The sequence below is a fragment of the Macaca fascicularis genome, chromosome 4 (assembly GCF_037993035.2).
Source record: "Macaca fascicularis isolate 582-1 chromosome 4, T2T-MFA8v1.1".
NCBI lineage: Eukaryota > Metazoa > Chordata > Mammalia > Primates > Cercopithecidae > Macaca > Macaca fascicularis.
In genome coordinates this window covers 72,122,335-72,194,423 of record NC_088378.1, presented here as the reverse complement: position 1 = coordinate 72,194,423, position 72,089 = coordinate 72,122,335, and positions in this window count along the sequence as shown.

Below are 72,089 nucleotides of genomic sequence, written 5' to 3'. Positions count from 1 at the left end.
TGTGTTGTAATGAAGATACAACAGCTATACTTTAAAGACTGACCTGTGAAGTGCTATTGATACAGAATAATGCAAAACATTTTCACCAATACCAGGAAACGAGCAAATCAACATGAATGCAGAACGAAACAGTACAAGTATGAGAACTCCAAGAAAGAAAATTTTTAGCAAAATGAGGAGCCAGAATGTGACTTCACTTGTCTGTACCAGCTGCAAAATGATCACTTATCTGTACCAGCTGCAAAATGAGTGACTTCTAGGTGGTGTGGAGGGAGTGGTGGTGGTGGTGGAGGTGTTTTATGGTCCCAAACAAAACAATATTATCTGTCTCATTTGAAAGTCACTCAAATAAACATATAACTTTATTTTAAAGTCTGTTTATGCTCTACAATCAAAGTTTTAGGACAATCAATGAACTACTGTGCCCTTCTTCCAAGTACATCGCTGGCCTACATGGGTAGTCTGGAGTCACCAGAGATCGTCTGGTGGAGGATGATTACTGTTACATTTGTTGGAAGAAAAGCTTCTCAATTAACCCAGTCACACATGCTACTTATGAATACATACCTATTTTAATTTACTAAATATAGAGTCATATGCAAATATATATGCATAACTTAACCATTAGCAAATGCTATTTTTTAAATTCTGCAATATGTTTTTATTATTTTTAATATTTTGTGCTCTTAGATATTTCTGAATTAAATCAATCTTCCAAAAATTGTCAAAGAAACATCTCAACCAGGTGCTTCAAAGGGAATGATCATTTCTTTACCATTATGCTGATATCCTACAGCCCTTAACCATATACATTGCATGTGGCTGTATGCTTTTGGCTGTGTGTGTCTCCACAGAAACATATGCATACATGTATAATAAGTTGACAGCAACAGAAAAAATTGCAGTTGTACATTTCAGTAGTTTTTATACTTCTGTTTTGAAAACCAATATTGTGTTAGTTTAATGCAACAGTAATTTTTATTATAACCATATATCTAATTTGAAATGCAGATGCATAAAATTCAAATACTGTTCAAGTACTTGGTTCACTGACAGCCTTAATAAATCAAATTGAATTTTAAGTACATATATGTCCACCTTCTCAATAGAAATGTGTGCTAAAGTCTTATTTATGTGTTAATTGATTTCCTTACTGTAAACGTCAACTACTGTTTTGTTGTTTCCTAAATATAGTAATACATTAGCTTTTCTTAGTTTCTCTCTGCATAAAATGAATATAATTTTCAATGTGAAGCTTTAAAAGAAAACATTTTAATGTGTCATAATAGTGAAACAATGATAGAGGCAGGAGGCAGAAAAATTCTAGGCAGACAGGGGTAGGTCCCTGGCAAAACCTCACCTTTAAGCCAAAAGACCTGGAATCTGAAGCCCAAAGTGGTAATATCTATCCCTCTTTTCCCACTCAAATGTTGCCTTTTCCTATACTACCCATGGCCCTCTACACCCCGAATTCTGTGCCTATAAAGACCCCAGACTCAGTCGGAGAGAAGTGGAGAAGCAGCTGGACATCAGGGAGAAGTGACTTGACTTCAGAGGGCGTAATGGCATGACTTTGGAGAATAGTCCAGCTGGAGACGGCTGGACTTGAGGGGAAGGTTGCTTGTGCATTCCATCCCCTTTCCAGCTCCCCTTCCTGCTGAGAGTCACTTTCATCATCAATAAATTCCTCCGTATTCACTGTCCTTCTATTTGTTTGTGTAACTTCATTTTTCCTGGATGCCAGACAAGAGCTCAAGAGCCATGAGTGCCGATATCCACAAAAAGGCTGTCACACTGGCCCTGTGCCCTCATTGGTGGAAGGCAGCTGCCCTATACAGTGAGGCAAAAGGCCCACTGAGCTGTTAACACTTAAGACATCTGTGCACAGCAAGCTAAAAGAGCACTGTAACACTTCCTTTGTGGCTTCAGGGGCCACAGGCATGGCCACCTGGATGCCACCATAGAGCTTGCATGGAGTTAGATCCTGCCAGCAGTCAAAAGTGTCTGACCAGATCCCACACTTGCTCACCTATGTGCTCCCTCCCACAAGGAGTTGGGCATAGTGAGCCAAGTAAATGAAGTTTGTTTCTGCACTTGCTCACTCTGAATCTCCATTCATTTGCCTGCATGCTACTTCCTGCAGGGAGTGGAACCCAGTGGACTCAAGTGAATGGATGTGTTAGTCAGGATTCTCTAGAGGGATAGAACTAATAGGATAGATGTCTATATAAAGGGAAGTTTATTAAGGAGTATTAACTCACACAATCACAAGGTCCCACAATAGGCTGTCTGGAAGCTGAGGAGCAAGGAAGCCAGTCTGAGTCCTAAAGCTGAAGAATCTGGAATCCAATGTTTGATGGCAGGAAGCATCCAGGACAGGACAAAGATGTAGGCTGGGAGGCCAAGCCAGTCTAGTCTTTTCACGTTTTTCTGAGTGCTTTATTCTGGCCACACTTGCAGTTGATTAGATGGTGCCCACCCAGATTTAGGGTGGGTCTGCCTTTCCCACTCTACTGACTTAAATGCTAATCTCCTTTGGGATCACCCTCACAGACACACCCGGGATCAATGATTTCCATCATTCAATCCAATCAAGTTGACACTCAGCATTAACCATCACAAGTATTTACTGTATTAGTCCATTTTCATGCTGCTGATAAAGACATATCCGAGACTAGGCAACTTACAAAAGAAAGAGATTTAATGGACTTACATTTCCACGTGGTTGGGGTAGTCTCAGAATCATGGTGGAAGGCAAGGAGGAGCAAGTTCTATCTTACATTGATGACAACAGGCAAAGATAATTGAGTTTGTGCTGGGAAACTCCCACTGTTAAACCCATCAGATCTCGTGAGGCTTATTCACTATCATGAGAAGAGCATGGAAAAGACCTGTCTCCATGATTCTATTATCTCCCACCAGGTCTATTCCACAACACCTGGGAATTATGGGAGCTACAAAATGAATTTGAGTGGGGACACAAAGCCAAACCATATCAAAAAAAATTACTTCTGCTGGGCTGCCGGCCAGTTCCTGCACTTGCCCGTCTGCGTGCTTCCTCCCACAAGGAGTTGCGCAGGGTGGGCTGAGTAAACAAGGCACCCTTGTTGTGAGTCCTGCAAAGGGGTCAAGGGAAAATCCTGCTTCAATAGTAATAGTTAGGCGTTAAATATTTTATGATTAGGAATTCAGAATATACTATTTTCAATAAAGGCTGGGTGAAGAAGAGTGATTGGTGAATTAAAGTCCTATTTTACAAACATTATAATACTATAAAATATATATGTATGTCAATGATGGCTTCAAAAGTATAAAAAATATTTTCAGGAAATTTTTTCCTTAAATCAATTTAAAAAGAATTAACATAAAATACATAGATATTTAGAAAAATAAGAAGCAAAGAAGACATTAAAAGACAAGAAAAAAATAAAGTATTATCATAAAGGAACAGGAAGAAAAGTTTATTAAGATGCCTATGTTATATCTATGATATCAGAAGGCTTTAATTCTTACCAATATAGTTTCAACACATTCAAATTTCTTGATGTTTTATTAGGTCTAGGGAAAACATCTAAAACTTCCTGGTTTAAGAAAATATGTTTACTTATGACGTGACCTTATACCCAGAAAGCTCTAAAACCTCCTCCAAAGATGCCTATATTTGATAAATGACTACAGTAATGTTTCAGGATACAAAATCAATGTACAAAAATCAACAATGTTTGTATACATCACTAATGATTACTCTGAGAACCAAATCAAGAATTCAATCCCATGTACAAAAGCAACAAAAAACATAAAATACCTGGGGATACATTTAATCAAGGTGGTAAATGATTTATACAAGGGGGAACTACAATACACTGATGATAGAAATTGTAGGTGACACAAATAAATAGAAAATCACTCTATGCTCATGGATTAGAAGAATCAATATTGTTCAAATGACCATACTGCCCAAAGCAATGTACAGATTCAATGCAATTCTTATTAAGTTACCAACACCATTTTTCACAGAATTAGAAAAAGCAATCATAAATTCATATGGAACCATAAAAGAGCACAAATAGCCAAAGCAACTCTGAGCAAAAAGAATAAAATCACATTACCTGATTTCAAAGTATTCTACAAGTCTATAGCAATCAAAACAACATGGTACTGGTATAAAAAATGGACACATAGATCAATAGATCAGAAGAGAGAACCCAGAAACAAAGTCACATGCCTACAACCAAATGATCTATGACAAAGTCAACAAAAGTATACACTGGGAAAAGGACACTCTATTCAATAAATGGTGCTATAAAAATGGAAGAGCCATAGTCAAAGGAATAACAGTGGACCCATATCTTTCACTATATACGAAAATTAACTCACTATGGATTAAAAAGACTTAAATGTAAGACCTGACACTATAAAAACCCAACAAGAAAACATGGGAAAAACTCTTCTGGACATTGGCCTAGGCAAATAAAATAAACAAATGGGACTTAATGAAGCTAAACAGCTTCTGCACAAGAAAACAAACAATCAACAGAGTAAATAGCCTACAAAATAGGATAAAATATGTGCAAATTATGTATCCATAAAAGGGCTAATATCCAGAATATACAAATAGCTAAATAAGAAAACATCAATCTCATTGAAAAGTGGGCAAAAATCTGAACTCAAAGTTTTCAAAAGAAGACATATAAGTTTCCAACAAAACATATGAAAAATGCTCAAAATCACTAATCATCAGAGTGATGCAAATTAAGACCACAATGAAATATCATCTTATACTAGTCACAATGGCAATTATTAACTGTATGGATATTTCTGAAAGAACTGAAAATAGATCTACCATAGATTCAGCAATCTCACTGCTGGGTATCCACCCAAAGGAAAAGAAATTATGATATCAAAAAGACACCTCCACCTTTCACAATAGGAAAATCATGGAATCAACTTAAGTGTCCATCAACAGATGACTGGATAAAGAGAATATTTTAATATGTATGCATACCATGGAATGCTACACAACCAGGAAAATAATAAAATTATGTCTTTCCCTGCAACATGGATGGAACTGGAGGTCATTATCATAAGTGAAATAACTCAGAAATTTAAAAACTGCATGTTCTCACTATGGGTACACATGGACATACAGAGTGGAATAATAGACATTGGAGACTCCAAAAAGCTAGGAAGGTGAGAGGGGTTTCAGGGATAAAGGACTACCTATTGGGTGCAATATAAGTATTTGGGTTATGGGTAGACTAAAAGCCCAGTAGGCTTCCCTGCTACACAACATATCCATGTAGCAACTGTATACCACCTAAATCTATCTATCTATCTATCTATCTATCTATCTATCTATCTATCTATCTATCTCTCTCTCTCTCTCTCTCTCTCTCTCTCTCTCTCTATCTCTTGTGACTTCCAACAAGTATACAAAGAAACTCCCTAAAAATTAATTTTATAAACATTCTTAGTATAAATAGACAGTGTAGTTTGCAACCCATCTTTGAAGCTCAAGTAACTATGGTCCTGAAACTCAACAAAGATAATAATAATAATAATAATAATAATAATAATAATAATAAAAACAGAACAGAATACCCCCATCAAAATAGATGCAAAAATCTTTTACCAAAACATTATTAAACTGATTCCATCAGGCAATAAAACTGATATTATATCATGACTGAGAGTTTATCCCGTGAGCATAGATACTGAAATTATTAAACTTTTAGCAAAAAAAAAAAGCAAACAAACAAAAAAACTCCTGCAATATATTAAAAGAATAATACGGCATAACCAAGTGGAGTTTATTCTGTGATGACTTAACATTTGAAAATCAAATAATGAAAGTCACTTATATATGCAAAAGCCTCAATATATGCACAAAAAAGCATGTTTGACAATAATTCAGTATGCATACATGATAAAAACTATCAGTAAACTAAAAATATAAGAAAGATTCTAAATTCAGTAAAAGTCACATACGAAAGATCTTCATCTAACATCAAATATAAAGGATGAAATATTAACCACTTTCCTCCCCTGGTCAGGAACAAGGTAAGAATGTTCATACTCATCACTTCCATTAATCATTGTACCAGCAGTAAAGGTACCTGTCATAAAGCAAGAAGAAGAAATGAAAGTATAAAGGTAGAAAATAAAGAAATGAACTAGTTTTTATTCACAAAAAAAATAATTGCTTGTGTGAAAAATTCTAAAGTATCTACAAGCAGACTATTAAAATTAGTAATGTATCTACGCCGCTGGGATAAAACATTAATATGCAAAAGCAATTATATTCTATATATAGCAGCAATTGTATTTGTGCATACCAACAGCAGTCTTAATTACAATAGTGACAAAAATTAAAACAGAGATTAATTTAACAAAATATGTTCAATATATCTGCATTGAAACTTACAAAACATTGCTGAGATAGACAATGCCCATTGATTAGATAATGGAATATTGTTAATATGCTAACTCTTCATAAACTGATCTATATTTTAATGCACTTTTGATCAAAATCTCTGAGGATATTATTAATGAAAATGTTAAAATGATTTTAAGGTTCATATGGAAAACTCAAGAATCATTGAAATTGTCTTAAAATAAAAGAACACCTTTGAAGGTTTATACTACCTTACCTCAAACCTTAATATGAAGCTACAATTATCAGTATAATGCGATGTCAACATAAAAATAATTTAATTGAAGCAATGAAACAAAAGAGAGTGCATAACAACAGATTCATGTTTTTGTGATTGATTGGTTTCCCATGTAAGCATCAAAACAATGCAAAGAGTAAAGACAAGTTTTTCAATTATTGGTGTTAGAACCAGATAACCAAATTTAAATTAATGAACTTCAATCCCCATCTCAGATTATACAAAAGTAATAATTTTTAAATGTCATAGTCCAAAATATAATACCTAAAAATATAAACTTAGAAGTAACCGTGGAAAAATATCATCTCAACCATGTTCATATATAATTTCTCAGGACACATAAATAACCATAAAAAGGTAAAATAATATATTAGACTTTAACAATATCAAAGACTTCTAACTGAAAGACAAAATTAAGAGAGTGAAAAAGAAAGACATGTACATAGAAAATATTCACAATGTGTGTACCTAACAAATTTTTTGTTTCCAGACTGTATAAAGCACTCCCCCTACTCAAAAACAAAAAGACAAACACTCCAATGAAAGATCAATGCAAAAACTGAACATATAATATATAAAGGAAGCTTTATAAATGGCCAATAAACATGTAAACACAGTGCTTGACATTACTGATTATCAGGGAAATAAATATTCAAACCACATAGAAATACCAGTATACATTCATTACAATGGCCAAAAATACAAAATTATTGAAGCAAAAAAAAAAAAAAAAAAAACTGCAACAACCAAATGTTGGCAAAGATAAGGACTTGAGACACAAAAGTAACTCTCAAATCGATCTAAAATACAGAAAAGGAAAAACAAAATAGCAAAAAGCAGATGAACAAATAAAAACGAAGAGTAAGATGGTAGACCCCATAATATCAGTAATTACATTAAATTTAAAAGGACTAAATAGGCCAAGATTGTCAAACTAACAAAAGATTTCAATTATACGCTATATATTTAAAAACAATTTGAAAGTAAAACTATGAAAAACATGCTATGCAAACATTAATAGAAATTCCTTGAATCAATAGGAAAAAGGTCCATATTTTAAAAGAAATACAGAGAATAATGAGTTTGTATCATCTATCATGAAAAGCATTTGAAATAGTTTTAGTATCCAGTTTATATAATTGGTTGATATCAAGAGCTATAAACACTCATTTTTTCCTGTACTAGGTAATAGAAAATAAGAAGCCTGACTGATTATATTAAAAGTAGAAAATCTTAATGCTTAACTATATTAAATCCTAAGTTCAAGTGAGTTTATTTATTCTAAAAACTAGATATATACCCTTAGGAACCTGAAAGAATCTAGACAGAAAATATTACGTAAGATTTATTAATATTGTGAAAGTTTTTATCTTTATTTCCTTTCACTAGACTTGAATATGCATTTTTTAGAATACTTTCGATTTTTGGTCTATACAATATAGATCCATTCTGTAGTATTTACCTTTCACTTCTGATACTCAGTATAGAATGCGCATTTACCTTTCTTCTGAGTTTTCATAGTCATGAACACATTAATTTTTCCATATAATGGCCAATCAGAGCTGTAGTGATGAGGGTATGCATTTTATAATTCTATGGAGCAAACCTTATAGGAGAAAAAAAATAAGTAAATATACAGTTCATGATATATAGGCTATATTTATCTAGAGGGAATTTTCTTTTGAGAATTATTAACAGGAGATATTTCAAATTATTATACAATAGCAAGTGTATTCATTCATTAAAATATTCTCAAATTTAAAACAATTACAAGGAAGGAAGGGAAGAGATCATACAATGGTTATGACTGGTTTGTTTGTTTGTTTGCCTGTTACAGGAATCAGTCTACAACCACTACAGTGAAGTGGTTACAGCTCTGGCATTGAAACCAGGCTGCTATAGAGCAAACTGTGCTAGATAAGTCATCTTAGGCAAATCATTTAGTGTAACTGTATCCATTTCTAGCCAGCAAAACATGACAATAACAGCATCTACCTCACACTTTTCTTGTGAAGACTAAACAATTAACATAGATCAAAGCTTTAGAACAGTTACTGACAAAGTAAACACAAATATAATTTTTATTTGCTTTTAGTAACCAAAAATAAATGATTATTTTTGTATATTTTGAAATAGATAAGGAAAAAGATACACTTAGAGAGCCTAACATTTTCTAAATCATTTTAGCCCCTTAGGTCAAATTATAAATAAAGATTAAATACATTTCTACATTTAATATCACATTAAATATTTTTACATAAAAGTAAAATAAAGTAATAATATTAGAGTACCCAGTGTTTAAATAACTAAATGACAATGGCCTCATCTGATGAAAACATACAAAGTTTCAAAACCATCATACATGTAATAGCATAAACACCACAGAGCATAATTTTATTTTTATTTTACAAATTAATTTTATTATACAAAGAGTAATTTTATGATAATCTTTACCAAGTTTACTCAGACACAACGAAAATATATTTGGTAAAACTAAGACAACAATTTTTTACAGATTATTTTTATGTGGATTTATAAATGAGCAAAATATAACAGTTGTATCTCATATATAAAATCAAAAAATATATATATAAAGAAGATAATCACTCTAGGCGTGGATATTGATAAGAAATTGTAAGATTTTTTTACTACAGGCAACATGTGATTTCCACCCCTCCTCCCCAAATTCATTACAGCAAGCTTCAAAGAGTTGAAGCATGGCAAAGATTCATCAGTAATATTTAAAGGGAGGTGGATTTCAGTTTAAGACAAGACAGAACAATATTAAAATGACAACAGATACTTTGTTATCTGTGGGCTGGTTCAGGTTCTTGACTTTGCTGCACAAAAGAATTTGAGAGCGAGTACAAAGTAAGAGTACGTGAAGAAGTTTATTGCAAGGTGAAAGTACACTCTGAGAAGCAGATCAGGCTGCTCAAACCTAGAGACAGCAGCTAGTTCCATAAGGGGAATTCCCTTTATGGGAACTGTTCATACATACTCTTAAAACACTGGTGAAGTCAAGTATGCAAAGGTGGACCTGCAGTTGGTGCATGCGTTCAGCATCTACATGCTCTAACACTTATCACATGTATAGCTAGCACCTAACATCACCTAGGGATGTGTTTTGAATTATTAAAATGGGGACAAGGTTATTATAAGCTAAGCCTTGAACCTAGTTGTGCATGCATGACTCGGCGAAGTCTCTAGCCACTTTCCCTCCAGGCAGGAATTCATACCCACACACCTCTCACAGGAATTTGTAGTCAGTAGCATCTTAGGATTTTGGTGCTGATTGGCTGGAGGTTGGGGAAGCTATATCAGGAATAAGGAACGTTTGTTCTCTTCCCCTGGCCATTTAGGGTAGCTGGAACTTGTAACTATCTGAGAGTCTTCTAGTATTCTGTAGGACTGCTTACCTTACAAAAGAGTGAGATGCTCACACACTAGGGCGCAAAGGATGCAGACCCTACTGGGCTTCATACAAGGAGAGAAGTCAGTATCGCCTCATAACCTTACTTATCCTGCCTCATTTTCAGGGGATACTTTACTATCTTTGTAATTGTTCAATTCAAGACAGTAAGATCACTAATTAGAAAGTTTTTGGGAGTTTCATATACTTAGACCAGAGTAGAATTTAACTAGATACCACCAATATCCTTTGAAGCAGTCTATTCCATAAATTTGATGGAATATTTTACAAAATCACATTGCTATCACAGCAACAATGATCATTGGGAATATGCCTTACCATGTTTAATGTCAAATAGAATGTCTCAGTTTTGTTTTTATTGCAAATTGGATAAAATAAATTGCATAGATACTGTATTAGTCCATTTTCACATTGCTGATAAAGACATACTTGAGACAGTGTAATTTATAAAGGAAAGAAGTTTAACTGACTCACAGTTCCATATGGCTGGGGGGCCCTCACAATCATGGTGAAAGGCAAAGGAGGAGCAAGGTCACATCTTACATGGTAGCAGGCAAAGAGAGCTTGTACAGGGAAACCCCCAACTATAAAACCATCAGATCTTGTGAGACTTATTCACTACTATGAGAACAGTAAGAGGAAAACTGCCCCCATGATTCAATTATCTCCCTCCTATTAACACATGGAAATGATGGGAGCTACTATTCAAGATCAGATTTGGGTGGGGAAAAAGCCAAACCGTATCAGGTACCTATATAGGCACTTACAAAAAAAAGTTAATGAAGTTATACTTGTATATTTATCTATGCCACAAGGCTCAGCCAAGTACGTTGTATATAATACTTAACAAAATACCACAATAATAAATTTACTACTATTTATCATTATTCTCAACTTTCTATACCCAGATGAATACTAAAGTAGACAAGAGTTTCTCTTCATCACTTGCTTTCCTTGTTGTTTTGGTTGGCTTTTTGTTTTTCTCTTATCTACTCTCCCCTGCTCTGCTTTTCTCTGGTATTCCACCCCAACATCTGACGTCCTATTTCATTGTGGTTGAACAATCAAGACTTTAAAAATCCTAATATTAAAAAAAGGTACTTAATAAATAGGACTTTGATTTAATCAACAACTTAGGGTTTTACATAGACAAATAGTCTTACCACATGATTGTTATAGATATAGCCTTTATTATATTGTCCCACAGGGAAAATTAGTAAGAAGACTATAATTACTTAAAAGTTCTAAATAAACAAATTGTACACAGAGATTGTCATATGAATGTTCTCTCAGTCTCTCTTGAAAGATCAAGCTCTGAAAATATGTTATTTTCTATTAAAGAATAGTAAATGTTGCAAAAGTAAACGACTGACATTTCTCTTCCACTCTCTATAGTATTGTCATTATGACAGGAGAGAAGGATTGTTGTTGACAATTTACAATTTATTGATAAGTATAAAGAATTATAGGAAATCATCCAAGTTTCCACTATTCTGATATGGTCCCTGCTTATTGATTTGCTCACTTATTTTTTTAAATGTTTATACCATATATTTTTGTATTTAAGTGATCACTAACGATATTTATGCTATCACTTCCTTTTTATTTGAATTATAAATAAAATACCTGACTGTTAGAACTATTTGGAAAGCAAGGCCAGGTGTGGTGGCTCATTACTGTAATCCTAGCACTTTGGGAAGCCAAGGCAGACGGATCACATGAGGCCAGGAGTTTGAGACTAGCCTGGCCGATATGACAAAACTGCATCTCTACTAGAAATACAAAAATTAGCTGGGTGTGGTTGTTCAGACCTATAATCCCAGCTACTGGACATGGGAGGTTGAGGCATGAGGATCGCTCGACACAGGAGGAAGAGGTTGCAATGAACTGAGATCATGCCATTGTACTTCACCCTGAGAGACAGAGCGAGGCTCTGTCTCCAAAAACAAAACAAAACAAAACAAAAATTATTTGGAAAACAAAATGAAAATAATATTTTAAAGTAGTTGTAATTACCCTGCACTTCCATAACCACTATTAATATTTTCATGAATTATATATATATATTCTTTTATTTATTGTGCAAGTACTTGTTGAGCACTGAGTAGGCACTAAGACAGTATTAAGTTCAGGGGATTTACTGCCAATTAAGAGACATATGATTTTACTCTTATTGAGCTCCTTTAATAGTTAATTAATAGTTAATTGTAATAAGTTAATAGTTAATTGTAATACAAAGTGACAAGTACAAGTACTATGAAAGGAGAGGTAGTTTGTTTTAAAAAGCAAATAGAATAAACCTTTTTTAACTTATGACCCATACTCCAAATCCTATTGAAATGCAGGATGATTATTAAAAACACATTTATGCATCAGAAAATAGCAAATGATGGCCTCCAGTAAAGTAGGGAAGTGAAGGAATTTCTGCACAATAATAACATTAATATGGAAGAGAGAGAGAAACAGAACACGAGTTTTAAAAGACTTCTAAGAAATTAAACATTCTTCTCAACGGCCCCAGAAAAATTTCCAAGTATAAAGTTAACAACAACAACAAAAAGAAGATGCAGAATTAAACCTATGAAAAAAGATCAGGCTAATTAAACCATTACCTGAAGAACAGCTAGCTAATCATGCTGTGCTCATTAAGAACATATGAAGTAGCAAGCTAGAGATTTATTGTGTAATAAATCAAAAAATAAATAAATATAATTACTGGATGTACTGGAAAAGGTTAAACGTCCATCAGATTGGAGACTGAATAGACAAACAGTAGTTTACCCATACAAAGGAATTTCAGCAATAAATACCTACAAACTATGAATATATATAACAATATGATTAACCTCAAAACATGTCAAGTGAAAAATATAACAGATAGAAGATTACTATGAGACTTTAGACAACTAAAACTAATCTATGGTGAAAGTCATAAGTAGAGTGGTCAATTTGTGATGACGATGAGACTGAGGGAGAAAGGGTTTGAGGATCATTTCTGGGATAATAGAAATGTTTATAAGGGTTTCAGTCACATGGGTATACGCATTTGTAAGAATTCATTGAACTGTACACTTAAGATGAGCATTTTATCAATTATAACTCAATAAAAAATGAACTAAAATGGTTTTTAAATACACAAAAATTAGGAGCTAATTTAATTATGGTATATAAGAAAAATACTAATATTCTTATTCATCAACATAACATAAATTCAAGAAAGATAAAGCCATTAAGTTTAAGAAGCAATAGCAGCAAAATAAACTCTAGGTAAGATTGAATAAATTTATGATTCTCATGTAAAATTTTATGATACGATTATGACATATTGCAAAGAGGATATTATAGTTATTGAGCTTTAATATACGGAACAGTTTAGCTTACTAAATACAAAGCAAAAATTGTAGAAAATGAATTACTTTGAAAAAATCTAAAGGAGGTATTTAAAAATCAGCCTATATAATATTCAAAAAATTCAGTTAGCATTTTACAAAATAGTTGCATATTTGGACACTGTATTGTGTCAAAATCTTATTAATTTTCAAAACAAAACTAAGGAAATGCCATACAGCATAATCATGGAGAGGAAAAGTCTTTCTCAAACTACAGAATCTTTCCATAGGCCTTGAAGTACAAAAAATTATCTGTATTAGAAAGATGCAATAACTTAAGTGACAAAGAATAGAGTGAAAGGAAATATATATTCTCTACAATAGACAAAGTATCTTATTGATAATAAATGAAGAATTTCTAGAAATCATTAAAAACATACAACAAATAAAACAGAAATAAATGGCGAATGACATAAAAAAGCAATGCAAACAAAATGTAAATGTATTTTTATAAAAAATCTATTAAAACATGCTTAATTTCATGCCAAAAGTTTTGTATGATCTTCAAAACTCTTGACTATTTTTGGGATTTCATCTGCTATATTAATTTTGGTATTAACTTGTAGAGTTCCACAAATTATATAGTTGTGTTTTGTTCTAATTAAATTTACGAATAATTTAGGATAATGTGGAAATAATTTTCACCTGAATAAGATTAAGACTTTATATTTATTCACATTTTATTTTATGACAGTGAACAAAGTTTTCTTTGAGTTTGTTAACACATGCTTTGCTGACATTTTGTATGTTGATTATTTGCATTGATTTTTAACTTACTACTTACAGATTTACTTTCTTTGGTTAGCTGACTGTTGGAATTTATTGCTGGATAATCATATCTCATATAATATGTAGATAACGATGACTATGTATCTTCATTTCTAGCTAATTATTCCATTTATTTCTCTTATTTTATTGCATTAATATTCCAATATAGCACTGACTGGTTATGGTGGTAAGGAGTATTCTTGACTCCACCCTGACTTTAGGAAAATGCATCTAATTTTACAGTTTGTAGTAGTATATAATGATACGATTTAATTTGTTGTGTTTAAATTCAAAAATATCTTGAAGACATGATGATCAGATCTTATATCATAACGTGTAAAATATGTATGCCTTTTATACACTATTAATATTTGAGGGTTAAAAATGACTATATTTGACATTAGAACAGATATATATATATATATTTTTTTGGAATTAAAAACACCATAATTGTGGGCTAATATATGTTTAAAGAAATATTTGAAGAGATGCAAGACATATGGTCTCAACCTGTGATATCTATTCATCTAGTGCGTTTTGAATGTTTCAGATTATGCCTTCATGTAACTAGTATGAATCAAGAAGTGAGAGTTATATATATAAGTTAATAAAGACATCTGATATAGAAAATAAAATTTGAGTAAGAACACTGTGTGTTAAGTTTCTGTATATAGCACTATGCTGATTATTGTATTGGTAGATGTGAGTCTTACTGAGAAAGCAGAATCACCTACAAAAAGTAAGAAGTGTGTTTTTACAAGACTTGTGATAAGTCATTTTGCATGTAATACTTGCATTTCTAAATAGAGAATTCCAAATTCCAAATAGAGATAGCAATTTCTTATCTCTGTAAAGTATACATTTACAGAATTGTTAGTCCTCAATATTAAAATTAATACTTATCATCAAAGAACAATATGTTCAATGAGGCAGATATATTTATTTATTTAGAAAGCAATGCTTTCCTGCTAGTATAAAGGAGTTAAAGTTGATACTTTTCCATCGACTCAAAATGTAAAACTGAAGAAATACAGAGAAGCAAATTGGGAAACGTCATTGGATACCACTTCAAGGGCTTCAAAGTAAGTCTGTCTTCTCCAAATTTTCTTGAAAAATGAGCAAAGGCATGGTAGATTTATCCTTAAATGTGGAGTTGTATTTTCACTTGTAACTTTCAAATGTCCTTTATATACAAAGCATGAAAAAGTTACTTTGATTTCTTACTTAAAAAAGTGGAAGTCTCTTGTTTTGACCTACAGAATTTTCATAGTACACAAAGTAAGGCTATTATTGGGAAATTTGTTTAATTCAATGGCAGCTTTACATCTGGAAAAACAACAAATGACTAAATGAACTTATTGTTTAAATTTGGATTGAATATAGCAATTTTTAAGTGAATTTACTCAACAAAAATTTAAAAAAAATATTATTTAGTCAAATAGAAGATACATTTTTCAAAAATGTTACAGATTTACAGGAGAAATTGTAACTTTTGATTTTAGGTAAAGAAAATAATTTGCTGAAGGCATTCCAGTTCTAAAATGTTTTCTCTTTAAACTTTTAAAACATTAATACTAAATAGTCAAGAAAGACGGAATCTCCTCGCCATAATGACAATATTTAGTTTGAACAAAATTTAATACATATTAAAGTACAGCTTTCCAGGCCTATGTTAGAAAATAAAGATGAGCAGGAAAAAAAGTAGTACTATTTCATTGAAAATCAGAGAACTTCTCTATCTCATATTTGTTGGTTTGAAATATGCCTAACTGTATAGAGAAAGTTGATTCAAAAAATATCTACTGCCATACCTAACAATAATATAACCTATAAAAAATATTTTGAGTATATAATGCATACAAAATATCATGTACTTAACATTATATTTTCTACTATTATTTCACTGCACCCATTGTTAAGTGCTATCTCTCTCTCTCTCTCTTTTTGAGACAGAATCTCACTCTGTCACCAGGATGGAGTGCAGTGGCACAATCTCGGCTCACTGCCACTTCCACCTCCTGGGTTCAAGCGATTCTCCTGCCTCAGCCTCCAAGGTAGCTGGGATTACAGGCACCCACCACCACACCAGGCTAATTTTCGTATTTTTAGTAGAGACAGGGTTTTACCATCTTGGTCAGGCTGGTCTCGAACTCCTGACCTCGTGATCCACCCGCCTCGGCCTCCCAAAGTGTTGGGATTACCAGCATGAGCCACCACACCCGGCCAAGTGCTATCTCTTATGCCTAAACTAAAACACTTCCTAGTGTGTAAAATAAAACATGAAATTAAAGGCAAACATGCTCAGTAGCATTGCCTTTATTCAATATTGTCTTGGAGAGCATATTTAATGTAGCAAGCCATAAAAAATACACATGCTCTAATTATTGAAAAATATGGGATAAAACTGATGTTATTACAATATTAACTACTTGGAAAAAATAAAAATTTACAGATTTTTCAATTATTTTTAAAAAATAGTGAGGTAGTTCAGCATTGGTCAGCAGCAGTCATCTAAAATTTAATTAGAAGTGTTTACAAAAGATGCCAGAAATTAGGAAAACTAGATAGATAGTCAATAGATTGATGTATTTTGTTTACCAAAGCATACAGAAAACAATTTAAAGCAATTAAAATGTTGAATGTATAAAACTTGCGTTTATTAAAAAAGAAATCTTTTTTAACTTCTAAGTTCAGCAGGATATGTGCAGGTTATGTAAGTAAACTTGTGTCATGTGTGTTTGTTTTGCAGTTTGTCACCCAAGTATTAAGCCTAGTATCCATTCATTATTTTTCTTGAACTTCTCCCTCCTCACACTTTCCACCCTCCCACAGGCCCCAGTTGTGTTGTTCACCTTTATGTGTTCATGTGTTCTCATCATTTAGACCCCACTTATAAGTGAAAACATGCAGTATTTGCTCTCTGTTCCTGCATTAGTTTGCTAAGGATAATGGCCTCCAACTCCATCCATATTCCTCAAGAGGACATAATCTCATTCTTTTTTTATTTTTTTTACATGGAGTCTTGCTTTGTCATCAAGGCTGGAGTACAGTGGTGTGATCTTGGCTCACTACAACCTCTGCCTCCTGGGTTCCGGATTCTCCTGCCTCAGCCTCCTGAGTAGACTAGCTGGGATTACAGGTGTGTGCCACCACACCTGGCTATTTCTTGTATTTTTAGTGGAGATGGGGTTTCACCATGTTGGCCAGGCTGTTCTCGAACTCCTAACCTCAGATGATCCACCTGCCTTGGCCTCCAAAAGTGCTGGAATTACAGGCGTGAGCCATCGCACCCAGCCAATCTCATTCTTTTTTATGGCTGCATATTATTCCATAGTGTATTATGTACCACATTTTCTTTATCCAGCCTATCATGATGAGTATTTAGGTTGATTCCATGTCTTTGCTATTGTGACTAGTGCTGTGATGAACATACACGTACATGTGTCTTTATGGTAGAATGATTTTTATTCCTTTGGGTATATACTCAGTAATGGGATTGCTGGGTTGAGTGGTATTTCTGTTTTTAGTTCTTTAAGGAATCTCCACACTGTCTTCCAAAATGGTTGAACTAGCTTACATTCCCACCAACAGTGTATAAGTGTTACTTTTTCTTCGGAACCTCTCAGCAACTGTCATTTTGACTTTTTAATAATAGTCGTTCTCACTGGTATGAGATGGTATCTCATTGTGGGTTTGATTTACATTTCCCTAATAATTAGTGATATTGAGCTTTTTAATATAATTCTTGGCTCCGTGTGTATCTTCTTATGAAAAGTGTCTGTTCGTGTCATTTGCCCACTTTTTAATGGAGTGGTTTTTTTCTTGTAATTTAACTTCCTCATAAATGCTAGATAACAGACACACAGTTTGAAAAAAATTTTCTTTCTTTCAGTAGAAAGAAAGGTTCGATAGGTTGTCGTTTCATTCTGTTGATAGTTTCCTTTGCTGTCCAGAATCTCCTTACTTTAATTAAATCCCATTTGTCAATTTTTGCTTTTGTTGCAATTGCTTTTGGCGTCTTTGTTATGTAATCTTTACCTTTTCTTATGTCCTAAATGGTATTGCTTAGGTTGTCTTCTACAGTTTTTATAGTTTTAGATTTTACATTTAACTCTTTAGTATATCTTGAGTTAATTTTTGTTTATTATATAAGGAAGGGTTCCAGTTTTAACCTTCTGCATAAGGCTAGCCAGTTATCCCTGCACTATTTATTAAATAGGGAGTCCTTATCCTGTTGGTTGTTTCTGTCATGTTTGTTGAAAATCAGCCTATTTCTCCATTCTCTATTCTGTTCCTTTGGTCAATGTGTCTGTTTTTGTACCAGTACCATGCTGTGTTTGTTACTGTAGCCCTGTACTATAGATTGAAGTTGCATAGCATGATGCCCCCAGCTTTATTCTTTTTGCTTAAGATTTCCTTGGCTATTTGGGATCTTTTATGGTTCCATATAAATTTTAGAATAGACTTTCTAGTTCTAGGAAAAATGTCAATGGCAGTTTAATAAAAATAGCATTGAATCTATAAATTGCTTTGGGAAATATAGCCATTTTTATGATATTGATATTCCTATCCATGAGCATGGAATGTTTTCCTATTTGTTTGTATCATCTTTGATTTCTTTGAACAGAGTTTTATAGTTCTCCTTAGTGAGATCTTTCACCTTCTTAGTTAGCTGGATTCTTAGGTATTTCATTCATTTTGGGGAATTGTGAATAAAATTGCATTCTTGATTTGGCTCTCAGCTTGACTGTTGTTGGTGTATAGGAATGTTAGTGATTTTTGCGCATTGATTTTGTATCCTGAAGCCTTACTGCAATTGTTTATCAGGTTCAGAAGCTTTTGGGCTGATATCACGGGGCTTTCTAGATATTGGATCATGTCACCTGCAAACAGGGCCAGTTTTTCTTCCTGTTTTCCTGTTTGAATACCCTTTATTTCTTTCTCTTGGCTGTTTGACCAGGCCAGGACTTCCAATACTATGTTGAATGGGAATGGTGACAGAGGGCATCCTTGTCTTGAGGTGGTTTTCAAGGGGAATGCTTCCAGCTTTTGCCCATTTACTATGATGTTGGCTGTGGGCTTGTCATAGATGGCTGTTATTATTTTGAGAAATTTTCCTTTAATTCCTAATTTATTGATAGTTTTTAACATGAATGGGTGTGAAATTTTATCAAGAGTTTTTAAGATGAAGGGGTGTTCAATTTTATTGAAAGCCTTATCTGCGTCTATTGAGATAATCCTGTGGTTTTTGTCTTTAGTTCTGTTTATGTGATGAATTACATTTATTGATCTGCATAGATTTAACCAACCTTGCATCCCAGAGATAATGCCTACTTAATCATGGTATGTAAGCTTTTTGATGTGCTGCTGGCTTACATTTTTAAAAAGTTAAAATACACACTAGGTGGTAGATTTAACAAAGACTTCCTACTTTCTATCTCATAAGTGTATATAATGTGGTACTCCTTCAATAAGCAATGGAAAAACAAACCAACCAAAAACACCTACCATAACAAAACAAGACTACAGATAACCAAATAGGAAATCAGGCAAAATACATAGGCATTTCACATAAGAGATCGCAAGACTGCAAATAATCCAAAAATTTCTAAGCCTATTTTTTAACCAAAAATATGTGAATGATAATCAAAATAGAATATCATCTCATATACTCAAAAATAAGATCAGCAAAAATCTTAATTAATTGCCTGACAAAAACTAAAAATGATGATAAAATGTCTTGACAAGAATGTAGATTCCAGTTGTGGGATTTGGCACAATACTGAGGAATTCAATTTAATCATACCTGTTTATATTGAAGATGTAGTTACCTTTTGACCAGACAATTCCCTCTTTAGGATGCATATTAGGTAAACTCTTGTCTATTTATAAATAGTGAAATACTTAAAAAAGAATATTTATTACTGCAATTTTTGTCATAGTATGCAAATGAAAACAAATTAAATATCCATGAATGATGGCAAACAAAATCATGTTTTGTTCACCCATAGAAGTGTGAAAGAAAAGGGTTTAGGGCCTCAAAAATCAACATGATTGAGTCTCACAAACATATTGCTAATAGAAAATGCAGGTCACATAAATCTGCACACTGTATGATCACATGTTTATAATGCCTAAAAATAAAAACTGCATGAAATCATCTTCTAAAGATAGGGAAATTAGAAATACTACATTTAACAGTTCTTTTATCACTGCAGAATGAGAAAATGATGGAATTGAGGAAAAATCCCAGATTCCTTCAATCATATTGGTAGATTTATAAATATTAATTTTATTAGTTTCATGCATATTTACATATAAGTTACACGTGTATCAAACAATGCCTGATTAAAAGTTAAAATCCTTTTTCTACCTTATTCATAATGTATTTTATTACTAACATAAAGTGGAATGATATATGCTACTATTTTAAGTTTTTCTGGGAAAACTATTTGAAGTACTTGATTCTTAGTATAAGACTACAAAAGTAAACCATGTTGACCTAAGATGAGCTTTACTAGTACAGGGGGAAACTACAGTATTAAATTCACAAAAAGACTAATAAAAGTTTTATTTTAGGCAAAATGATTCAATAGAAAATAATAACTTATGAAATAGATAATCAAGTTAAATTCAGAAAAATACCAGAACAAAAGGAAATGTTATACTAATTAAATATGTATATTTTCCTGTAAATCAATTACTCTGGATAACTATCAAGTATCCTAAATCAGGGGAGAATATGGCAAGGCCCTGGATGAGGTTCATGTCTCTGTTTTAGGCACCTCAGATGTGGGAGGTGTCCAACAATAAACACCTCCAAAAAGAGCAGGCACAGGAGAATGGTGATTGGTGAGGCGAGCAGGCAGAGGAAAAGCTGCAGGTTTCAGTGTGAAGATGTTGAGTTGAAGTCCCTGCCTTATATCCAAGGGGTCTTATCTAATGTTTGAAATATTCCATTCTGAAATTTAGGGCAAGCTGGAATACAAAGGTATATTTCGGAGGAGTTATAAAACATCAACATTGAAACTATGGAAGTCAGGAGAAGTCCAGGGAAAGTTTGTAGTATTAGGAGACATGGGCACCTGGGAGAGAAATTTAAAGAATACAAATGAAAGTTTGGAAAAGGAAATAGAGTTTTAAAAAGTGTTTCTGCAAGAGTGGCCAAAGATACAAGAGGAAATGTAGGAGTGAGTGTGTATGTGTGCGTGGGTGTGCATGTATTGTTACCCTGAAGCAAAAAAACAATTAGAATATTAAACATGGCCAGTGTAGCAACCTGTGACATGCTGCAGAGTGGAGAGAGGTGTTGACAGGTGACCGGGTGGCATGGCTGCAGGGGACGGTGGATGAGGGAGTGTTAGAGAGGGATGGAATTTTCTTTTTTACACTTAAACAAATTGAGTATCTTTAATTACCATGGAGAAGTTTAGAAGAGAGGGTATAAATAAAGATGAGAGTATGAGGTTAAAGAAATCCTAGGCAGACAGAATTGCATAGGAATCAGGGCACAGATGAAAAAAAAAATAGACTTAGGTTGCAGGAGAAACATTTGCCCATTTATATTTTCTTTTTCTTTTTTTCTTTATTTCTTGTTTTCTTTTAATTCTTTCATCTTTTAGAGAAAGTTGATCCAGTTCCAATCTAGTGAATTTAATTTTTTCTATTGAAGTAAGAGAAAGGTTATCTGAGAGTGAGAGGATTAGACAGCATTTAATAGGATTGGAGAAGAATGAAATAGCTAGTGTGAAGAATAGAAAAGGATAGAATAGAAAGGATTTTCAGATGGTGGTTAAATTTGGTTTGATACCATGGTCTCCAAAATATAATGAGAAGAGTCAGACAGCAAGCTTATACCCTGAACATATATGAACACTGAGTATTGAGAACTAAATTAGAAAAGAAATCAATTCTTTATTCAGTTGAAATTTGACCCTTAGTTAAACTTTATTACTTTTTTATTATTAACTAAATATTCCCAATACTCAAACGGTATTATTACCAGAAACAGGCTAATAAGAAAATAAATAAATAAGAAAATAAATAAAGTCATTTCTATCAACAATGAAATACGTAAGTGTTGTACATTCTTTTTACTTTTTTTACAGCTTTGATAAGATGATGAATATAAAAATAACTGAATGTATATGCAGTTATTGGTAAAACTCAGATATCCATAACACATTCACCATAGTCAAAGTAATAAATATATTCATCACCTCTAAAGGCCAAATATTTCCTTGTGTCTCTTTGTTTTTGTTTGCTTGTTTGATTATTTTGTTGTAAGGAACACTTAAGATCCATCACTTGAACAATTTTTAAGTGCACAATACTGTATTGTTATCTATAGGCACTATGTTGCACAGCAGATCTCTAGAGCTCATTCATCTTATGTAAATGTAATCTTGTACCCACTGAATAATAATTCCCCATTCCCCCCAACTCCCTCAATTCCTGGCAACAACCATTCTGTGTTTTGCTTCTATAAGTTTGATTATGTTACAAACTTCGTTGTATTATTCTGTTTTGTACTGCTATAACAGAATACATGAAACTGGGTAATTTATAAAGAACAGAAATTTATTTCTTACAGTTCTGGAAGGTGGGACTTTCAAGGTCGAGGGGTCCACATCTGGTGAGGGCTGTCTTGCTGCATCTGCCCACAGTTGAAGGTGGAAGGTGGAATGGCAAAAGAGCATATGTGAGAGAGAGAAGGAGAGACAGAGAGAGAGAGAGGCCAAATTCATCCTTTTATCAGGAACCTAATCACATGGTTACTAACCCGCTATGAAGACAACCACATCAATCTGTTCATGAGAGCAGAGCTATCATGACCGAAACACTACTTAAAGATCCTACCTCTCAACACTGTGGCACTGGGAATTGTTTCCAACACATGAATTGTATGCATTGTGAGTGACACATTCAAATCAGAGCCCTCATGTAAGTAAAATCATGTCACACTTATCCTTCTCTGATTGCCTTATTTCATTTGACGTAATGTCTTTCAAGTCCGTCAACGCACTTACAAATTGTAGAATTTCCCTTTGTTTAATGCTGAATGTGTATATAGCACATATTCTTTATTCATTCTTCTGTCAATGAGCATTTCAGTCATTGGGTTGTTTCTATATTTTCCCTATCGGAAAGAATGCTGCAATGACCATGAGAACACATATATCTCCTCAAGATCCTGATTTCAATTTTTTGACAATTCAATACACAGAATTTGGATTGCTGTTTTTTGCTGTGGTTTTTCAAAACATTTTTGTTTGAGAAAATCTTCATACTGTTTTTCTTCGTGTCTGCACTGTTTTACATTCACACAAACAGTATAAAAGGGTGCCAGTTTCTCTGCAGCCTCAGCAATACTTGGTGCTAAAATATTCTTGTTTTTTGATAATAACAATCCTGACATGCATAAGGCTATGTCTCACTGTGGTTTGAATATTCATTTCTCTCATAATTTCTCTCATAATTAGAGATATTGAGCACCTTTACATATACTTTTGGTCATTTGTATGTATTTCTAGAAAATGATTTTTTGCAATTTTTAATTAAAGTTTTCTTTTTTTGCTTGAGTTGTAGGAGTTTCTTACATATTTTGCATACTAAGCCTTTATCAAATATATGGTTTTCAAATATTTTCTTCCACTTGAAAGAAAATGGAAAGTGAAAAGGCAACCATTGACTATCAGTATTTCACTCTGTTAATGATTTTCTTTGCTAGAGAGTTTTTTAGTTTGATGTAGTCTCCTTTGTATGTTTTTCCTTTTATGGCTTGGATTTTGGTGTCATACACATACAAGTATTTCAAGACCTATGTCATGAAGATTTTCCCGTATGTTTTCTTCTACATGTTGTACAGTTTCAGATCTTACATTTAAATCCAGCATATTTTGAGTTGATTTTCATGTACGATACATAATAGAGGTTCAATTTCATTCTTTTGCATATAGATACCTAGTTTTCTCAACAAAATTTGTTGAAGAGACATTCTTTTTCCCACTACATGTTCTCAGCACCCTTGTCAAAGATTAGTTGATCATGCATGTATGGTTTGATTTCTGGACTCTCTACTCTGTTTCATTGGTTTATGGCTGATTTTACATAAGTACCACACTGTTTTAATTACTATAGCCTTATATTGTATTTTGTAATTAGAAAGCACCATGCTTCCAGTGTTTTTCTTTTTTCTCAACGTTGTTTTGGTTATTCTGAGTCTTCTGCTGTTCTGTGTGAATTTGGGGATTTTCTTTCTATTTCTATAAAAAATGCCATTGGGGCCAGGTGTGGTGGCTCATGCCTGTAATCCCAGCACTTCAGGAGGCTGAGGCAGATAGATCACGAGGTCAGGAGATGCAGACCATCCTAGCTAACACGGTGAAACCCCGTCTCTACTAAAAACACAAAAAATTAGCTGGTCGTGGTGGTGGGCGCTTGTAGTCCCAGCTACTCGGTAGGCTGAGGCAGGAGAATGGCGTGAACCCGGGAGGCGGAGCTTGCAGTGAGCCGAGATGGCGCCCCTGTGCTCCAGCCTGGGCGACAGAGCGAGAGACTCTGTCTCCAAAAAAAAAAAAAAAAAAAAAAAAAAAAAAAAAAAAAAACAAAGGCCGTTGGGATTTGGAATAACATTGAACCTATAGGTTGCTTTGGGTAACTGGAGGTTACGCCATCTACTGTGGTCTGCTCCAGCTCCTAGGACTTAGGAGGGCAGCTGCAATTCTCCTCAGTTGCTGGACACCTTGCCAGCTGCTGAGAGCTACCTGCTCTTCATTCAGTTCTTAACTGCCCCTTGGCTTTACAACTACGACAGGTCTCACAGTACTCTGGATGAGGAAAGACATGAGCTGTTCTCTCAGGCAGCCTTATGGGACACATTTCATCTATTTTCTTCCCCTACAGGAAAAGTCACAAATTGTGAGGATATCTTCGGGCTTTATAATGTGCTCACTTGGGTGGGGGAGGTGTAGGCAAAGTGACACTACTCTTCTTAGTGACACTGAACATGTTCGTTTCCATGTAACTTTTATTGCCTCTGGGTTCTGCTGGGTTGAGGCAACTTCTCTCCTGAATTCTGGGGTTTCCACAAAGATATTCTGGTCCATATGCCGTTGTTAAATCAGTGTTTCTGTGGTGGTGGGATGAGTATGGGGACCATCTATTCTACCATCTTTCTAATGTTACCCTCCTTTTCACTTTTTATAAGTGAATGCTTCCCTAACCAGTTTGCACCATTCCCAAATTCTTATATGATATTTCTTATATCTTATTGTTTACTTACTATGTATTTAAATTATGTTTATATGAAGATATTCTTAAGCATATCATATATACAAGGATATCTGTGAATAGACAAAACTTTGTCTTATCTTTTTAATCATATTGGCATACATAGGCTTTCTAGCTTTTCAACAGTCTTTGTTGTAGACTCTATTTACATAGTGTATGTTTTTCCTAAATATTTTACTACTAATAGCAACCTTTGTAATCTTAGCATCTGTTCAATTAAAAAAATCATATGTGTTGCAATTTTCTGTACCTGTTCATCAAAACTGCAGAATGTAAAGAGTAATTTGCATAATTAGAAGCAAATTAGCTTTTATATTAAACTACTGGAATGTGAAATTTCGACAGATGATAAAAAGAACATCTTGCTATATAAACACTTTCAGAAAACAAAGTATTTACTTCTCTAATTGAAGTGAAGATATTTAAATGAAGAATAAGAAACAACGATTCTTACTGAATTTTTCATTTATAGTTTGCAGATTTAAATTTAACATTCCCAGGAAATAGAACAAAATCCCCAGTACATAGGATCAATGAACTGTGTTTTGAATTGCAGGTTAAGGAAACACTGTTGCAAGTCACTAGAAATGCATAAAAGCAGAGGAATTGCATGTAGTATCATAGAAGATATATCCCAGTAAGTATAATATCAAGACTTAAACTCTTGAGATATTATATATGGTCAGGTAAGAAATAAGTGTTCTCAAATTTGGTTAACCTAAAAAAGTTTCATAAAAAATTTACTTACATGAATATTTCAGGAAACTTCAGAAGTCAAATAAAATATCTGGTGTAAGAAGGATAGTTAAAATAGTAATAAAAATGACTCCCTTGAGTTCAGTACTTAATAATTTGACCCACCAAATAAATTAATTTCTGAAGGATTTTATAATAGACAACAGTAACAAAATCTTAACTTCAATGTTATGTTAACATTTCAGATTCATTTGAAAAATAAGGATTCTTTAAACCAGATCATGAAATCAGTCAACTTCTAGGAGATAGGATTCCTCCACAAAATTTTAGTTTGTTTATACATTTAATTCTTTATTGTCAACTATATTCTATGTGCCACAGAAGGGGATGGAAATACTGAGTGAAGTTCTTACCGAAATTTTGTATCCTCAAATTTATAGGAACATATACTCCAAAGTGACAAAACCAATATCACAGTATGCATTTGAACACAGCTACATGTACAGATGTAATTCTAAGATAACTTTCCAGAACAGATATTATTTGTCTGTAGTTTCAAGAGTTGGCCACATGCAGAGGTCAAAGGAGGCAAATATAGAATATACAATGCCACCAGAACAGCAAAACTAGTTAATAATACAGTATCTTTGGTTAATTACAAATATTTGTCTGAAACATTAGAATTGTAAAGTCATAGGGGCTGCAATGTGAAGAGATTCTCCTTTAATCTGTATTATACTAAGTATCAAATTGTGTGTTATTCAAAATGAAAAAAAATCATAAAAATCCAGAAGATATTTGTGTACATTTTTAATACTGAAATAATTATAGACACACTGGAGTTTGCAGAAAGGATGCAGAGAATCCTTTACTGATTCTCTATCTTCCCACCAATAGTGACAGCCCACTTATCTATATGACAGAAAGAAAACCAAGAAATTGACGTTGGTAAAAAACTGTTATTAAACAACAGATCTTATTCAGATTTCACCAATTTTTACATATACTCATTTGTGTCAATGTGTGTGTGATTCTTTAAAATTTTGTCATTTATGAATATATACACATATATACGTATATACATATATACATATACATACACATATACACGTATATATACACGTATATACATATAGACATATATACACATATATACATATATACGTATATACATACACATACACATATACACGTATATATACACGTATATGTACATATAGACATATATATACACATATAGACATATATACACACACACACATATATATGTATATTTGTTTCACCAGCTAACCAGCAAGAAAAAGAACTATTTCACCACCCCAGCATTATGCTACCCTTTTTCAGTTGCACCTACTCATTGTTCCTAGATTGTCACAGCTAATCTGCTTTCTATTTCAGTGTTAGGAAATCTTATGTGGAATTATGCATAATGTCTCCTTTTAAATTTTTTATTTCTTATGCAGTCTTTAGAGATTGGCATTTTCACTCAGCATAATGCCCTTGGTATTGATATTGTTTTACGTATTAATCCATCATTTCTTTTATTGTTGAGTAATATTTCATGATATGGATGCACACTGTTTAATCGTTTACTGATTGAGGGACGACAGGCTTGTTTACAATTTTTACAAATAAAGTTTGCTGCAGTTATTATAATTAAACCTTCCATGAATATCTGTGTATAGTTTTTTTGTTTTTGTGTGAACATGTTTCATTTTGATAAGATAAATGTCTGGGAATTAGATGGTTAAGTCATATAGTATGTGTATTTTAGCTTTATAAAATAATATCAGAACTATTTTCTAGAGTGTTGTACCATTGTAGATTATCAGCAGCAATGTATAAAAATGTAGTGTCTCTTTATACTGGACAGCATTTGGCATTATAATTACTTTTTAAATTTAAGTATTCATATATAGTGATAATCATTGTTATTTTAGTTTTCATTTCCCTATTGCTTAATGATGTTGAGCATACCTTTATATGCTTACTTGCCATCAGTACACGCTCTTTGATGAAATGTCTGCTTATGCTTTCTGTCCATTTTCTAATTAAATTTATTATACTTTTACTATTAAGTTTTAAGAGTTCTCTATCTATTTGAGATACTTACTTTCAGTATGTGGTTTGCAACGAATTTCTCCTAGTTTGCAGTTTGTTTATATATCCTCTCAACAGGGTCTTTAATGAAGCATGTATTTTTAATTTTGATGAAGTGCAGTTTTTAAATATTGTCTTTTACAGATTATTTTGATGTGTGGTACCATGTCTGAGATTTGTTGAAAAGTTACCCATGTTTCATTTAGTCGTTTTTGAAAATTTGCCCAAATGTGCATACTCATACGTGTCTATTTCCAACTTTTCCACTCTTTCTTCTATCTTTTTGCAATGCCACACTGTCCTGATTGTTGTAGAAACATAGTTAAGTCTTAAAATTAGGCAGTGTTTCCTCTCACTATGTTCTTTTAAACAATTTTTCTAGATATTCTAGTACTTTTTCCATATAAATTTAAATTATGTTTGTTGATATATCTGAAAACACTTGTTGGTATTTAATAGTAACTGCATAAAAACTAAAAATCAATTTAGGGAGAATTGACATCTTAACTATGTCAAATTTCCCAAAATATGAACATAGTGTTTTTCCTCATTTATTAAGATCATGAGCATTTTCATAATTTTTCTGCATACCAATCCTGTACCTGCTTTGCTAGATTTGTGTCTAAGCATCTCATTTTCACTGGAACAATTTCAAATGGTATTGCTTTTAAATTTGAGTTTCTACATATCATTGCTAGTAATGCAGGATTTTTGCACCTTAGTTCAGCTAAAATCTGGGTTCTTGTCCCACCACCAGGAAATTCTAGGCACACGGGCATGTTGAAAAGTGAGGAGAGCAAAATTTATTGAAAGAAAGCTCTCCACAAAAAGAGGGGGCCCTGCCAACAGGCTCCCACCTCGCAAATTGAATACCAGGTCACCACACAGGAGATGAAGAGGCCAGGCTCCTCTCCTCTGCATAATGTGTGAATTCCCAGCATCTCCACTCCATTCTCCTAGTGTGCAAGTGGGGCACCAGTCCTGTGTGGGCACGCCCAGACAAGGAGCTGGGCAGGTTCCCTTACCTTCCTCCTTCATCTGTCTATCTATAGCTACTATATTAAAAGATATTTGATTTTTGTATATGTGTTTTTTATCCTGTGACTTTGTTAAGTTCACTTATTAGTTCTAGATTGTAAGTCCTTGTTATTTTCTATTTTTTTATAATAATTGATATGATCATGTATTTTTTTCTTTTCTTCATTAGTCTATTGATGTGATTATATTGATTGACTTTGGAATATATCGGCAGTCTTGTATTTGTGGAATAAACCATACTTGGCCATGGTGTATAATTGTGATGTAAAATACATTTATTTACTTTTGTGTGTTCCAAAGCAATACTTTAGGGAAAATGACTATTAAGAGAAAATCTTATTTAATGTTATTTTTTCATAGGAATATTTAATGTAATTGGTTTTCATCAATGAGATCTTGCTTGCAATACTATTCATACAAATGAAGTTTCATATGTTTTTTCAAAAGTTACTAGATATCCTATGTTTAAAACGTATTTTAAAATTTGAATTTATCTATATTTAAAAATATTTTATCTGTGAGTCCAATGAATATAGCTTCTTGTGTTAAAATTAAATAACAAATGAGTGATTCCTGTATTTAAACTCTACTTAAAGGATTATTAAAATATTTTCATTGCCTGAGCTTCAGAGCTTTTGTTTATAATTATTAATTAATCATGATAATAATTTTTTAAGTAATATTTAAATAATTTTTTGTAATGCATGTAGTTTGGATGCTGGATGTCTAACAGGTTAGGTCATAGAATTGCCATGTGGGTCCATGACTAAAGAATTAAAAATATCCATATTATTTTGTATTTAACAGCTTTATTGCAAATAAAAATAGCTTAACTTGCAAGCATCATAAAGGGTAGACATTATTGGCTCAGTTTTTAGGTGAGGAAAGTAATGTACACAAAAGTTAATTAATAGTCCATATTAGCACCAGCAGTATTTGCTGAAGTTTATAATTGAACTAATATTTTTCTTGTCAAATTCATTTTTCTTTTACTATCTATACTAACTAAAATTACACTTCAATTAATCACATGATTGCACCAAAATTAGAACACTTGCCTACTGACTCAAAATAATGTACTCATTTTGGGCTGTTGTATAAGTTATTTGTTGCCACAATATTGCTGTGTAACAAAGCACTCCAAAATCATTGAGTAATTTAAAAGGATAATTCACTGATCAAAAGTAGGCTGTGGGGAGGGGTTTTTGTTGTCTCAGGCGGTCTCAGTTAAGTGGCTGCTAATCAGCTGGGTGGATTTGCATCTGAGGGTTATATGGTTCTTGGCTGGGGTTCCTTGGCTGTCTTCCAAGTGACATTTATCATCCAGAAGGATAGCAATGGCTTGTTCTCATGGTAAGACAAAGGAGGTTCAGAAGAGATTTCAGAAGCTTGTCAAGTCCCTTGAGGCCTAGGTTCAGAAATGTCACACACAATAAAATTAAAATTACTGTTAAGCCATCTGGCTCTTTCAGATTCAAGTGGTATCAAACTAGACTCTACCATTTAATGGGGATGAGGCAAAATCTGCAAAATTTTTATTGTAAAAGGCATGTAAAAGGGTTGTTAGAAAAATCGGGGCAGTCAATCACAGCTGACTCAACTCTATCATGTCTCAAGCTATTTATTTCCAAGTTTTATGTTATCACTTCAAAAGTATACAGTGACACTTGCTCTTATTAAACAACTGGCAAATTTTTACTAAAAGCAAAAAACCACAAAAGCAGAAAGGGTTTTATGATTTTGTTTTATAAATTAGTGAATTTTTATAACAACATTTTGTTGGGACAATTGAATTATATTTTTGGTACTTTAGGCATCATCATCATCATCATCATCTTTTTCCCTATGGAAATCATTTGTTATTTTCCATAAGAAAACCACCTTATCAGCCAGGCGCGGTGGTTCACACCTGTAATCCCAGCACTTTGGTAGGCCGAGGTGGGTGGATCATGAGGTGAAGAGATTGAGACCATCCTGGCCACCATGGTGAAATACAAAATTAGCTGGGTGTGGTGGCATGCACCTGTAGTCCCAGCTATTCAGGAGGCTGAGGCAGGAGAATCACTTGAACTTGTGAAGTGGAAGTTGCAGTGAGCCTAGATCACGCCACTGCACTCCAGCCTGGCAACAGAGACAGACTCCGTCTCAGGGGGAAAAAAAATTACCTTATCAAACGTTATGAAGCATATATTAATTCTGTTCACCTTTAAGCTGTACAGAAGATAAATAACACAAAAAGAGCCTGGGCATGGGGGACCCTCAGATCTATGTTTGAACTACAGCATTTTTACCAGTTTTGATACTAGGCAAGGTATTTGTCTATTTGAGATCTACATTAGAGCAAACTAACAATTCTTGGATTTTTTGTTTATAATTTTTGAAGGTTGAAAACTTCAACATAAATACCTAGGATTTTGTTTTTCCATCTGTATTGCAGTACTAAAAATGGTTTTATAGCTCTTTCTTGACTTCTTTTGCTGAGAAATTTTCTAATTTGCTGAGAAATTAGAACTTCTAATGTTGAGAATTACCTGAAAGTCATTCTCATCTCCAATTGTATCAGCAATCTCCATATTTACTGATAAACTATAAATTGCCCAGTATGTGCTGGGTACTTAAGAATTTATATAATGGACTCAGATTTTCTAAACAAGCAATGCTGTATGCATTGGTAATTATATTTTTCTCTGAAAAAGTGATTTAACTTATGTTTAAAGATGAAGGTTTCTATTTTTCTTATATAAAACAATTCAAAAACAGGGAGTCCATAGCTGCTATATCATGAACGTCCCAATTTCTTTTTCTAACATCCATCATTTTTACTGCATTGTTTCTGTTGTCAAGCTCATCTCTTGGTTACCTGTTTTCTTCTGTGGCTTCAGTCATCATTCTGTGCTTCAAACGGGGATAGAGAAAAGTGAGATTTCAAAAGGCTCATGAGAAAGTTATCTTTCTTCAAAGAGCTTTCTTGGAAAGCCAGTTCAGTGACTATTCCTTATATCCCATTGTTCTTACTAATCTTCAAATAAAGCTGGGAAATGAGGCATATAGCTGGCAATAAGTTCTAATTCCAGGGTAAAATGGATATTGGATAGGTACTTTGTGTCCCAAATGCCAATAAACCAGTTTGCATTTAGTAAGATCCCAGTGTCTGATGATTTATAACTCTGTCCGCATTGATACCACATCAAAAGTTCTAGTCAAAACTATGTTTGGATGTAGAAATTACATGCAGCACAACTTCAAAATTAAAGGGAAAGGGAACATTAAAGTAAACTGGTATGTAAAATGTAGGTGATTCTTCTAAAGTTGGGCAGTACACAAACTACAAAATCATATGTGACATTTCCAGATTTACCCTATTTTTCTAAATAAAAATTAAAGTCAAAACTGCAATTTTCCTGTAATGAAGTTTGTTATGGGTGAAGCAAAGATATATATGGGTGTTTGAGCAGAACAGATATTACAAACAGTACAGTAAGAACAGAAAAGGGAAGTTTGAATGTTTAGCTAGTTTTATAGGCAGTATATCTAAGACATGGTTAGGGACTAGAAATCTTTGAAATTCAGGAAAATATTAAAAAGAAGAAATGCTAAAGTATTTAAAATATTTGCCCCCAGGAAATTTCTGACATGTTCTTATGTATAAGAAGCTTAACAAAAGACACTCAGAATCACTCAAATTATATACCATTTTAACTTCCACTTATCACAAATTTTAGCTGTTCAGCAGATCAACTTTGGTACTGGATTTTCAGTTGAGGTTGTAGATTTTCCGTTGCTGAGATTTTTGCAGTGAAAAACACGTTATAGCTGTCTTGTATCAGACAAAGGCCATCACCAGCTTAATATTCTGCTTTCCTACTTCTGATCTACTAACCCATAGTGAGCATATACACTGAGCAGCAAAACCAATAACTGAATTTGCTTTTAATTGCCTGTCTTTTTAATTTATTCTTCTGAAAGATATCTAGTCTGGTGGTTCCCTATAGGTCTTTCCTGTAATCATTAAGCATTTCAAAGAGCAGTGGGTTTATATTAAAAGTTCAATAGGGTATAACTATGTCTCTTCATCTTCTGAGGCAAAATAATTCACTCTTGTTCAAGTGTTATATGAGGCACCATTTCATTGAAGAGCACAGAAAATTAATGAGTTTGAAGGCAATTGAGCTATATTTTCAAACAGTAAAAGCAATGAACTAGACATACGTTGTTTATTTCCTGATCCAAAGGCATTATAATGGTACTACACATTGGCCTGTAAATAAATAAAATGACATTACAGTGGCGCTCAGGTCAGTGAACATTCAGACCACCAAAATAGTTGGTGGAAGCCGCCTGGACCAGAATGCAGAGGTAGGACATAGGGGGAACTAACACTGCAGATTCCCAAAGAATTATAATGAAAGTGATAAACCTACCGTGTAAATAATTCATTTGCAATTGAAAAATAAATGGAAACGTCTTCCAAAGTCAGTTTTGAAGGCTTTATTTTTGTGGATTACACCTAGGGAGAATCCTATCCTAGAAAAATGGACTATAAGGCCAGGCGCAGTGGCTCACTTCTGTTAATCCCGGCACTGTGGAAGGCCGAGGTGGGCGGATCACCTGAGCTCAAGAGTTAGAGACCAACCTGGCTAACATGGTGAAAACCCGTTTCTCCTAAAAGTACAAAATTAGCTGGGCGAGGTGGTGCGCACCTGTAATCCCAGCTACTCGGGAGGCTGAGGCAGGAGAATCACTTGTACCCGGGAGGCAGAGGTTACAGTGAGCCGAGATCGCGCCACTGCAGTCCACCTTGGACAAAAAGGGCAAAACTCCACTCCAAAAAAAACAAAAAAAAAAAAAAAAAAAAAGAAAAAGAAAAAAAAAAAAGGAAAAGGAACTATATGGCTTGCTCTGGGTAAGAGGAATAAAATCTTTATTAGATCAAATGAGCTAAGAGTAGTCATTCCCTAAGAATGTGTTTTCTATACATAAAAGTTTTTTTTAAATTGTGTGAAAAAAATGCCAAAAAAAATCTCATTTTGATCAGGTCGATCAGGTCTTTTGAGACAATGTGATTTCTGTTTCTAATACTAATTAAGCTTTATTAAGTATACTAATCCCTTCAAATTATGCTACTGATTTTCAGAATACATTTAATATTTTCTATTGAATAAAGTTAGAAACAATTTCCTAAACCTACAACTCTGCATTGTTGTATTAGTTTGTGTGCATATACGTATAAGCGTTTCCAAATTTTTCTAAAGTTATTTATTAACTATAATTTTCTAGAGGCACTAGGAAGAATTTTGTACTTTAAAAAGGTTTCCATGGAGTTTATTTTTTGCTTAAGTTTTATATATAATTAAAATAATTTGGTAACTAGTGATAATTTAGAATAAAAAAGTTTGGGTTTGTTTTTCTTTAAAAATAGGTCTCTTTTTATTAGTGTTTTTAGTTAATAGAATATATATTAGATATATGTAATATATATAAATATATATATTAGTTAATAGAATATGTATACTTTTTTCTTCTCTCCCCCCTTCTCCTCCCCCACCTCCCCCCGCCAGGCTTGAGTGCAATGGCTCGATCTCGGCTTACTGCAACCTCCGCTTCCTGGGTTCAAAGGATTCTCCTGCCTCTGCTTCCCAAGTAGCTGGGATTAAGGCGCCTGCCACCACACCCGGCTAATTTTTGTAGTTTTTAGCAGAGATGGGGTTTCACCATGTTGGCCAGGCTGGTCTAAAAAACAAGTAGAAAGTGGAGTTTCCAAATATCCCCTCATTTCATCTCATTTCCCAGTTTTCTCTATTAACATTTTCATTTGTGCTGTATATTTGTTACAATAGAGGCATCAATATACCTTACTATTAACTAATGTCCGTTGTTCATATTAATCTTCACTCTTTGTTGTACATTCTGGTGGTTTTGGTAAATGTATAATAACATATGTCTCCTCGTTCAGTTTCACACAGAATAGTTTTACTGCCTTAAGAATTCCTTGTGCCACCTGCTTCCTCCCAAAACTCTGGCAACCACTCTTTTTACTATTTCCAGATTTTTTCCTTTTCCAGAATGTCGTATACCTGGAATCAAACAGTATACATTGTTTTTTAGAGTGGCTTCTTTTAGTTAGCAACAAGCATTGGCCGGGCGCGGTGGCTCAAGCCTGTAATCCCAGCACTTTGGGAGGCCGAGACGGGCGGATCACGAGGTCAGGAGATCGAGACCATCCTGGCTAACACAGTGAAACCCCGTCTCTACTAAAAAATACAAAAAACTAGCCGGGCGAGGTGGCGGGCGCCTGTAGTCCCAGCTACTCGGGAGGCTGAGGCAGGAGAATGGCGTAGACCCGGGAGGCGGAGCTTGCAGTGAGCTGAGATCCGGCCACTGCACTCCAGCCTGGGCGACAGAGCGAGACTCCGTCTCCAGAAAAAAAAAAAAAAAAAAAAACAAGCATTTAAGATCTGTGTCTTTTAATGGCTTGATAAATCACTAATGTTATCATTGAATATATTCTATTGTAGGGATGTACCCAAGTTATTCATGTGCTGAAGGAAATCTTGGTTGCCTCCAGGTTTTACAATTATGAATAAAGTTCTATAAAATTCACGTACAGGTTCCCGTGTGGACATAAGTTTTCAACTCCATTTGGTAAATACCAAGGAGCACAATTCCTGGATTGTATTGTAAGAGCATGTTTAGTTTGGAAAGAAACTGCCAAATTGTCTTTTTAAGTTGTAGCAATCTGCATGCCCACCTGTAATGAACTAGAGTTTCTTTTGTTCCATATCCTCACCACTGTTGGTGTTGTCAAATGTTGTGGAATTTAGCTGTTCTACCAGGTGTGAATGATATCTAATTGTTATTTTAATTTGCTGTTTCCTAATGACTTTGATGTTGAGCATCCTTTCATATGCTTTTTTTGCCATCTGTCCCTTTCCTTTGCTGAGATGACTGTTCAGACCTTTGCCCACTTTTTAAATTAGGTTGCTTGTTTCCTTATTGTTGAGTTTTAAGAGTTCTTTGTATATTTTGGATTCAAAATCTTTTAACAGATATGTGTTTGGCAAATATTTATTCCTAGGCTATGTGTTGTCTTTTCAGTATTTTAACGGTTTCTTTTGAAGAGCAGTAGATTTTGAAATTAATAAAGTCAAAATTATTATTTTACTTCTTACACTGTGCATTTGGTATGGTAATTGAAAAATAATCACCAAACCTAAGGTCATCTAGTTTCCTAGGATATTCATATTTTTTCATTTTAGAGTTAGGTCTATGATTTATTTAATTTTTATAAATGGTGTAAGGTCTGTGCCTAGATTCATTCATTCATTCATTCATTCATACATGTGAAATTCTAGTTGTTCTAGCACCATTTTTTGAAGACGATTTTTTTTTCTATTAAATTGCCCTTGCTTCTTTCTTTATGTAGGCTTATTTCGGAGCTCTCTGTTCTGTTCTGTCGATGATTTGTCTATTCTTTAGCCAGTACTAACCTACCTTTATTACTAAGGTCATGTAGTGTCAATCCTATGACTTTGTTCTCTACATCAATATTGTGTTGGCCATTTTGTCTCTTCTGCTTTTTTATGTAAACTCTAGAATAAGTCAATACTAAATTTTTGGCAAAAACCTGACTTTGAAAATTTATGATGAGATTTTATTTTTTCTATTAGGATTGTTCTGTTAGTGATTAAAGGTACACTTTGTGTTTCTTTCAGACAAAGATTATAATTGCTCTGCTGTGAGTATAATTGTATTGCTTAGTATATATATGTTGATCATCTATTGTATATATAAATCATATATAATGTATATGTAAATTTAATAATACATTTTTGTTAAAAACATTAAATATAGCATAACGTCATTTTAATCAGTGTCATTTTGTTATAACATCTATGAGGAGAAAAAAATTCATTATAGTCTAGGGTTACTGCCTGTGTGTAGTTTGCATGTTCTCTCCATGTCTGCATGAATTTTATCCGAGTACTCCAGTTTCCTCCAATAATCCAACAATGTGCAGGTTAGGTTAATTTGTGTGTCTATAATCCCAGCAGAGTGAGTGTAGATGTATATGTGAGTGTACCCTCTGATGGAGTTGCATCCTCTTCAGGGTTGGTGCCCAGTTGTGCCCTGAGCTACCAGGACAGGTTCCAGCCACCATGACCCTGAAATGAAATAATTGAGCAAATAATTATCTCGCCTGTTTTCATTAATCTTTCTAAATGTATGTAGAGCTGATATTCATCTTGGTGTTTAATATTAGAAGTGTTTGGCTTTTATTTAGAAGTTTGGTGATGTTTGTGAACAAAATATGCTTCAGGAACTTCATATTTATACAAGAGTTCTTGATGCAAAAATTTGCAAAATTGGTTTCATTATACATCATTCTATAAAGTCTGAGTTTCTAAGAACCTATCAATGATGCTAAGTGAGGACTTACTGTAAATATAAGAAGATATATTCTTTACATATTAAAAATGAGATAATTTCCTTGGTTAAAATATGAAGCTTATTACATAAACTGTGTAACTTTCAAGTCTATCCATTATAATGTACATGAATTATGGTGTTGGAGATATAGCTATCTGCTGTTATTATATCCAGATATGTATTCTTTGATTATTACCTCCCTATAAAATGGCATAAGTAGAAAGATTTTGACACTTGGATTTCATTTCTCTTTCTTCCTCTAATTTTCTCATGTAGTATGTGGTTAAAAAAAGGATAAAACTGCAATAAAATTTTATTGCATTGCTTTGCATGTGTGTCGTTTTGTCTGTGATTTTTAAAGTCTTTGATAAAAATCTCTTCAGAGTATTTACTAGAGAAAGTCCACTTTGCAGTTCTTATAGAACCAAAGATTGGAGATTCTTAAAAATATTTCTTGTTATTTTTGAACGTTTTCTTGGTTTATTAGTGATTAAATATTTATCTTTATGTTGCTTATATATGCTGAGGATCACTTGTTTTAGGTGTCTGACAAAATAAGAGGTATATCCATTTTGACTGACAAGCGATAATATTTTAATTAATTGGTGATTTTAAAATAATTGATGACAGAAGAAAATGCAGAACAGCAAAAGGCAGAGAAATCTATAAGATGGATAGTTCCATATTTTTATTCTTTTATTTTATTCCATATTTTATGTCTGAAAGAGAATTTTCAGTCATTAGTTCTTTTCTCACGAGAGTTTTTTTTTTTTAAATGTTAATAATTATTTCTGTACTGTGCAATTTGTTCTATCAAAGATACAGATGAAAATAGGTTTGTCCTCAGTAAAGTGGCTGAAGTATGCCCTATTAATTATTACTTACCTGGTAAACAAATGTACAATGAATATCTTTTCATTAAGGAAAATGGGAATGCTGATTCCTGGTGCTTTCTTACTTTTGTGTGCTTGAAAACTCTTTTACTCTCGAGCTTGAATATTCTATGCACAAACTTCAACCCCTCAAGGAAAAAAAAATTGTCATAGTATGTATCTCGGGGGTATATGTACTTATGGAATTACAACTAAAAGAGAGAGCCCAGATTTTAACCCTGGCATTTTAAATCAAGAGCTGTGCCGTACATTTTAAAGCCCTGAACACTTCAGATAAACTTAAATTTATGATTGTTTTCTTCTTATTATTTTTGTGTTATAGCAACACTAATTGGCTTTATAAGACTTCTGACAGGAGTACAGAGATCAACTTAGTGCTTCTAGGTTCATAGACTCTGAAGTTTAACTGTTTTATTTGCTCAGAAATTTTGAAAAATGGCTGTTCTGATTAAACCTATATAGTAAATAAGTGTATTTCTTCAAATACAATCCATAGACAGCCTGTATTAGAATAAATTTGAGTGAAGATGCAAATTCTTAGATTCAAACCTAGATAAGTTGAATTATTTTATCAGAAGTAGAGTTCAGAAGTGAATAATGCCAATAACAATCACCATTATATATTCTCAAGTTGGATTATGATTGCTGTAGATAAAATAAAGAATTTTTTAGTTTTTCATTATTCATCTTAAACAATTTGATAATAATTCCATATACCAAAATTCCGAGATTTTTTTATAATGTATTCTTCTAGCTGGGTAGACAATCCAGTAGCTTTTTCTCCAGCCATCTAACCATTCATTTATTCAAAACTCTACATTGACCACTTGCTATGTGCCAGATGTTACATTGGATGTTAGAGATAGAGGTTCAGCCTCTGTGAAGCAAACTCTCATATGATGATAGCATATCAAATTATGAAAATGAACCTATATTGGAACTATTTTGGTGAAAAGATATAGGTGAAGAGATGACAGTCATTCATTATCAAACATCTATTCCTGTAGTATGTATAACAGTGCCTGTTGTGCCAGGTTCTGAATAGTATAGTAAATGATTTTTACCAACTAATTTAAACCAAGTGTGTTGTTTGAATACAGTTATTGCAGAAAGCAAAACAGTGGGCAAGAATCTAATTTTGAACTTTATATATGTTAACATGAGGTCTTGGAAAATTTATTTTTATCTGTATTACAGATATAGTTGCACATATTCTCTTTCACAGAATTGTGATGTCATAGACTGTAAGAATTATTTAGGAGTGGATATTTTTTCAAAAGAGATGCTGAGTATATTTTATTTATATGCTGAATATATTTTATTATCATTAGTGTTAGTAATAATAAGTGATGAAGCACATTTCTCAAGTTCTGAAAGACTTTGGTACTATGCTAACCAATTATACTTCTTGCTCTTGTATTTCTAAAGCTCAACAAACATGGGGAAATGAAGAGAGTTTACCTTGAGGTTGTGTCTGTCAACATATTTGAAATATTCCTACTGCTATTGCTTTAATCTTGCTACTGAACTCTGCATTCACAGAATCAATGCAATTCAACATAGTAATAAAACATTAAAAATAGTTAATGTTTTTCATGATGTATTCTTTCTCTTGATTTGATATAGTTATTGATAATCATTTTCTATTACCTTGTTAAATCTAAGGTCAATGTTAATCTAAATTGAGATAAGAGTCTTATAACAATGAATGTGACTAATGTTAGGGGTAGTACTTACAGCATTCATTTTAAGTGCAGAAATTTCAGTTATAATAGCTAAACCTCCGGTTTGGTGTAAGGGTTAAAAACCAAAGAGGAAAGGAGAACTGAAATGGTACTATATGAGCAAATTGAAAAGAAAAAAGAACTGTAAACAAGTATGCCAAATGAATACTTAGAAAAATAAACATTTCAGAGTCTATTTTAACAATCACTTCTAACTGTATCCATGACAATAAGCTCCCCTAGGTTATCCAGCAACTTGAAATTCAGCATTAAACAGAGAAGAGAATAAGTGCAAAAGAATGCTTGGTGAATCCATTAGGAGTCAAAACTAGGAGCTGCTGTATAGGCAATCATCAAAGAATAGTGTCTTCAAAATAAATTGGTCCAATGTAGCATTGCCGCTTTTATTTATAGATGAAACTCTTCTCAACTCTGTTCCCTGAGCTCTTTGCTTTATCTTGAACTTATTTCGCTTTCTTTTTCCTACTGAAGTTCTGTGTGATTTGGCTTTGTGAGAATTATCCTCTTTCTTTCCATTGAGCCTGCTGAGTTTAAGGTAGCCCTGAGTTGCAGGCCAATGGGGCCTCGCAACAAGGAGGGTAGTATACCTGTGGGTGTCCCATACAGCAAATGCACAGAATAAAACAGTAAGTCATACTTTCCTCGCTAGTACATATTTACCATCAATCTTAATTTATTATCATTTTCAATTCTTCTAATAATCTTAGTTTTTAGTTTTCTATTTTTCTTTTTCATTTGCTGTCATCAATCCCAAAACATTTTACTGGAATATTTTGTATATTAAAATGCGGTACGTTAATGTGTAGTGATTTGGGTCATTTTGTGTTGGTACATTTTATATTAAAGTGGGATTTGCCTTTGGTAGGTTTTTCTGTTCGACTATTTCCTGAATAAGGGTAAGAATTTTGAAAAACAACATATTTAGTGTTCATCAAGCAACATCTATTTGGTATTTGGCGAAAATTGGAAATTTCAATATTATTTGGCATCACCATTTAATCAGTCCTCAGTAGAAACTTCAATCTTTTTTCATGGACTCTGAGCTTTGGGCAATTTATCAAGTAGTGCTCTCGTGGTCCCAATTCTATTTCTCACTGCTTTTTCTCAGCTTATCAGTCAGGTGTGATAGTTCCTTCAGGTACTCTTGTAAGTCCAACAGATCACCATCATCAGTGTCATTTATTGACTGCCAGATAAATACTTTGCAGAGCATGATGTAAACTGCTTCTCTGGGAAATCTAACTCTACACATCAATATATCTTTCTTTTCTAAAGTGGCACTCCAATATGTGCTACTAAGCAACAGTTATCTCTCTGACAGATCTAGTGTTCTTTTAGATACTTTTCTCATGGGTCATGCAGCCAAGACTTGAGACACAGTTTTGTTATTTTATATTAAAAGATTCTTCTAATGGACACACTAAGTCGAAACTAAATATTTAGCTAGGTTTATACAGTAGAAAAAAGTATATTACATACTTTTTAAGCGGCAGAGGGTGGACAAAAGAGCAGACAATGTGAATATTTTTAAGGGTTCTGAACTTTGATTTATTTTCCATATTGTGACTTTCTGTACATTCTTGTGAATATTACCTCTTGCTTCCAGTGAGTGCACATTTAGCAATTGTCTTGCTATTTGGCAGGGGTTATTCCTTTCTGTGCTAGTTAATGATGTACAACCAGACTCTGCTTTCAAAGCCTATTTCTGTATTCTGAAGTTTATGTTCCCTCTAAAATTCATCTGCTCAAACCTAACACCCAACATGATTGCAAATTCTAACATGTCTAGACAATTTGAACTGTTGATGGTTTCTCCCAAAATAATATAATGCATTTTATCAATTAATAGATAATATATTTGATCCCATTAATTTGTATAAATATTCCATTCTGCCTACACTTGAATTCTATAATACCATAATATTCCAGCTTTTACCTATAATCTTACATTTCTTTGTCTGCTTCACTCATTCCATCTCCTGGTTTTGTTCCCATCCCTTGCTTAAATGCTTATGCTAATTTGGTTGAGTGTAGCAGATGTGGTTAGAAGCCCATTACCCCTTGATACTCAGGGGATCCATACATGTCTATAAATTTATTCTGCAAGCTCCTACTACCTGATACCTGAGGACAATCTCTGGCCATAGAGGTTTTCCAGCAATAGCATGAGCCATGTCAGAAGCACCAGGCAACTAATATTCTTGAGGGTAGTCTTTAACCAATGGCAAGCGGGTATGGTGAACATGTAGCCCACTTCCTTTATTTTTGGGAGAATAGGGTCAGGGTGGATCCATTTTGAGACATGTTATAGTAAACATCATCTATCCTGTTGTACACGTATGTAATCTGTTCATTAAGCTGCTCTGTATTGACTTTCTTCCTTTCCTTGTCTCACTTTGCATTCCCACTGGTGCTTCACGAGATTACTTACCAAATACATAACTTGCATGAAAATATCTTTATTCAGAATCTCCTCCTGGGTAACCCTACCTAAAACAGTCATGTTACTTAGCTTTTTAAGTTTCAGTTAACTTGCTATAAAAGATGGAGGTAAAACATTGAAATATATGCTATTTGTATTAAATGAAATAAATTCTGTAAAGCATTTTGTATGATAATTATTTTGTACATAAGACATTATATTTCTTATCTCCCATGTGAAATGATATTTGCTCATTCTAACTTATTTGTGTGTTAACTCTGGGTTGCTTTTTTTAGGATTTTATTTTCACTATTTCCTCCTTGCTGAAATGTTCTCAAAAACCATAGATTTATGGACTATAAACCACATATGGCCTACAGATATGGTCAATTTGGTCTTCATAGTGAAATGAGATAGTTTCCTTGGACCCTTTGCAGAACTTGCAACAGGGGTGGCTCCTTTATTGGGTCACCATGCTCAACACCTTACGAGAGGCAGCATGGGTTCCTGCACCCAGTGCGTACCAAATTCTTGTTCAATGCCCAAGAGGAATGAGGTCACACAGATGTGAATGATAGTGAATGTGGAGATTTAATTGGGCAGTAGAAGTGGCTCTCAATGGGATGGGGAGATGGAAACGGGATGGAGTGAGAAGATGGTCTTCCCCTGTAGTTTGGCCATCCCTGGCTGATCTCCTCTCCAACAATAGTGTCTGATGTCCAGCTACCTCTTCTCTTGACATTCAGATGGTTCTCTCTTCTGTCCTTCTCTGCCATGCCATTCTACTCCTCTGCCAGTGGAGCTAGGGGTTTTAGTGGGTACAGGATAGGGAGAGTGGCAGGCCAGGTCTAAAGGCAACATTCCGGTGGGAAATTGGGGATCTAAAGTTCTCATTTAGGGCTGTGGGTCCAGTCTTGATGTTGGAACCCTCACCAGGGACCCCACCCTTTTCTACCCAGTATTTCCCTGCCTCCTGTCTGTGTCAGGTGAGCAAAAGATTATAGGGTGCAAATTGTTGTCAATATGTAAGATGAGGAAATTTTATGCTTGAAAGCCAATATCTCTCAATTATTTTGATAGAAAACAATAGAAAAATCAAGAAAAGAGCCTGAGTTATTGCATGTTAAGAATTATTTGATATTAATATGAGGCACCCACTATGGATACAGTACATGCTCAGCTGTTATCTAAACAATAATGTTGACAGTCAATTGTTACTCATAGTAACATTTGCTGCATTGTTGTTCCTTTAGAAATGCTAGAAATAAAGTGAAATGTTTCCTGTAATTATGTCTATGTACAAAGAGGGAAAACAAAGATAGACTGAAAATTATATTTTCATATATTCATGACTTATTTGACCTAAAGTGTTTCATCTTTAAAGAAAATAAAATACCATCTCCTATATTTATTTTACTCTTATCTTGTACAAGGTATTTTAGTATAGACAGATTTTCTTATGTATATTTTTATTTTGTCAGATCCCCCTCTCCCTAATTTCTACAGCACATGTTTAAATGCTCTTAAATTATACATGAAATTTTAGGTAAAATATTTGAAAATACATATGGATTTTAAGAGTTTTCATATATGTGTTATGAAATTGTGTATTAAAGGGACAGATTATTTGGTAATAGTTTAGCCTGGGAATCAGGCTTTATGGAGACTTTGCATGGCTATTAACAGATTACTGATATTGTCATTTTCCATACATTACCTTGATTTTTAAAATTGTTTTTGTATTTTTAAAAAAGAATTTTTTTCCCATTCTGCAGATTGTCTTTTCATTCCAATAGTTTATTTTGCTATACAGAAGCTGTTTAGTTTAATTAGATTCAATTTGTCAATTTTTTGTTTTTGTTGCACTTGCTTTTGGCATCTTCGTCATTAAATCTTTACGAGGGGTTATGTCCAGAATGATGTTTCCTAGGTCATCTTTGAGGGCTTTTATAGTTTTATGTTTTACATTTAAGTCTTTATCCACTTTGAGTTGATTTTTTATATGTTGTAGTATCTTCTGCATATAACTAGCCAGTTATGCCAGCATCATTTATTGAATAGGGAGTCTTTTCCCTAATGCTTGTGTTTGTCCACTTTGTTGAAAATCAGGTCGTTGTAGGTATGCAGCTTTATTTCTGGGCTCTCTACTGTTTTCCACCAGTCTATGGTTCTGTTTTTGTACCAATACCATGCTGTTTTTCTTATTGTAGCCTTGTGGTATAGTTTGAAGTCAAGTAATGTCATAACTCCAGCTTTGGTTTGTTTCATATTGTCTTGACTATTTGAGCTTTTTTTGGTTCCACATGAATTTTAAAATACTTCTGTTTCTAATTGTGTGAACAATGACATTGTTTCTAATTCTGTGAACAATGACATATGAATTTCAAATTGTTAAATTTAAATTAAATCTGTAAATTGCTTCGGGCAGTATGGCCATTTTAATGATATTGAATCTTCTCACCTATGAGTATGGATTATTTTATTCCATTTGTTTCTGTCATCTCTGATTTCTTGGAGCAGTATTTTGTAATTCTCATTGTAGAGATCTTTCACCTCCCTGATTAGCTGTGTTCCTGGGTATTTTATTCTTTTTGTGGGTATTGTGAATGTGATTGAATTCTTGATTTGGCTCTTAGCTTTGATGTTATTTGTGTATATTAATCCTATTGTTTTTTTGTACATTGATTTTGTATCTTGCAAGTTTGTTGAAGTTGTTTATCAGATCAAAGAGCTTTTGAGCAGATAATATGGGGTTTTCTAGATATATACCACATTGTCTGCAAACGAGATAGTTTGATTTTTCTCTCATCTTATTTGGATGCATTTTATTTCTTTCTCTTGCCTGATTGCTCTGGCTAGGACTTCCAGTACTATGCTGAATAGGAGTGGTGAGAGTAGGCATCTTTGTTGTGTTCTGGTTCGCAAGAGGAATGTTTTCAGCTATTGCCCATTCAGTATGATATTGGCCATGGGTTTGTCAGAGATAGCTCTTAGTATTTTGAGGTATAATTCTTCAATGCCTAGTTTGTTGAATGTTTTTAACATGAAAGTATGTTGAGTTTTATCAAAAGCCTTTTCTGAATCTATTGAGATGATTATGTGATTTTTGTTTTTTAATCTGTTTGTGTGATGAATCACATTTTTTGATTTGCTTATGTTGAACCAACCTTGTGGTCTAGGGATAAAGCCTACTTGATTGTCATGGATTAGCTTCTTGATGAGCTGATGGATTTAGTTTGCTAATATTTTGTTGAGAATTTTTGCATCAATGTTCATCAAGAATATTGGCCAAACTTTTCCTTTTTTGTTGTGTCACTGCTAGATTTTAGTATGAGTATGATGCTGGCCTCATAGAATGAGTTTGGGAGGAGTCCATCTTCCTCAATTTTTTGAAATACTTTTAGTAAGAATGGTGCCAGTTCTTGTTTGTTCATCTAATAGAACTTGACTCTGAGTCTGTCAGGTCCTGGGTTTTTATGGCAAGCAGAGTTTTTATTACTGACTTAATTTCAGAAGTCATTATTGGTCTACTCAGGGATTCAATTTCTTCCTAGTTTAATCCTGAGAGGTTGTATGCTTCCAGGAATTTACGCATTTCTTCCAGGTTGTGTGCGTAGAGGTATTCTTAGTAGTCTTTGAGGGTTTGCTGTGGAGTTAGTGGCAATGTCTCTTTTGTCATTTCTTGTTGTATTTATTTGGATCTTTTCTTTCTGTATTATTCCTTCAAAGAACAAATTTCTGGATTCATTGACCTTTTGTATGGATTTTTGTGTCACAGTTTGTTTTAGTTCAGCTCTGATTTTTGTTATTTTTTGTCTCCTGCTGGCTTTGGGTTTAGTTTGCTCTTTTTACTCTAGTTACTCTATGTGTGATGTTAGGTTGTTAATTTGAGATCTTTCTAACTTTTTGATGTGGGCGTTTAGCACTGTAAACTTCCCTCTTAACACTGCTTTTCACCACTGATTGTGGTATGCTGTATGTTTGTGCTCACTAGTTTCAAAGAATATCTTAATTTCTTGCCTTAATTTCATTGTTTAATAAAAAAAATCATTTAGGAACAGGTTATTTAATTTCCACGTAGTTGTATAGTTTTGAGTGATTTTCTTAGTATTGGTTTCTATTTTTTATTGTTCTGTGGTCTGAGAGTGTGTTTTCGTGTGTATACTTTTTTTACTTTTTATTTTTAATTTGGTGAGAATTGTTTCATGGCCAAATGTGTGGTTGATTTTAGAGTATGTGCCATATGCAGATGTGAAAAATGCATATTCTTTTTTCTGGGGGGTGGAGAGTTCTATAGTTGACTGGTAAACCCATTTACTCAAATGTTGAGTTTGGGTTTCAAATATCATTGTTAGTTTTCTGCATTGAGGATATGTCTAATACTGTCAGTGGGATGTTGAAATCTTCCTCTATTTATGTGTGATTTGCAAACCATGCATCCAGCAAAAGACTAATATCCAAAATATACAAGGAATTTAAGCAAATTAACAAACAAAAAACAAACAACTCCATTAAAAAGTGGGCAAAGGGAATGAACAGACACTTTGCTAGAGAAAACATACAGGTGGCCAACAAACCTAAACAAATACTCCACATCACCAATCATTAAATAAATACAAATCAAAACCACAATGAGATACCATCTCATACCAGTCAGAATGGCTTTTACTATAAAGTCAAAATATAACAGATGCTGGCAAGGTTGCAGAGGAAAGGGTATGCTTATACATTGCTGTTGGGAATGTAATTAGTTCAGCCATTATGGAAAGCAATGTGGAGATTTCTCAAAGAACTTAAAATGTAAGTACCACTTGACTTAGTAATGTTATTATTAGGTATATGCCCAAAGGAATATAAATTGTTCTAACACAAATACACATGTATGTGTATATTCATTGCAGAATTATTCACAATAGCAAAGACACCGATGAAGCTAAATGCCCATCAATAGTAGAATGGAAAAAGAAAATGTGGTATGTATGCACCATGGAATATCACACAGCCATAAAACAGCATGAGATCACGTTCTTTGCAAAAACATGGATGGAGTTGGAAGCCATAATCCTAAGAAAACTAATTCAGGAATACAAAACAAAATACCACATGTTCTTACTTATAAGTGGGAGCTAAATATTGAGTAAAAATCGACACCAAGAAGGGAACAACAGACATCATGGACTATTTGAGGTTGGTAGTAGAAAAAGAATTGAAAATCTACCTATCAGTACCATGTTTACTACATGGGTGACAAAATAATATGTATATCAAACCCCATGACATGTAATTCACCTATATCAGAAACTTGTACATATGCCTGTAAGTGAAAAATAGAAGTAAAAACATGAAATTATTCTAAAGAATAAAAATTAAAATTTAATAAAAAAGAAAAAAATTTTGTCTGATTAGCAGCCAAAGATAGCAATTACCATTTAATATTAAGTTATTAAAAGTTCCACCAGAACCAGTTATTAAACCTTTGATAAGTCTAGCCAAGCTGAATTTCAAATATCAAGACTATAGACAAAAAGTTTTTGGCATACATAATGTTTGAAATTGTACGCCAATCAGCCCTTCCTGAGTAATCTCCTAGATGAGTTTTATCTAACCAAATAATGAACAAACTCCAAAAAAAGAACGGATGGTGAATATTTTAAAGTACATATGTATATTAAAATGTCGTTTTCATTGCATTATTTTAACTTTGTTACATTGTGACTTTATTACATTTAGAAATTTTGGAAAAATTCTTCAAATTTGAAAAATGTCCAAATGTAATAAAGTCACAATGTAACAAGGTAAAAATAATGCAACTAAAAAATATTGGAGAAAAAGGAGAAGGAAATAAGAAAAGCAATAAAGCTACCATTGTATAGTCAATAAGTACATAAGTACAGTAAGAAAAAATGAAACCTGTTACGAATTAATAATAAAACTATTAAGTAAATGATACTTGAAAGGACATTAAATAAAATATACACTCAAAAATTCTTAGTAGAATAATGACATAAACCTTTCTTAAAGCCAACATTTAAAAATACGTATCAAGGTATACACATGGAAAGAAAAAAAGAACATACCATACAAAACAAAATATACATAATTGTAAAATATTATGACAGAGTTGAGACCAAACATAACAGTCATAACAAGAGATGTATGTGGATTCAATTGTCCTATTAAACAAAAATAAGTTCAGTTTGCTCCTAAAACAAAACCCAAATATATAGTATACACTATAGACATACGTAAAACAGAGTTATTTAGAAAGGTAAAAATTAAGGGATGGACTAATGTTTCCCATAAAAATTAATGCAAAAGAGCAGGAATAATATCTTTTTATCAGACATGGTAAAATTCAAAATCAGAAACATTTAAACAAGGTACATTTTACTGCTAAAATCTATAGGTCATATGAATATATAACATTGATGAATATGTATGCATGAAATAACATAGAAAACATATTTATTAAGCAAAAATTGTAGGGTATGAAAAGAGAAATAGATATAAATATACTAAGGATGGGAACTTGAATACATTCCTCTTAGGACAAGACAAATTAAGTGGGTGGACAAAAATACATTAGGAAATAAAATTTAAGCAATGTAATCACTATCATTGTATACACATATGTGTAGGTATCTATATTTATAACTGTATTATGCACATATATGAATAATAAATTTTATAAACTGAAATATTGTATCAAATGTCTGTAATCACAATATAATAAACTTAAAACTTACTAGCAAAGACAAATAACTCAGAAAAGCCCTTCCACTAATTAAATTGCAAAAACTGAATGATAAATATGCAGAAACATTCAGTACTATGTTTCTGTAAGTCTATAATTAGTTCAAAACACAAATTTTAAAGATTAAAAATATTCATGCATTATATTATTTAGATTTTGTTCTGTAATTAACCACTTCAAAACAATAAACATGTATTCATGTCACAATTCTATCGTCCCACAGTTTAAGCCAGGCTCAGTTCATCCTGATGGTGTTGGCTGGGTACAGTTAAGTGTTTAATCACTTATTGATCACCAGGGATCTGCCACTCTGTATAGAAGTGAGATGTTTCTGATTGGATAGATCTGATATTTGAGATTGTGTCTTTTTCACGTGGTTTATCATTTTTCAGCATGTTGGGTCAGGCTTGTTCATATGGTAGCAGTAGAGCTCAAAGGCAGTGTAGACTCATACAAAACCTCTTTAGCCCCTAGCTCAGAGCTAGTACTGTCACTGCTGCCACACTCCATTACATTTGCAAAAGCAAATCAGAAAAGCCTAGATTTGCTGTGTGGAAATACAAAGTACACCTTGTGATAGAGGGAGGTATGTTACATGGCAAGTGGCATGGACACAGGATGGCCTGGGGATTTATGGGCGTCTTTGAATTCTATCACATAAGACATAAAGGCAATTAAAACATATCAAGTATTTTTAATAGTATATCTACTTATTAATGCATTTATTTAACAAATAACGAGTGTTTATTACATTCCAAACACTATTCTATGCATAGTAAAGTATTTTTAACAAACCACAAACACTTTCTTCCTGTCAAAGTCATAAATAATAAAGCTATGTTCAGACAAATGTGTCTAAATAAGATTTTAAACATCTGTGCCAGACAACAACTGATGCTTCTCAAAGATCTCTGCCTCCAGATATTCACGACCTTGTGTAATCCCCTCACTGTTAGTTTGGTCTGGTCCAAATCATTTGCTTCTATGCCAAAAAGGATGGCAAAGATGATAGAATATCACTTTTGAGATTGAATTTTAAAAGGCTGGCTTTTTGTTTTTCTCACTATTTCTCATTCGCTCATTCAGATAGAGGCCAATTGCTAAAGTACGAACTGTCCTATGGAGAAAGACATATGACGTGGAACTAAGAAAGACATCTGGCCTACAGTTAGTGAGAAAATGCAGCCCTTAATCCAACAATTTGGGAAGAGCTAAATTATACTAATAACTACACAAGAGAGCATAGAAGTTGATCCTCACTCAGTTTAACCTGATAACAAAACTGCAGCCTTAATCGTCACCTTGATTTCAGCCTATATGAGATACGGACTCAGCAGACCCTCCTGAGTTATGCCAAAATTCCTGACCCAAAGACACTGAGAGATAATTATTATTTTTATTTTAATCCACAAAGTTTGAGGTAATTTATTACAACTGAATCGGATAAAGTAAAACAATATCCATAAAGTATACAATATCATTTTAAAAAGTAAAGGCAAGACACAATAAATGCATATTGGAAGTGGCTCAGTAGAATTATATTTCTGCAATACATAGAGTGTTCATATACATAATAATATGGTTTTTATTATTAATGTGAAGTTTTAAAAGGGCAGTTAACAAAAGAACAAAGTAACAAAGAACAATATGACAATCACGCCTGTAATCCCAGTACTTTTGGAGGCCAAGGCGGGCGGATCACAAGGTCAGGGGATTGAGACCATCCTGGTGAACACAGTGAAACCCCGTCTCTACTAAAAAAAGGAGAAAAAAAAAAAATTAGCCGGGCGTGGTGGCAGGCGCCTGTAGTCCCAGCTACTCAGGAGGCTGAGGCAGGCGAATGGCGTGAACCCGGGAGGCGGAGCTTACAGTGAGCCAAGATCACGCCACTGCACTCCAGCCTTGGCGACAGAGTGAGACTCTGTCTCAAAATAAATAAATAAATAAATAAATAAATAAATAAATAAATAATAAAGTAATAAAATCAGGAAAAAGTTTAGAGAATTGGATTCCCCAAACTATTCATTTTTCATGACAATGTAAATAGTTACAGTCTTTAGGAGGAGAATTTAGCCACATCTATTAAAAATTAAAATCTATGTAGTCTATGATCCTTGTTTTTGCTGTTTTACTGAAACCTAGTAGATGTACATATATTCAGGGTACATGTGATATTTTGATACATTCATAAAATTTGTAATGATTAAATTAGGGTAATGGGAGTATCTATCACCTTTAACAAATTTATTTTCTTTATGCTGGAAATATTTGAATTTTTCACTTTTATCTATTTTGAAGTATACAATAGGTTATTAGTAACTACAGTTCACCTTACTAAAATATCAAACACTAGGTGTTATTCTTTCTATATATCTGTATTTTGCACCTATACTCAATGTCTCTTCATTTGTCTCTCCCCACTCTCTTCTTGGTCTCTGGTAGCCACCAATCCACTCTTTACTTTGTAAGATCCACTTTTTAAGGTCTCACATATGAATGAGAACATGCAATATTGTGTTCTTCTGCCTGGCTTATTTCACTTATAATGACTTCCAGTTCTATCTATGCTGCTGCAAATAACATGATTCCATTTTTTAATGGCTGAATAAAATTCCATTATGTATATGTACTAAATTTTCTTTCTTCATTCATTGATGGATACTTAAGTTAATTCCATATTTTGACTTTTGGTAGTATGGATATTTTAACAATATTAGTTGTTCAATCTAAGAATATAAAATGTATTTCTGTTTTTTGTGTGTGTCTTCAATTTCTTTCAACAATGTTTTATAGTTTTCCTCGTAGAGATCTTTCAGCTCTTTGGTTAAATTTATTCCTAGGGTTGTTATGGGTATTTTTTTTTGTAACTATATAAAATGAGATTGTTTTATGTATTTTTTTTCAGATTGCTCCTTATTGTCATATATAAAATTTTCTGTTCTTATATGTTGATTTTGTATCAGGCAAGTTTATGGAATTTGTTTACAAGTTCTGAATATTCGGGGGTGAAGTCTTTAGGTTTCTCTAAATATAAGATTATTTACAAACAAGGATAATTTTTCTTTTTTTTTTTTTTCAATTTGGATGTCATTTATTTCTTTCTCTTGCCTGTTGCTCTGGCTAGGACTTACAGTATTATGTTGAGGAAAAGTGGTAAAAGTGGGCAATCTTGTCTTGTTCCAGATCATAGAGGAAAGGAATATTGAATTTTACTGAACACTTTTAAAGCATCTATTGATATAATCATATAATTTTTGTTCTTGGTTTTGTTAATGTGATATATATTTATTGATATTGATGTGTTGAATTGTCTTTGCATCCCTGGGATGAATCCCACTTGATCATGGTGAATGATGTTTTTGGTTTAGTAGTATTTTATTGACAACTTTTGCATCTATGTTTATCAGGGATATTGGCCTGTAGTTTTCTTTTCAGTTGAATCCTCATTTGATTTTAATATCAGGGTAATGCTGAACTTATAGAATAAATTTGGAATTATTCCTTCCTCTTTAATATTCTTGATACATTGATTGAACTGGTATTAGTTCTTCAGATGTTTGGTAGAATTCAGAAAAGCCTTTAGGTGTTAGACTTTTCTTTGATGAAAGACTTTTTATTGCAGCTTAGATTTTATTACACATTAATGGTCCTTTTTTATTTCTTCCTAATGCAATTTTGGTAGATTGAAAATGTTCACAAATTATCTATTTCTTCTACGTTTTCTACTTTGTCGGTATATAGTTGTTCATAACTGTCTCTAATAATGTTTTGTATTTTTCGGGTATCAGTTGTTATGTTTCCTTAGTTTTCTAGCTTTATTTATTTGGGTCTTATCTCTTTTTTATTTAGTCTAGCTGAAGGTATGTCAAGCTTTATCTTTTCAAAAAAGGAAATTTTTATTTACTTATTTTCTGTATTTTTTAAGTTCAAATTTCATTGATTTCCACTCTGGTCTTTATTATTATGGAATTGTATCTTATCTCTCCCAATAGCTCTACAAATATTTGCCTTATATATTTGTCTACTCTGGTATTGGGTGCATAGATATTTATAATTGTTGTATCTTCTTGCTGAAGTGACTCTCTTATCATTATACAGTGATCTTTTATTTATTTATCTTTTTTACTGTCCTTGTCTTGTAGTTTGTTTTATCTGATTATATATATATCTAGCTATTCCTGCTCTTTCTTGGTTTTCAATTGCATGAATTATCTTTTTCATTTCTTCACAGTTAACGTGTGTGTCTTTATAAGCGAAGTGGATTTCTTGTAGGCAGCAGGATGAGTCTTGATTTTTTTTAATGCATTCCATCACTCTATGTTTTTTAATTGGATAATTTAGTTTATTTATTTTCAAAGTTATTATCAATAGGTAAGGATGTACTACTGTCATTTTGTTACTTCTTTTCTGGTTGCTCTATAACTCATCTCTTTCTTCCTTGCTGCCTTTTCTCTTGGTTAAGTACAATTCTCTGGTAATATGTTTTAATTTGCTGTTTTTCATTTTAAAGTATCTGTTGTAGGTTTCTGCTTTGTGATTATCATGAGGCTTACCAAAACCATCTAGTAGATATAACAAATTATTTTAAACGGAGGACAACTTATCTTTGATCACAAAGAAAATAACAGAAATGGGCAGGACATGGTGGCTCAAGCCTGTAATCCCAGCACTTTGGGAGGCCAAGGCAGGTGGATCAAAAGGTCAGAAGATCGAGACCATCTTGGCTAACACGGTGAAACCTCGTCTCTACTAAACACACACACACACACACACACACACACACACACACACACACACACAAAAGAAAAACAAAAGTAGCCGGGCGTGGTGGTGGGTGCCTGTAGGCCCAGCTACTTGGGAGGCTGAGGCAGGAGAATGGCGTGAACCCGGGAGGCGAGCTTGCAGTGAGCAGAGATGGTGCCACTGCACTCCAGCCTGGGTGACAGAGTGAGACTCCGTCTCTAAATAAATAAATAAATAAAACAGAAATGAACAAAGAAAAAACTATAAATAACTTTAGAGTTTAACTCCATCCACCTTCACATTGTGTCTTTTTGTCGTCTCAACTCAATTTATTTCTTTTTAAATTGACTTTCTATTAATATGTTCTCTTAGCTATTATTGCTTGTGATAGAGTCATCTTTTCATCTTCTTACTAGAGAGATGAGTGTATTGTATAAAACAATTACAGCACTAGAATAACCTGAGTTTTTATAATCACTTTTACCAGTTGGTTTTATACCTTTCAATGTTTTCTTTTTGTATGTTAGTGTCTTTCTTTTCAGATTTAATATCTATCTTTAGACTTCCTTGTAAGACAGGTCTGGTAGTATTAAATTTCCTCATGTTTATGTTAAAAAATAACTTCTCCATGCTTGAAGGATAGTACAATATTCTTGGTTAACATTTTTATTTTTTCTTTCAGAACTTTGAAAACTTCATCCCACTTGCTCCTGACCTGTATGGCTTCCACTGAGAAGCCTAATGCCCAATGAATTGAAGCTCTTTTACATATTATTTGTTTCTTTTCTCTTGCTGCTTTTAAGATAATCTCTTGCTTTTGTCCTTTGAGAGCTTGATTATTATATGTTTTGGGTTAGTCTTATTTGGGTTGAATTTGTTTGGTTATCTCTGACCTTTCTGCACCTGAATTTTTACATATTTCTCAAATTTCAGAATGTTGTCAATTATTACTTTATTTACTAAGACTACTCCTGGCTCTTTTACAACTCCCTCTTGGACATCAACAATTCTTAAATTTGCTCTTGTGAGGCCATTTTCTATGTCTTGTAGGTGCTCTTTATTCCTTTCCATTCTCTTTTCTTCTTTGTCCTCTGTCTTTAAATACCCTATTTTCAATGTCATTGATTTTTTCCTCTGTTTTATCTATTCTATTCTTAACAGCTTCTAATGCATTTTTCTGTTCAGCAAATATACTTCTCAGTTGCAGGCTTTCATTTGATATTTTAAAATTTTTATCTGCTTGTTAATTTCTCTGTTAAATTTCTGAATTGCTTTTCTTTGTTATCTTGAAGTTCACAGAGTTTCCTTAAGATTGCTGTTTTGAATTCTTATCAGAGAACTCATACATCATCATCTGCTTACTGATTTCTTGTTTTGCCCATTTGGGAAAGTCATGGTTCTCTCTTTGCTGTTGCTTCTTATGGATATACTTCTATGTCTTCACATTGAAGCATCAGTTATTTATACCAGTTCTTGTTTTATTTTTTCTTGCATATGTTTGCTTTGAGAACCCTTGTAGTCTACCTGTTGAATATATTTTACACTATTTCACTACCTTCTTTTAAGTAATAGATGGTGGCTTAAACCCAATATCATCTCTAGCAAAATATTGGAACACTGCCCATCCTGTATAGAGTAGGTCACCAAAGGGATATCCAAGCTGTGTGCTGGAAGGCTGACTAGGGGTTTGTGCCCAGGAAACCCATGAAACCTGCCCCTCACAGCAATGTGCCACTAAATTGCCACTCTGATTTGGTATCTTTTTTGGCCAGGATAAGAGCAGACTTTATGGGCTTGAGATATGGTCCCGCTCCCGCTTTTTGACTCTGGCTGCCTTCAGGTTTTTTTTTTTTTTTCACTCACTTAAGGCACTTGTGACACTTCCTGTATATGAAAGAAGAACAGATCTCCTGTAAGGAAATCCAAGATGATGAGGAAGCTGATTGTCCATCTTGATCTCATTTTTTCAGTGTAGAAACTGAGTCTGGAGGAAATTTTCTGCACTGGCTGTGCCTGATAGTTTGGGGGAGGGGCATTTTGAATCTAGAAGTCTGATGCTCTTACTATCAGCTCAGAGTGTTCTTTTTGCTTGTTTGCTTCTTTTCACTTATTTGTGGTTCCAAGAACTGTCTCATCCTCAGATCTGAGTGCTGGGATATTCCTGATGACAATATTGGTGTTGTATTTATGTTTGTTGCTTACTGTGTGGTTGGGGATAAAGCAAGTCTACTTCTAGTCTGCCATTCGGGTGACATCACTCTGATTCTTAATACTTGTTCTAAAACTATAAATATGTATATATGAATATGACTTCATTGTGTAGTTATTTAGGTAACAAAAATATATAGAATGACAAAATGGTCTATCAGTTGAGAAATGGTTAAGTCAATAAAGACAGCATACTTTTACAGTGAAATATCATGCCACTATTGAATAATGAATTATAATGTGGATAGGTTATTTTGTGAAAACACTCATTTCCAAAATTGTAATTCAAGGTAGTATGTGACACATCACAAAATATACAAAACTTCCAGAGAGAAAAAGCCTTCATTTCTAAATGGAATACAATTTTTAGGGGACATTCAGATAACATTGCATCTTTAAAAAAATTTCCTCTGCCCTCTGACATTATTCATTATCTCTTTGGAGAAATAGAATAGAATTTGAGGAGAAAAAAAGTGTTGCATAGAACAATGTTCATACATCTTAATATGAAATTTAAAATACATATTTAAAACTTGATTGAAGGCAATTCACATAACATAAGAACACTTTTGAGACAAAATTACTACTGTATAATAGCCATCTGATGAAATAATTTTCCTGTTATTTTGTAAGTGGGTAATTCTGTAAATGCAGTGACATTGAAAACTCATGTGGAAAGCAGGCAAAGGAGTTTTGATTTAGACAAAAGTAGTTCTTTTCAATTATAATATTAAAGAATCACCGTTGCTCAAAAAAATGGAAAAATTTCTCATAAAGCTTGTGTGCTCTGTACTTTCATTTACTTCTTGACTAAATAACATTGAAAATAAAAAAGTAATGTTTTATTTATTTATAAAAGTAGATGAATTATGTATAGATAAATGTTGAGCAAACTTAGTCATGTAATTTTTTATCATTAGGCAGGCATTTTAAGCAATGTAAAACATGCTAATATTCCTGCATTCAATGAAGTTATTGATGAGAATGACTGACAGATTTGAAGAAGGTTGAGAAGGCCAGTGTGGCTGAATTGAGAAGCTGAATGTGGGAACTAGGAGAAGTGAGGTTAGAGAGGTAACAGGGAAGTCAGATTATAAATCACATTATAGGTCATAAACTTTTCCTTTGAGTGAGATAAGAATACATTGGAGAGTTTTTCACACAGAATGACACAATCTGACTTGCAATAAGATCTCTCTGCATGTTTTGCTGTGAACAAACTTTATGTAACAAGAGCAGAAGCAGTGAGAAAAGTTGGAAGGATATTGTTTTAATCCAAGTAAAAACATAAATGATAGATTAGACCTGAGTGGTAGCAGTTTAAGTTAAAGAGGGAATTGGATTCTGCATATGTATTTGAAGTAGACTCTACATCTTGCTGTCAGGTAGAGTATGGTGCTTCCTCTTGTTCTTGGACTCAAATTTGATTCACAAGCTTGAATGCAGATAATATTAGGGTCCATAATTGGTAAGGACATAAACAAAGACAGTTCTAGTAGCAGTACAATTAGTCTTAACAAGAGTAACAGGTGTGCACATGACATTCTGAGATGCTGTCAAATTGGGAGACATTTTAAGAGCAAGTTATCATATTAGTGCCACAGGTCATTGAGAGATTAAGACAATGAGACTATACAAATATAACAGGGCATGAACAAAGATTTCAGGAAAGTCTAACAAAAAATAGGCCAAAAAAACAAAAGCAACATGAAAACAAAAACAATTTACACGTGGAGAAACTGGAGGTGTTATCAGCAGCATATAGGACAGACCTAGGGAATCATGTGGTCACTCTCACAACCACAGATGACTACAGGTATATGATACAGTAAATGAGTTTTTCAAGATCAACTGAAAGGTATAAAATTTAAGGACAATAACCTCAATCAACAAAGAGTTGAATACTTACTAGTATGGCAAACGTATGGAGTTAGGCAAAGAGGAAAATATATTAGAATTAAAGTATGTTGGAAATGTGTTTAAAAGACAAAGGTGGGGTCTCCAAGAATCTTTAAGAGAATACAAAAGAATAAAATAAAATAAAGAAATGGGAGAAATCTCCGAAAAATAAAATTATCAAAATACAGCTCTTTGATTATTTTGAAATGACCAGAGTCAGATCCCAGGAATCAAAGCTAAAGACAGAACTTACGGGGAAGGACAAGTAGCTACTTTATGATGGGGTGAGGAAAACAGGGAAATTGCTTCAGGTAGTACAGAAGTTTTCCAATGAACTTGTGAATGAAAGTAGACCTTAAACATCTGAAAATAAAAGTAAAGAAAATATCCAAAGAGTTGTTCTCACATTACTTAACAAACAAAGTTGAAGTTACACATGGAAAGAAAAGAAAAAGGTAAAATACAATTATTTTTTCACTTCTAAATTGAAAAACTGTGCTACATAATTTATACATTTAGGAACTCTTAATCTCTTTTGTGTGTGTGTGTGTGTGTGTGTGTGTGTGTGTGTGTGTCTGTGTGTTTTCAGAAAAACAGTACTCATTAATTTCTGATGCTCTTTCCAGTATTTTTAAAGATTTATTCATCTGTGAATACTTTATTCACAGTCTATACATCGGACAAAGAATTAATATCCAGAATCTACAAAGAACATAAAGAAATCAGCAAGTAAAGCAAAACAAAACAATCTTATCAAAAAGTGGGCTAAGGACATAAATAGACAACTTGCAAAAGAATATATTCAAATGGCCAACAAGCATATGTAAAAATGGCTAACATCACTAATGATCATGGAAGTGCAATCAAAACCACAATGCCATACCCTTACTCCTGCACGAATGGCCATAATCAAATTCTATCTTAATATAGATTCATTGAGTTGCATACTACTGCTATCTCACACCATCTTTAAATTAATCTTATCATCAATCTTTTATATTCTCTCTCATGTTCAGAAGGACAATTAAGTTTACCTAAATAAAATGACCTTCTAATAGAAGTTTTCTGAGTATGAGCTTTATTTACAATTTAGGTAATATATTTCTACATTATAAAATAAATGAATAAATGCTTATTTTAATCTTATGTTCTATTAATATCTTTATACTATTAATATGATGATCTGAAATGGGTCAATATAATTCTAGAACTCTTTAAACATGCTTATATAAGTGTGTGCATGCATATATTAAGATATCTACACATTTAGTTTAATAATCTCAGTGAACTAGAAGGTTTTAATAAAAGAACTAAAGACTGAACTAGGTAGAACATAAGTTAAATGACCAGAACTTTATATAATTACAAATTAGGACTTTATGTAATTGCAAATTACTTTATATTATTTCAAATTATGATATCTGAAATAATCGGGAAATAAATGAGTAGTCTATTTGTAATGATCACTTCTCTAGCATAATCCCCTTTTACAGACTCTACTTAATGATTCCCTACAGTTAAAAAAACCCTTTGATCAAATCAACTATGCTTTTGTCCTCCTATGCTTTCTCTACTTTCATGAAATCTAATTATTTCAATATTGATTTTCATTATTTTTCCATAATTTCCTCTAAACTTTCCTTTACCGATCTTTATCACCTATTTTCATAGCTTACGTTCTTATAATGATTCTATTGTTCAAAAATTGCCTGAAAGTCAAAATGCCACATGTTATTTATATTTAATCTCTAATTCTTCCTTCATCTCTTCATTTTTACTTTTCAAATTGTACGATAGCATAATAGTTTTATTTTTAGTTTAAGCTTCAACACCTTCAACTTTGTGAACCATCAGAATTTTTAGTTCTACTAAAAGTCAATCTCCCAACACTCACTGAAACATTTTTCTGTATTTTAATTTTTTTAATTATAATGAATGATATATGGTTTGAATATACTCTTTTACTATGCATGAAGCCTCATTTTTGGAAGGTGGGTTTTGTGTTAATTTTCATACACGCTCAAATGTATTTTAAAAATTGAATCAAATATGTTTACTGTTTTACCTTTTCTAAACACAACAACCTTCCTTCCTTCCTTCCTTCCTTCCTTCCTTCCTTCCTTCCTTCCTTCCTTCCTTCCTTCAGACGGAGTCTCGCTCTGTCGCTCAGGCTGCAGTGCAGTGGCACGATCTCGGCTCACTGCAAGCTCCATCTCCTGGGTACACACCATTCTCCTGCCTCAGCCTCCTGAGTAGCTGGGACTACAGGCGCCTGGCACCACACCCGGCTAATTTTTCTGTATTTTTAGTAGAGATGGGGTTTCACCATGTTAGCCAGGATGGTCTCGATCTTCTGACCTCGTGATCTGCCCATCTCGGCCTCCCGAAGTGCTGAGATTACAGGCGTGAGCCACCACGCCTGGCCAACAATCTTTCTTAAATGAATGTAACAGTGCAGAGCTTATAAGTTAAATTTAGTACAATGGCTTCAAGTTTCCTCTAATATGAAGTTACTCCTGGGAGGCAACTAATCTCGTTTTCGTTTTTTTCACTGACAGTTGTGCTTTCTCTGAATTTTAAACTGTCTCAGTCAGCTACAGCAAAAACCTTTGAGTAAATGAGGCTTTTCGTATTCAGCAGATAATTCACACCAACTCAACCTTATATAGCTCAGTTGCCTGTATCCTTATTCTCAAATCTAAGTTGTCTTCCCTCTTCTCTAATTACAAAATCTGTTCTGGCACCATGGCTTACACCTGTAATCCCAGCACTTTGGGAGGCCAAGGTGGGTGGATCACCTGTGGTCAGGAGTTTGAGACCAGCCTGGCCATCGTGGTGAAACCCTGTCTTTACTAAAAATACAAAAAAAATAGCTGGCCGTGGTGGCTCACACCTGTAGTACCAGCTACTCGGGAGGCTGAGGCAGGAGACTCTCTTGAACCAGGGAGGTGGAGGTTGCAGTGAGCTCAGATCATGCCACTGCACTCCAGCCTGGGTGACAGAGCAAGACTCCATCTCAAAAACAGAAATAATAATAATTACAAAATATTTCTACCTTCTGACCCACTCTCAAAATATTCCCTTTAACCAAAAAAAAAAAAAAATCTTTCTTTTTTTTATTTTATTCAATGGTAAATACACTTTGTACCACTTCAAAGGCTTAACCAAATAGTCTGTTAGTCTCTTTGAATTATGGAACAAGAAATCAGAATTTGAGGAAAATTTTCCTTTTTTTCCATACGCCACAGTTGATGTTCATTGTTCTTATGCTGAAATGTTATGTTCTCCCTCTCTGAAACATCATTTTTCTTTGAGAACAACTCCATCCATGTTCTAACACTTCTTGTAATTACAAACTATAAATCCTCCAGTCGTGCCTTCTTATTTGCTGACAACTTTGAAATTGGCTACGTCTTCCATTTTCCATCTCCTTTGACAGAAACAGTATTCTTACATATAATCTACTCAGTGCCTCACATTCTCTCTTCTCTTTCTCTTTTTCATAGTTCTGGATTCAAATTATTGTTACCTAAATTTCACTTTATCCACTCACTCCAAGAGTCATATCCAGGATGGGTTATCACTGATAATTGTTCCAAGAAACATCTCATCCATTTATGAAGAAAATAAATTTAATCGACTCATAGTTCTGCAGGCTTAACTGGAAGCATGACTGGGAGGGGTCAGGAAACTTACAATCATGGCAGAAAGCCAAACTTTTATGCTCTGCTTCCCTTTTAAATATGTTCCAATTTTAGACGATCCCTTTCTTCACACATATAAACATTACTTTGGAAACACCCAGGTCACATCTTGAATGCTTCAGTGCTTAGAAATTTATTCTGCCAGATACCCTAAAGAATCCTTCTCTGGTTCATAGTTCCACAGATCTCTATGGTAGGGGCAACATGTCACCAGTCTCTTTGTTAAAGAACAGCAAGCGTGATCTTTACTACAGTTCCCAATAAGTTCCTATCTCCATCTGAGACCATCTCATCCTGGACTTCATTGTCGATATCACTATCAGGATTTTGGTCAAAACCATTCAGCAAGTCTCTAGGAAGTTACAAACTTCCCTACATCTTCCTGCCTTTCTCTGAGCCCTCCAAACTGGTTCAACCTCTGCCCGTTTCCCAGTTCCTAAGTCATTTTCACATTTTCAGGTATCTTTATAGCAGTGCCCGCCCTCCCAGTACCAATTGATATATTAGTTTGTTCTCACACCATTATAAAGAACTACCTGAGACTGGATAATTTATGAATAAAAGAGGTTTAATTGGCTCACAGTTCTACAGGCTTAACAGGAATTAAGACTGGGAGGCCTCAGAAAACTTACAATCATGGCAGAAGGTGAAGGGGAAGCAAGCAAACCTTACCATGATGGAGCAGGTGAGAGAGAGTGAAGGAAGAAGTGCTATACACTTTCAAACAACCAGATCTCATGAGAACTCACTCACTATCATGAGAACAGCAGGAGGGAAGTCTGCCCCCATGATTCAGTCACCTCTCACCAGGCCCCTCCTCTGACACCCGGGGATTACAATTTGAGACAAGATTTAGGTGGGGACACAGAACCAAACCATATCATTTAGTAATTATCTTAAAATGTTTTATGAAATGTAAATAACCGAATTTTACCATGATTGTAATGACTGCTCATCAGATCTTTAACAATCACTGTTTTACGTCTTATCATTTACAGATGATTAATTGTTTACTCTGGTACTTTCCTGAGCAACTATAAATCTGAAGTGTTTCATCTTCAAGGAGATTCATGGAAAGAACTCTGAAAAGTACAGGTTTCTAATAACTTTAAGATCAGACCATTGGACTGGCTAAGAATTTTCAGCAATCTAATGAAGAAACTAATTGGTTCATAAAACTGCTAACCCAGCATCAAGCAGAAGAAGAGAAACAGATGCCTTGGCAGATTTTCATGCTGTCAGCCAGTACTGAAATTGTTAAGATACGAAATTTGAAAAAGCTCCTTAACAGTGATTCAAATCAGATTACCTCTGATACCCTATTTAATAAACAGTGCCATGCACCTGAACTGGAGAAACAAAATTGGTATTTAAAACACTGTAGATTCTATGCTAAGTGTGAAATTATGGAGAGCCTGGTAAGCTGTCTGGTTCTTCCTAAGCCTGTGAAGCTTCCATTGTTGAAAGCTCTGTACACTATGACTCATCATGGAATAAATAAAGTGATACTACACATAAAGGAAGAAAATTGGTGATTACTTTTTAAAAATGATTAAAGTGGTTTTTAACCAATGTTTGCTTTGCCAAGTTCATAATTCTGTTAAGACAATAAAAAACCCAGGTACTACATTTCTAGTTCCTGGTGGAATATTTCAACGCATACAGATGGACTTCAGTCAATTTCCACTTTCAGTTTCTGTTTTCTGGTTGTATGGAAGCTTTCCTGTGTAGGAAGACCAGTGCTCTCATAGTAGCTACCAAGATATTAAAAAATGTGCTCTCTTTATGGGGCATCCCTAGAGGTATCTTCAGAAAAGGAGGTACTCGTTTTACTGGACAAGTTATAAAAAACTTTAAAATGTATTACAAACACAATAGCGTTAGTCAAAACTAACTGAATTGACTGTGTTGCTTTGGTCAAAGATATTATGGATTAATGGCAATTATATCCAGTTCCACTGCAAAATGCAGAATAAAATAGTTACTCTAAGGCCTATTCTTCTAATAATAAAACTCCATGTATCTCCCAGTCTTATATACTGTAGCACGTCTCAGTAGTGTAAAGCTTTAATGAGTTATACCAAAGTATATTTTCAGCAGGTGAAAGAAGCCCATTGTAACACAAAACATAGAGAGTGAGTCTTTCGCAAAAAGAAAAACAATATAGAGGAACTGCCCTTGAACTCCATTGGCAGGGACCATAGCAACTTCTCTGTTATGAAATTCAGGCCTGCCTGGAGTTCTGAATCCACATCTTTCAACTCAAGAGAGCCGCTTCACACCCTTGGTACTAGGTACTATACACCTATTAAAGACCTCAAAGAAAGGCTGACCAGCAAATTTTTTTTTCCAGTAGCAGATTGTATCCAAGGCATGGACAGCTGGCTTTCCCAAATTCATGGATTAAGGCTTCTCTCCTTTTGTCACCGTGAAACCCTTTTCTCTTTTCTCTGTGTTTCTTTTTGGTTTATATACAGCAAAGATAATGCAATAATTTAAATTTCATAATTGATAGCTTCCTCAGCGAAGTTAACTGAATATTGGCTATATCACGTAAAACTTAAATTTTTACATGAATCTTAGAGATTCTCAGATTCACCTTCTTAACAAGTTATACTGAGATTGCAAGTATAATATCTGGTCCTTTGTATAGGGTTAGGCTTTTAGATTCACATACCAAGATTCCTCATGTAAATCGAACAGTAGGCAAAACCTACTGAGTTTTTTTGTGAGTGCTTTTTGGAGTTAAAGTATGTCAGACATTACAAAAGAAAATCAAAAGAAAGATAATTTGACAGTTTTTAGAAAAATTTATAACCTTAATCTCTTAATTATCAATTATTGTGTTATCCAACTGTACAATAATTCAATAATGGAGCCTTAGACAAATACTATTCGTGCTTCCCTACTGGTGACCCCTAATGCACAAGGCATCCTACAGGGACCTGTCTGTTGTTACCCTCCACGATGTATTTTTATCTGTGGAGGATGTAACAATCAATGATACATGTCTCAAATGTGAAAAATAAGGGTTCAATGTAGATTTGGGATTCTAAAGGTACCAGTGTCACCCCGTAACCAATTGCAAACTGAGCACCTCTAAATTTATACCATAGAATAAAGTGAGATTTGCCAGCAGGCATAAATCATTCTAAATGAGAATTTTTTGGTAGAATGCTCCTTCCCTGGTTTGGCGTAAATGTAAATGGAGGTTATGATTAGAAATCTGTATCAAACATGAGCTACTATAGCTGAATCTACTGCAAAGCTACAGTTGCCCAGAAAACTTCTTTAAATTCTCTTGCTAACATTATCTTAGATAACAAGATTGTTTTAGATTACTTTGGCTAAACAAGGGGGAGTGTGTAATAGCTAACACCTCCTGTTGCACTTGGATAAATACATCTGGTATGGCAGAAACTCCGTTGCAAGAAATCAACAAACAAGCTACTTGGTTAAAACAAGTAGATTTCTCTCCTGGCTCGTTTTTGATACATTTGATTTTGATCAGCTCAGTTCAAGGGGGCTCCTGTTAAGGAGTATACTTCAGTCTCTTAGCATTATCCTCCTGATAGGCAACATAAGGGTCTCCCTCGTGCATCACATCGTCTCAAGAGTCTTAAACGCTCATATGCTGCCATCTGTTAAATGTCAAATGGTCTAACTATAGTTAGAATAATGATGACACAAAGGCAACATAAAGAAACGTTCAACTGACCTGATGTGGAGAATTGTGAATTCTATACTGAGGCCAACAGAGAGTGCATTAATGACCAAGGTTTTAATCGAGCTCTCAAAATTGAGAGACTGACCAAAAGGGGGAAATAGTTAAATTTGCTCTAACTCTGGGTCTGTGTATAGCAAATTTTAACCTAACTTAGTATGTAAACCATTTGTAACCTAATTTAAGAGTATATTCTTGTAACAAGTAGCTGAATCCTAGCTGCCAAGCTTTCAGACAATCACAGGCTGCCAAATGACCAGACCATGTCCATGGAAAGCAAATGCGAAGCTGGAAAATCAAGCTGTTTCTTTACGTTACTTCCCTTTTCCATCTATAAATACTGTCTGCCCGTGTTGCTGTGTGAAGTTCTCTGAACTTTGACTGGTTCAGAGTGTTGACCAACTCATGAATTGTTTCTTTGCTCCAGTATGCTCTGCTAAAGTAAATTTGTCAAAAATTTTTCTTTTAACTCATGTCATTATACGTTTTCCCAAATGTAGAATGTATAACACCAAGAATAAACCGTAATGTAAACTATGGACTATAGGCAATTATAATGTGTCTTTTTAGTTTTATCAATTGTGACAAATGTACTACTCTGCTGGAGATGTTGACAATGGAAGTGACTGTACATGTGAAGGGGCGGAGCGAATATGGGAAATCTCTGTACTTTCTTCTTAATTATTTTGTGGACCTACAATGGTTCTAAAAAATGTCATCTTAAGGCCGGGCACGGTGGCTCATGTGTGCAATCCCAGCACTTTGGGAGGCCAAGGTGGGCAGATCACGAGGTCAGGAGATCGAGACCATCCTGGCTAACACAGTGAAACCCCGTCTCTAATAAAAATACAAAAAAAAAAAAAAAAAAAATTAGCTGGACATGGCGGCAGGCGCCTGTGGTCCCAGCTAATTGGGAGGGTGAGGCAAGAGAATGGCATGAACCTGGGAGGCAGAGCTTGCAGTGAGCCAAGATAGCACCACTGCACTGCAGCCTGGGCGGCATAGTGAGACTCCTTCTAAAGGAAAAAAAAAAAAAAAAATCTTAAAACGAAACAAAGACTTTCTGTGAGCAGGGCTCAGTCTCTGCCTGAAGGCTTTTATTCTACTTTTATATATGTTTTATTTTATTTTACCCTTCAAACAAAGGTTATTAGGTCTAGCTTAACTGCACTTAGGCTAGGCAGGGTCTTTCTTCTCAGCTCTCCTGTGCCTCTTCTAGCTGCAGATTGCTATTGCTTCCTGCTCCTATTTCTACTCTTGTTGTCCTGCAATCTATTCTCCATAGAACAATGAATTTAATGCATTTTAACTATAATATCATGTTTATGTCTATTAGGAATATTCTTCCACTAATTATTTGTGTAGGTAATCCCCCACCTCCTTTAACTTTTTCTGAAGTCTTATCCCAGTAAAAGGTCACCTGGTCATCATATTTAAAATTGGAACTACTGTCCTCATTCCCATGGACATCACTCTCCTTATTTTTCCTATAGCTCTTTAATCTTCTGACATACTGTACATGTTGCTTATTTATTATATCTATTATTTATTGCTGAAGTGTTCTCACTAGAATGACAGTGCAGTGAAGGCAAATATACTTTTTATTTACTGATATAAGCATCCCAAAGAGTGCTTGACACAGAGTAGATTTTCGATAAATATTTGTTAAATAAATTAATACATGAAAACATTGTTATCTCATGAAGGAATCTTTAGTAAATAGAATCTCTCCATGACTGAGGTCAAAAGTCTAATAGTTGCAGAATCACCTAGGTAAAAAACAAGGTATGTAAGACTTGGAGACATGGAAGAAAACAGGAAAAATCCTAAAACAAATTTTAAAGTCTTACATACCTTTTGTTCTCAATATTAGTATTGAGAGCTGAGTTTTAAATAAATATATTTTATTTTAAATTGACATAACCTTGTATTTATTGTGTATAATATGATGTTGTGAGGTATATATATACTGGAGAATGGATAAATCTAAGTAATTAAAATATGCATTACCTCAAATAGATATTTTGGTGGTGAGAACATTTAACATCCATTCTCTTAGCTTTTTTCAAGAACAACATAAAGTATCATGAACTACAATCACAATGCTGTACAATAGATTCCTTGAACTTATTCTATCTGTCTACCTGTAATTCTGTATTCTTTGACCAACATTTTTTTAACCCACACTCTCCCTAATCACCCAGTTTCTGGTAACTACATTTGATGACTTCTATAAAATTAACTTTTTTAGGGTTTATTTTTTAAATACTAGTTCTAACATCTAGCAAAATGCAAAAATATAGAAGTAGTATTTAATTTTTACCAGAAAATTATATGCACAATGTATAAAAAATAAATATGGATATGTGTGTGTGTATATATATATGCTATATATGTGTGTGTATATGGATGTATGAGTATATATGTGTGTGTGTAGTTATATATACACACACACACAAAACAAATGTATGCATGTGTGAATGTAATGTAAAAGCAAGAGTGAAACTAATTTTTCTAAACTAGTGTTATTGCATCTTTTTTAAGCATCACAATTTGTAATGAGTTTTGAAATTTTATACATCACCAAAATTTAAGAATGCCTAGCATTTTATAAACTAAAATATTTGTTTTTAAAAGTAAAATGTTCATCTTTTAGTTTTTTTGTGGTATATTTTAGTATTGGCAATAATAATGGCAGATAGGCATTTAAGTTGAAAAAAAGAACATTAAATTACTATTTGCCATATATTATTCATTTATTTATCTTAACTTCTCCTATAATTTAGAAGTAAGTCTATTTATATTTAGTTTATTTTATAAAGTTAGATCAAAACTTTTATTTTGTATATAGGCATTCTTAAATAAGGCCCAGATAAAAATTATAAAATATGTACAAGCCGACAAGCCATTCATTTTATTCCATGGATAAAGTGAATGCAATACTTTGACACCTACATTGTACAACTAGGCCTACACGGATGTATCAGTACTAGCAATTCATTCTGTAATAATACAGCCACTTGGGGGTAAAATAGCCACATACGTAATGTTCACAGTTTTTTAGAGAATTTCCTGGATTATAAGGTGGAAGGGATAAAGGAAATCTGATATTTTTAGTATGTTGTCTCATAATATTGATAATATAGGTTAAAAGAAGTGATTTGATATATATAACTTTTCATTGTAGAAGGTGTCATTTTAAGAACTTATGATGTTGAATATATATGTTCTAGTCACATAATTACATTGCAAAAAATTTGTTGGTAAGCATATTAGTGCCTTAGACGAATAAATTAACCATTTTATTATTTAATTATATAATCTATTTTTCCTATTTAATTATATACTCTAAAATATTAATGAAATTAAAATTTGTTTATCACAGTACACATCTTGTATACTTCTTTCTTTTATTCTTTCTATTAACTTCCAAGAAATAAGCATAGGTTATTAATTTTGCACAAGATATCTATGGGATTTTGCTATTTTTATTACCCAGACACTGAAAGAGTTAGAAAATGGGATAAATCATTTAAAAATAATTTGAAGGGAGTTGAACAACCAAAATGTCAGCATGTCCAAATATTTTTTAGTGTGCAATTTGATATTTAATATTACATTGGTATTTGACAGAATATCCTTAATATAAATAACCAAAATATATTCAGATGGAGTTTGGTCAACCAGATACATTGCTTTTCCATTTTTTAAAATAATTTTTAATACAGCCAGTCTCTTGAAGAGGCTGCACACTGGAGAGACAGCCTATAATGGAATATTCATGTCTGCTCTTTCATTCTCTTTCCCTCAAGATTCTCACAAACAATAGCTAGGAATAATACCCTTCTTTCACACAGCTCATACCCAGAAGGATAAACACACTTATAATGATTTAAGTATCAACCTACATGCTACTGCATTATAGAGAGTAGCATCTTAATAGTTTATGGTTATCCTGAATAGACCCTGAGAACAAAAAAGTGACATGTTAGCTTAGGACCTAGTTATTTTCTTGACATAGGCATTGTGAAATAAGGACATTTAGTAGTTTCTGATTAAAGAATATAATTAATGATTTTCAGAATGTTACATAATTTACTTTAAAAATTTTTATAAGTTTCAGAAACTAGAAGATTTTACAAGATGAATTTACATAGAAGACAGATGGCTTCATAACAAGTGCCTCCTACATCATTGCCCTGTAGCATTATAAGAAAGTAAGTCATGATTAAATTTTGTCTAATTCGCGATGTTCAAAATAATTGCTAGAATTAGAAATTTGACTGTTGAAGATTTAAAAATAATTTTAGAATATATAATCTGTTAAAAGAAAAACTTTGGAAAACTACATTTGATAGAATTTAATTGAGCAAGAGAAAAGAAAAGAAAAAAATCACAAATGGGGCATGACCCAGAATCAGAATAGATTCAGAGGGACTCCCAGGACTGTCGCATGGTCAAATATTTATGAATAGAAAAAGTAAAGTAACATATAGAAAATGAAGTGAGGGACAGAAACAGTTGGATTGGTTACAGCTCAGCGTTTGACTTATTTTAGCACAGTTTGAACATTTGGTCGTCTGTGAGTGGTTGAAGTATGGCTGCTGTGATTGGCTGAGACTCCACTATTATTACAGCAGCATACTCCTAAATTAGGTTTTTAGTTTGCTGCCCTACTAAGTTAGGTTGTGGTTTGTACATAAGATCTCAAGTATGTGAGCATGGAAGCCTTTTTCGGCAAAATTTTAGTTTGATTTAACAAATCTATTGTGGCAATTATTAAGGAAATATAATTAAAAACAAAACAAAATACCCTCCCAACACAGAAAACCACTACACAAAAGGAGAAGAGAAAGAAAATAATTTATTATTAAGTGAACATTTAACTAGAATGTGATATGAATCTCAGGCAATTCACTAAAAGGTTGCAAAGACAGAAAGAAATCTCACCATTTTATACAGCCAAGCAGATACAACCCACTAAATACAGGTTCTCAAGATAAACAATAAATAACTAGTTCTCAGATGAGACTATGTAAAGCACCATTTGCCACATATAGTTTATCCTATTTACTTGCTAATTGGAGTTACTACCTGTGTTAGCTATTTGGCTTTATCGCCCCCAAAATAAACTTTTTTTTTTTTTTTAGGATAAAGACTAGATTATTGTTGCTATCTAATTTTTTTATTATTATTTTATTATTATTATTATTATACTTTAGGTTCTAGGGTACATGTGCATAACGTGCAGGTTTGTTACATATGTATACTTGTGCCATGTTGGTGTGCTGCACCCATCAACTCGTCACCTTGTGCAAAATAAACTTTTTAAAATCTTTATGACAAGAGTTAGTTTTGCAACTTGAAGGCCAGTTCGGCCAGAGTTAGGTTCTATCCTTTCCACAGACAGAAAGAGCAGGGACACTATCTGCCTTGATTATGACATTTAAAAATGATGGTTCCCAGGTACTTGAGAAAGATAACCCTTATTCTTATAGCTTGCAACAGGTTTATTCAGCTTTCTACAAAATGTACGTGCATTTCCAAGAAACAGAGGAATAAGTTAGAAATTCAGCTTTTCTCAAGTAAATACTCTAAGATAAGGAAAAATATATTCCTATACTTTCAATAGGGAGAATTAAAGGTCTTTTATTTGTGTTTATTCTTTTTTTTTTTCTTTTTATTATATTTTAAGCTCTAGGGTACATGTGCACAACATGCAGGTTTGTTACATATGTATACATGTGCCATGTTGGTGTGCTGCATCCATCAACTCGCCATTTACATTAGGTATATCTCCTAACACTATCCCTTCCCCCTCCCCCAACCCCACAACAGGCCCTGGTATGTGATGTTCCTCTTCCTGTGTCCAGGTGTTCTCATTGTTCGACTCCCACCTATGACTGAGAACATTCGGTGTTTGGTTTTCTGTTCTTGCGATAGTTTGCTGAGAATGATGTTCCTACAAAGGAAATGAACTCATCCTTTTTTATGGCTGCGTAGTATTCCATGGTGTATATGTTCCACATTTTCTTAATCCAGTCTGTCATTAATGGACTTTTGGGTTGTTCCAAGTCTTTGCTATTGTGAATAGTGCTGCAATAAACACACGTGTGCATGTGTCTTTATAGCAGCATGACTTACAATCCTTTGGGTATATAGGGTTAATATAATGGGATGGCT